Source organism: Cavia porcellus, unplaced genomic scaffold (genome assembly GCF_034190915.1).
Source record: "Cavia porcellus strain 051 isolate PalLab524CR breed Dunkin Hartley unplaced genomic scaffold, mCavPor4.1 scaffold_28, whole genome shotgun sequence".
Classification (NCBI taxonomy): Eukaryota; Metazoa; Chordata; class Mammalia; order Rodentia; family Caviidae; genus Cavia; species Cavia porcellus.
The window spans coordinates 5,146,144-5,218,232 of record NW_026947511.1 but is presented as its reverse complement, the minus strand read 5'-3'; the positions used below and the strand labels follow the sequence as shown (position 1 = coordinate 5,218,232).

The following is a 72,089-nucleotide window of genomic DNA, read 5'->3' as shown; positions in this document are numbered from 1 at the left end:
TTTTATTCAATATTATGGGGTTGTTTTGTTTTGTTTTTTGGTACTGGGGATCAAAATCATGACCTCACACTTGCCAGGAAGGCACTTGTGCTGCTCAACTAAACCCCTGCCCTCAGTGTTATGTTTTTTTTTTTTTTTTTTTTTTGGTCTTTTTCCTTTTTATCAGTACCGGGGATCGAACTCATGACTGCTTGCAAGGCAGGTGCTTATGCCGCTGAGCTAAATCCCCAGCCCCACAGTGTTATGTTTTGATTGGTTTTGTTCTATTTTGTTTGATTTTGCTATGTCTGATACTATGGAGAACTATTGTGAAGCAAGCAATACGTATGACAATAGCCACTGTTGATTTTCTATTGTTCTCTCTTGAAGTTCTCTACCACTTTCACTGCTATGTTTTAATTGGCTTTATTCTGTTTTTTTGGATTTTGTTCTCTTTAAAATAAAAACAAGCAAATAAATAAAAAGAAGAGAAAAGAAGAAAGATGGCAGATAGATAACAGCAGGTTACAGAGGCTCCTTGAGATAGTCAACTTAGAATTCAACATAATACAGCGTGGGGAGCCCCAAATAGAGGGAGATGAATTCTCTCATCCCAAGAAGAAACTAAGGTGAGAAGAACCAATCAAACATACAGTCCCAGTACTATTAGTGGAACAGCTAAAGGTTCAGTGCTCCCGCCATAGCAGGCAACTTGCCGAGCCATCTGAGGCCCCACCACTTCGACTCACTGGAGGTGCAGTCACATTGAGGTTGGGGGTCAGCCAGCCAAATGGAGAACTGAGCTGGCGGGGAGCAGGCATCAACCTGTGGTGAGTGAGTGGAGTGGAGCCATTCCACAGACAGGGGGTTCTGGCTGAGGACATTCTGGGACTGAGCAGGACTGGCAAGTACAAGGGGCAGCAGTGACTTCGGTCAGTTGAATGGGATTGGTGTAGTGAGCTAGGCCAAGGTCATGCAACCTGGCTGAGACTCAACAGGTTATCCAAAATCAATTCCCTACGGCAGTAGCACACACTAACCCAGAGAAGCCTTAGAAGTTTGACTGACCCGGAGGGGAGGTGGCACACAGTAATGTAGTGCAAGCCTCAGCAGCTTGACTGATCCAGAGAGGAGGGGCCAGTATACGCTGCCCCTGTCTGCAACTCACTAGCACACTGCAGTGTGAAGCGTCACTTAGCCAGCATGCTTCAGAAGAATTGTAACTATCAAAGAAAGAAACTGGGGCCTCCTGGAAGAAACAACAAAGATGGGAAGAGGAAGCAACAACAAAAAGTCCCCAGGTCCCAAACCTGAAAACACTGACCCAGGACAGGTAAATACAAAAGAGAATGTGAACAGCAAACATGCAATATCAGACACAGCACCAGTGGACATAAAGAGATATCTTCAGGACCTCATAGACTAGTTCAAAAGTGAACTATTTAGCCAAGTAAAGCAATATATAAGAAGTTAATAAAAGACATGCTAAGCACCCCTCAAGCAGACACACAGATAGAAGAAGGAAGGAACTCAAACAAAGGAGAGAACCATTTGATGAAGAATACAAAGAAAATATAGAATACATGAAGCAGATTCAAAGAGATTATCAGGAAATTAAAAACTCCATTGAAAGCTGGCAAAACTGCTTGAAAGAAACTAAGGATAGATTATCGAAACTGGAGGACAGGTTTGCAATGTGGGATTATGAAAGGAAAAACCTTTTTAAAATAACAAGGAAAAAAGCAGTAACAATACAAAGGCTAGAAGATGACAAGAGGATCCACAACTTGAGAATAAAGAATGTGAATGAAGAAGCAGGGGTACACACAAAGGAACTACAAAGGCTATTCACAGAAATAATTAGGGAAAACTTCCCAAACATAGGAAAAGGAAATGATATTCAGATGTATGGGCATACAGAACTCCAGCCACCTAAAACCAAAACAGAGCTACACCCAGGCATATAATAATCAAGATTCCAGAAATTCAATATAAGAATAGAATATTAAAAGCTGTTAGAGACAAACAGATCACCTATAAAGAAAGGCCCATCAGAATTACGGCAGACTTCTCAACACAAACCATCAAGTCAAGAAGAGCTTGGAGCAAAATATTCTAAGCACTGAAAGAAAATAACATCCAACCCAATTTGATATACCCTGCAAAACTGTCTCTGGAAATTAATGGAGAAAGAAAATGCTCCCAAGACAGAGAGGAACTGGGGAAATTCACAACCACCAATCCAACTCTACAGAGAATACTGCAGGCCATTCTAGAGAGAGAGAAAAGTACTAGGAATCCAGGAACAGTAGCAGAAAAGCCTCAATGAATGAAGCAGAAAACAGAATGAAGAAGATAAGCAGACAACTGATGGCAAACAAAGAGCATAACAGAAATGAGGCAGAGAAGGTTGGTTATAATCTGTAATATAGATGGCCTTGATACACTAAATTTAAGAAAAAGAACCTCACGTAGAGTAAATCAGGAAGCAGCATCCACCGAGATGCTCTTTATAGGAAATATAATTAACATGAAAAAGAGTATATGGACTGAAAATCAAATATGAGAAAATAATGCTGCATATGACAGAGAACCAGAGAGTAATAGGGGCAACTAGACCAGTATTTGTGGAGAGGGTGGAAAGACAGGCTTTAATAGGTAAAGGAATACAATTAGAGATCAAGTCCAGGAGAGAAAAGGTTCAGAACCACTTAGGTAAATATAGGCTGCTCCCCTGACTTAAAACCAAGGGTCTTGGTCAGACCCAAAAATGCACAGGCTGGGGATTTAGCTCAGTGGTATAAGTATCTGCCTTGCAAGCAGGTGGTTGTGAGTTTGATCCCCAGTACCAATAAAAAGCTTAAAAAAATTTTAAAAAAAGAGATGGCAGAAGATATTGTTAATAGTGTATCAGGATTTAAAACCCACATTACTTGCACCACTCTGCTTAGATAGATTTTATTCTTTTTTTGATAGATTTTATTCTGTCCCAGTTTGTCTACTTGCATTAGATTTGAGGGCACAGAGAGCTATCCCAAAAACATCAGGATATAGCACAGTAATCATCTTTAATTTCCTGTTATCTTAATCTGGAGCCCTGTATGACTTCTACTGTTTTATCATAACTGATCTTAGTTAAACCTGGTTTGTTTGATTGCTGTTTGGTATTGACATATTTTATTCAAAACTGATATGATTGATAGTATCAAGTCTGAGGGTATAGGCAACTACACTGAAGATGACAAGACTCACTACGATACACATTCTGGTTTGATTACTGCCTGTTTTTGAAGTTTTATACTATATACAAAGTTGTGTTTTTATTAATACTGTTATGTACTGATATATTGAATTATACTAAGTCTGATGATATAGCCAATTCTATTGAAGATAACAAGAGACAACACAGGAACTATGGTAGAACTCCTTGTACAATGGTCTTCTATGTCTTTTTTGTTTCATGTGTTTATGGGAATATGTTTTGTTTTGTCTTGCTTTGTTTTGTTTCTCCCTCTAATATAGAAAGGATAGAAATACATGTTAAGACTCATGCATGTATAGAACCTGTAAACAGTTTATGAGAACTGATTTTATGATACATGATAAAATGAACAGATACTTTGAAGAAAAAGAGACACTGAAGTACCCAGTGCTGACCCCAGAGTGTCATAATGTGAAAACCAGAAATACTATTATTCTTTTTTCAGAATGATATTAGACTGCTTGGGTTTGTTCAATCTCAACATAATTGAAGATATGGATAAGCACATGTATGTTTAAGTGTATAGGATTGAGAACCATATTTCTAAGTTTATTGGATAGTTGAACAGAACTGGTTGCAGTGTCACTGTTTAAATCCCCACTTTATATGCTCCACTTTAGTATCTTGAATAACTATTTGTTAGATGACAATTTGTAATGTTACTGTTTATTTTTTTCTTTGAAAGTATGTATTATTTCTACCCATTTTCTGTTTTTTTTAGTCTTTCTTTAAATAAACATTTAAAAAATAAATAAAAAAGAAGAAAAGTGATGCCTTAGAAAAGGGGAAATAGACAGGAATTGATTTTTGATAAGGAAGCAAGCAGCTGCAAATGCTTAAGTCCAGCTTCCGTAAAAGCTGGCCACTCTATTTCAGGGTTCTTGCCAAAGCTGGAACAGGTGCCTTTAATCACTCAGAGCTCACAGGGGTTTAAGTGGCTGGAAAGAGGCCGGCACTCCACAGGACTCCACCCAAATGGATTGTGCTGGGTAGTACAATGTGTCAACCAGCTCGAGGCTCTGATACAATTCCCCAAGCCTTTCTGGAATAGCTGGTTAGGCAGACTCCCACTCGTATTAAAATTAGCATCACACCTGCCACATGCAGCATGTGTTAAGTTTCTGAAAATACTAGAGAAGGAAGATCACAAAAATATGCATGCTGCTGTCCTTGAAGAGTGCAGTTCTAAGACTTTTGTGAGGGAAAAGAGAAGTGTGGCTCTAAGACTTTTGTGAAAAGAGAAGATGTGGGAATAATGAATTGCCTTTGCTTCTAGTGCCTCCAATTAATGCATAATTATAGAAATTCTTGAAGGAGAATTTTGTTAAAATTATTTTCTACCTCTTTATTTTACAAGTGTTATATATAAGCTTAGTTTTGCCAAACTTCTGAGTTCCTTTACTTCTTTATACAATTTACTTAAATTTTTATGTAAAATTTTGCTGGGTCAGAGTATCACACAAAAATGTGAAAGAAGGAGACGGGAGAGGAATAAGGGGTAAGGAGTGAGCTGCTGAAGCATTTGCAGAGCCCCAGGTCATGTCAGTGAGAGACAGGGCCAACTGACAGGCATATTCTCTTTGGTTTGCTTCTTAGCTCTGGCTAATTGTTGCATGGGAGAGTATGAATTAATTGTTGTCAAATCTGAGTTTTTAACAAAAGCCAAAAATCCAAATGCTATATAAAAATCTCGCAATTCTTACACTTGATCTTAACCAAGAAGCTGAGAAACAACACCTCTCACAGTTCTTAGAGACTGTCATGTCTCCTAATCTGTTTGTGATACTATAACAACATAGCCAAGACTGTGGAATTTACAAAGAACAATACTTACCTTCTCCCAGTTCTGGAAATCCAAGTGCATGGTACCTACAGGTTCAGTTGTCTGATGATGTCTGCTGTCTGCTTCCAAGATGTCCTGTTGCTGCATCTTCTGAGGAGAAGGAACATGCTTCCTCACAAGACAAGGTTATTTTGTTTCTGTTTGTTTGAGACAAGGTCTTATTATGTACTGTAGGCTGGTCCTAAACTCACTTATTTAGTGCAGCCTGGTTTCAAACTTGAAGTGATCCTCCTGCCTCAGCCTCCCCTGGTTGAGATTATAGATGTGCACCACCACGAAAAAGAGAAGAATCAAGATATGTCATGTACAGGTACAAATTCCCTATAATGACTATTATGTGTACCTAAATCATACCAGTAAATTTAATTAAACTTTGAAAAAAAAACAAAACAGAAAGCACAAGGACAAGGGAGCTAAACACTGCAGAGCCTCTTTTCTAAGGGTCTTAGTCCCATTTTCAAGAGAAGAGCCCTCCTAGTCTGGTCAGCTGTTAGAGCCCTACTTCTCAATGTGATCACATTGGCAGCATCTGCATTTTGGAAAGAACCCATTCAAACCATAGCAAAAAGTTCAAACAAGATGCAACTGCTTGCTGAACTGATTGCTGTCCTGCTGGTTCATGAATATCATCCTAAACAGCTTTTTACCTTTGTACATCTGCTGTCCACCAGTCTTCTCTTCTGTGCCAGTTACAAGTCATTGCTGGTTCCAGTGTGGCATGGCTTGGTTCATCCTGCCAACCAACTCATGTCTTTTTAGGCCTGGGGTGTCTCTTCATCACCCTTAAACTCCTCTAAGTCTCACTCAACCTTCGCCTTTCTCTGTAGCTTTTTTTGATGACCTTTTTGCATGTCTTCCCCAGTCTATTCTTTTAATTAACAGGTATTTATAGAAGCTTGTATGTCTGGCACTGTTCTAGACAGGGAGATGGATGAGTGAGTAGGACAAGCGAAGGCGCTGCTCCTGTTGAGTTCACACTCATCAGTCTTGACCCCTGCTTCTCTTGAATACTCAGGGCTCACAGGATCTCCAGTTTCAGCACACGTCTGGTCTCAGAGATTGAACTAGATCCTTAGTGAAGGCCTCTAGCAGGTAAATTCACTCTTACTGCTGGCTAAAGTCAAGAGCTTCTTATGCTGTGTGCATAGTGGTACACCCTTGTAATCCTAGCTTAGGAGGCTGAGGCAGGAGGATTGTCATGAATTTGAGGCCCATCAGGGCTGAATGGTGATTTCAAGGTCAGGCTGAACTAGATAGTGTGATCCCATCTCAGGGGAAAAAAAAGAGCTTCTTAATGGCAAAAATCATGTTTGCTACTTCCTGCAATCTCATGGCATTCCCTCAAATGATTTTGAGCACAGCGTCTAAACATGGTCCCTGCTCAACTGATTAAATTAAATTCATCATCACCAATAGAATGACGTGTTTAGAATATGTAACCACTTCCTATCACTGTTCTTTGAAAGGAGCTTTCTTCACGCTGATTTTCAAAATACAATATTTATTTTGAAGCATCGGTTAACTGACCTCAGAAGAAACAGCGTGGGTTTTAGAAATTCATTTTAGAGCCTCCATAGTCCCTATACGTAAGGTATGAGATGCAGACAGAAGCTAATCCAAGAGGGGGAAAAGGGAGAGGAGGCCTGGGGTACCCTTCTTTCTGGGGGGACATTCCAAGGCTGCTTGTACTTGTCCTTGTCCTTGTGCTGTCCAGTCACCCCTCAGAGTGTCCGGGAAGAGACCTGACACTATGCGAAGGGATGTCTGGCCTGGCAGCTAGTGACTGTCTTCTTCTGAGGTGGTGTTGACCCTGGCCCTGGATAGCTCAGAAAAGCAATACAAGTGTGTGAGCTCTTGCATCATGGTCACACGGTGACTCAGAAGGGGATACTGGTGGCCTTTGCTCATTGGGCATCCAGCCTCCTTCTTGAACAGCACTGGGACTTCTGCAGAGAATTGAGATCACACTCTTCTTGCTCCAAGTGTTTTGATGAAAATCACAAGTCTGAGACTTGGCATTAACATTTTTTCACCCTTTCTTACCAGTCAAGTAAGTACAATGAGACCAACAGTGGTCAATTGGTGAGACTGTTGCATAAGAGGTTCTTCATTTCTGTTGACAGTGTGATGTGTGTCGGGCACACGGGGGCAGTTGAAAAGAGAACAAAGGACAATGTAAAGGGAGACAGGGGAGAGGCTGGGCAATGTGAGGGAGACCAAATTCACAATATAGAAGCCCTGGACCCAGCTGTGCCTGAAGAAAGTATACACTTTCACTTTTTAGCTAAATGTGCTGACTGCTTTTGTCACTCATACAGTCCGAATCACACATCTTATTACTTATAATTACAGGAGTCCTAAGTGGACCTTCCCACTTAACTTAGGCATTTAATACACACATATCAAGCATCTAATGAGTTCCAGGGGCTAAGTCCAGAACATTGAAGATATAGAGTTGAACGAAATTAAAAATTTTTTAAATATAGATCAAAATATGTAAAAATGTCACTTTAAATTGACATTCTGACACTCTAGTCCCTACCTTGCACATATAGATATTACACATTTTTAATAAAAATGAAACATTTCAAAGTAGGTTGAAAAATCAACTTCATTTCTAATGTGTATCTCCTGGAATCAGGATGGTCTCATTGTCAAGTTCAAGGAATTTAACATTGATCCACTATTACTATGTGATATTCAGTCCTTATTCAAATTTTTGCTGATGGTACCAATATTAAATATAATGATTTTTATGTTTGCACTGCACAATGTAATCCAAGATCACATATTATACTTAGTTATCTTGTTTCTTTAGTCTCCTAAGGACTGCATTTTTTTAAAAGAAAATTTATTTAAAGAGAAAAAAGCAAAACAGAAAAAAGGGTAGAAGTAATACAGAATTTCAAAAAAATAAGCTGTAAGAAATCACTAGTTGATAAATTACATACTGTCATCTTAGAAATAGTTGTTCAAGTTACAAAATTAAAGCATACAAACTTGACATTCAAATAGTGAAACTGCAAACAGTTCCGTTCAACGATCCAACAAAAATTTATTAATATGGTTATCTGTCTTACACACTTAAACATACATGCAGTTATATCATTTAGAGCACTTTCTTTTCCTCTCTTTTTTACAATAACAATTACACATTTTGAATTTTATTACTCCTACAGTTTTTATTACTTTTTTTTGAAGAGACTAAAACCAAATGTGACAAAACAAAATAGAGTAAGTCAAAACAAAAGGATGGACATAGTACATGATGTAAAAACAAAATACAAGATAATCAACAGTGGTTACCATAATGCCTCTTGTTATCTTCAAAAGAATTGCCCATATTATCAGGTGTAATAAAATTGAACAGAACCAATAAAAATGAAACATTGGAGACATTACAGGACTTCAAAAGAAGATAATAATTAAACCAGAATGGGTATCATAGTGAATCTTATTGTCTTCAAAGTAATTGCCTATACCCTCAGACTTGATACTAGCAAACAAAACAGAATAGAGTAAAATCAGTCAAAACAACACAGTGAAAGCAATACAGGGCTTCAAAGTCAAGTTAGTACAAAATCAAAAATGGTTACCATAATATATCCTGCAATCTTTGGAATAGCTGTCCATGTCATCAAATCTAATACAAGATGACAAACTGGAACAGAAAAAAAGTCAAACTAAACAGGACAATGAAAACAATATGGGTTTCAAATCCTGATAATAGATTAACAATGTCCTCTGCCTTCCCTTTTTAGACAATTCCTTCCCTTTCACTATCACAGGGTGCATGATACATTTTGCATCCCACTAACTCCTTTAGTTTTTAGATTAGGGAGGCAGCCCACTATTCACTTAAATGATTCTGAATCTTCTTACCCCTGAGCATGATCTCAAGTTGTATCCATCTACCTACAAGAGCCTCAAAGTTTTTTTTCTTTATAGCTGAATAGTTTTCCATTGTATAAAAGTGTCATGGCTTTCTAGCCAATCTGCAGCTGATGGGCAAGCTACCCCCCACTTTTATCTGGTTCCTTGTTACACAGAGCATTGTTTTCTCATCTTTGACTTTCAGTCTATAAACCCTGTTTCGGGTTAATTGTATTTTTATACAGAGCATATTGACGGACCTTATCTCCTGATCCACTCTGCTTGTGTTTCTTTTTATTGGTGAATCAAGGCCATCCATATTAGTGGTTATAGCCAACCTTGTCTGTCTCATCTCTGCCATGTTATGTTTTGACCATTGGTTGTGTACTTTTCTCCTTCATTCCACTGTCTGCCCCATTCAGTGAGCTGCCTCTGCCACTGTTTCTGAAACCATGGTTTTTTTTCTCTCTCTCTACAATGTCCTTCAGTATTTTTTGTAGGCTTGGTTTGGTGGTCATGAACTCCCCCAGTTCCTCTGTCATGGAAGTATCTTGTTTCTACATTAATTTTGAGAGATAGTTTTTCAGGATTCATCAATCTGGGTTGGAGGTTACTTTCTTTCAGGACTTGGAATACTTCACTCCAAGCTCTTCTTGATTTGATGGTTTGTGTCGAGAAGTCTGTCATGATTCTGATGGGTTTTCCTTTATAGGTGATCTGTTTCTTTTCTCTGACAGCTTTTAATAGTCTATTCTTGTGTTGAATTTTTGGGATCTTGATTATTTTATGTCTGAGTGTAGATCTATTTTGGTTATAGCTGGCTGTGATCTGTATGCCTCATATATCTGAATATCATTTCCTTTTCTTATGCTTGGAAAATTCTCTTTAATTATTTCTGTAAATAGCCTTTGTATTTCATTTGTGTTTCTTCAGTCACATGCTTCTTCACTCACATTATTTATTCTTAAGTTATAGATCCTCTTATCATCTTCTAGCCTTTGTATTGTTAGTTCCTGGTTCCTTGTTATTTTTAAGAGATCTTTCCTTTTGCAATCACACATTGCAAACTTCTCTTCAAGGTTTGATAGTCTATCTTTAGTTTCTTTCAAGCTGTTTTGCCAGCTTTCAGTGGAGTTTTTATTTCCTGGTAATCTCTTTGAATCTGTTTCATGTTTTCTAGATTTTTAAAATATTCTTCATCAAAGTTTCCTCTCCTTTTTCTATGCTCCTCCATTCTTCCATCTGTGTTTTCATGGGAGGTACTTAGCACTTCTTTTATTATTTTTCTTATATCTTCATTTACTTGTACTAGTATTTCTGTCTTGAGTTCTTTTATAATGTCATGAGGATAATTTTTTATGTCAGATGCTGCTTTTTCAGGAACTGCAGGTGTGCAACACCCGATCTCTTCTGTGTTTACCTCTCCTGGAGCAGTACTGCTTGGGTTGGAGGCCAGAGACTGCCTTTGCTTCTTCCTCTTGTCACGTTCCTGGTTTCTTCTGGATAAGTGGGTAGTGGGGTCCCCAGCACTTCCTGTATTGGTTATAGTTACTCTGAAGTGTGCTGGCTAGGGATTTCTGCTGTTTGCTGCTTTCCCCAGTCTGCTGGTGTTTACTGGACACCAGGGTAAGCAGGGGCGGGGCAGGCTGGGCCCTCCCTTCTGAGCTGGTTAACTGCAGGGAGTCCTCACCACCTTAGTGTGTGCTGGGCAGTTGGGGTTGGTTAGGGATAGCTTTAGGGTAACCTTGGTAATGGCTATTGGGCTGCTCAGAGAGGCAGGACTCAGTCCAAGCATTTTCCACCAGTCTGCTCTGAGCTAGGAGTGGTTGAACAAAGCCGGCTGCAGTTCTATTTCTAGGCTTATCCTGCCCAACTCCAAGATGGTGCCCGGCCAATTGCCCACTCCCACGGGAGGACGAGGCCCCCACACTCACCGTCAGCCGAAGCAGTTCTCTGGTCTGCTGCTCCCCTCCACCACCACGTATCCCTTCCAAGGCCTTCGGTCTTGCTAGCTACCAGCTTCACTGTGCCCATGCATCTCCCGTTCCAGCAGCACTTCTGGCACAGTGGTTCCAGCTCCAGTGAAAGCACCGCCAGCTACTGCCTTCTTCTGTTTAAGTTTTTCTTTTCTTTCTTTTTTTTTTCATTCTCTGAGTGGGCTTCAATTCTCACTTTAGTTTCTTCCTGGGTTGAGGGGACCCACTTCTTTCCTTCTTGTCTGTTCCAGAATGCTATATTCTAGCATCTGGACTGTTTCTCTCAGAGAGGCTGTTTACTGTGATGCTTACTGTTCAGCCATCTTCCCAGACTCCCCTAAGGACTGCATTTATCAGCCTTTCACGTTTTTTCATGACATTATTTTTTAAAAATTTAAAGTGTTTATTAGTACAGTTTAAATATATAAAAATCATATTCATTATAGAGATTTGTATGTGTATATGATATCTTTTGATTCCTTTTTTCCCCCAACCCTCCCCTCCCTTCAACCCAACTTCCCCTCTCTATTTACAAAGATTTATTTCCACTTTATCCTTCTTATTATCATTTTTTCTATGACACTTAAATAGCACTTGTACAGTTTTCTGGATGCCCCTCACTCTGGAGCAGGTTTTTTTTAAAATTTTGTTTAAAGAAGGACTAAATAAAATGAAAATGGGTAGAAATAATACATACTTTCAAAGAAAGAATAAACAGTAAGAAATCACTAGTTGATATTTACATATTGTCCTCTTACAAATAGTTATTCAAGATACTAAAGTGGAGCATATAAAGTGGGGATTCAAACAGCGAGACTGCAACCAGTTCTGTTTGACTATCCAACAGAAACTTAGTAATATGGTTATCAATCCTATACACTTAAACATACATTTAGTTATCCATATCTTCATTTATGTTGAGATGGAACAAACCCAAGCAGGCTACAATCACTCTGAGCAAAGAATAATAGTATTGCTGGGTTTCACATTATGACACTCCAGGATCAGCACTGGGTACTATAGTGTCTCTTTTTCTTCGAAGTATTTGTTCAGTTCATCATGTGTTATAAGATGAGTTCTCATAAACTGTTTATTGGTTCTATGCATGCATGAGTCTTAACATGTATTTTGATCCTTTCTATATTAGAGGGAGGAACAAAACAAAGCAAGACAAAACAAAAACATATTCCTATAACACATGAAAAGAAAAAGACATATAAGACCACTGTACAAGGGATTCTACCATGGTTACTGTGTTGTCTCTTGTTATCTTCAATAGAATTGGCTATATCATCAGACATAGTATAATTGAATATATCAGTACATAACAGTATTAATAAAAGCACAACTTTGTGTATAGTATAAAACTTCAAAAACAGGTAATAATCAAACCAGAGTGAGCATCCTAGTGAATCTTGTCATCTTCAGTGTAGTTGCCTATACTCTCAGACTTGATACTGTCAATCATAGCAGTTTTGAATAAAATATGTCAATACCAAACAGCAATCAAACAAATCAGATTTAACTATAATCAGTCATGATAAAACAGCATAAGTCATACAGGGCTCCAGATTAAGTTAATAGGAAATTAAAGATGATTACTGTGCTATATCCTGGTGTTTTGGGGTTAGCTGTCTGTGCCCTCATGTCTAATGCAGGTAGACAAACAGGGACAGAATAAAATCTATCTAATCAGAGTGGTGCAGGTAATATGTGTTTTAATTCTTGATACACTATTAATAATATCTTCTGCCATCTTTTTTAAGACCATTCCTTCCCTTTCACTTCCCCAAGGTGCACTGCGTATTTTTGGGTCTCACCTAGACGATCAGTTTTAAACTTAACTAGGTGGTTCCAAACCTTCTCCCTCCTAGACTTGATCTCTAATTATATTTCTTTACCTATTAAAGCCTGTCTTTCCAACCTATCCACAAATACTGGTCTGGTTGCCCCTATTACTCTCTGGTTCCCTGTCACATAGAGCACTGTTTTCTCATATTTGATTTTATATAACCTCTTTCATGTTAATTATATTTCCTATAAAGAGCATCTTGGTGGACCCTACCTCCTAATCTACTCTACCCGTGATTCTCTTTTTTTTTTAACTTTAGTGTATCAAGGTCATCTATATTACAGATTATAACCAACCTTCTCTGCCTTGTTTCTGTTATGCTCTTTGTTTGCCATTAGTTGACTGTTTGTCTTCTTCATTCTATTTTCTGCTCCATTCATTGAGGCCTCTCTGCCACTGTTCTGGAAATCCTAGTACTTTTCTCTCTCTCTAGAATGGCCTGCAGTATTCTCTGTAGAGTTGGATTGGTGGTCGTGAATTTCCCCAGTTCCTCTTTGTCTTGGAAGGATCTTGTTTCTCCAGTAATTTCTAGAGATAGTTTTGAAGCGTATATCAATCTGGGCTGGAGGTTATTTTCTTTCAGGGCTTGGAATATTTTACTCCAAGCTCTTCTTGACTTGATGGTTTGTGTCGAGAAGTCTGCCATAATTCTGATGGGCCTTCCTTTATAGGTGATCTGTTTCTTGTCTCCAACAGCTTTTAATATTCTGTTCTTATATTGAATTTCTGGAATCTTGATCATTATATGCCTGGGTGTGGCTCTGTTTTGGTTTTAGGTGGCTGGAGTTCAGCATGCCTCATATATCTGAATATCATTTCCTTTTCCTATGTTTGGGAAGTTTTCCCTAATTATTTCTGTGAATAGCCTTTGTAGATCCTTTGTATGTACCCCTATTTCTTCATTCACATTGTTTATTCTCAAGTTATAGATCCTCTTGTCGTCTTCTAGCCTTTGTATTGTTACTGTTTATTTCCTTATTTTTTAGAAAGTTTTTCCTTTCATAATCCCATATTGCAAACCTGTCCTCCAGTTTTGATAATCTATCCTTAGTTTCTTTCAAGCAGTTTTGCCAGCTTTCAATGGAGTTTTTAATTTCCTGATAATCTCTTTGAATCTGCTTCATATATTCTATATTTTCTTTGTATTCTTCATCAAATGGTTCTCTCCTTTGTGTTCTCCATCCTTCCATCTGTGTCTTCAAGAGGTGCTTAGCATTTCTTTTATTAATCTATTTATATCTTGCTTTACTTGGTTAAATATTTCACTTTTGGACTAGCCTATGAGATCCCAAATATATTTTTTTATGTCCACTGATGCCATGTCTGATATTCCATGTTTGCTGTCCTCAATCTCTTTTGTATTTACCTTTCTTGGGTCCATGTTCTCAGGGTTGGGGGCTGTGGGCTTTTTCTTATTGCTTCCTCTTCTCATATTTTTTTCTTTCATACAGGTGTATAAAGAAGGCCCCAGTCCTTTTTTCTTTTTTTTTTTTTTTTGTTGATTCTCATTCTTATCAAGCATGCTGGGTAGGTGACCCTGCCTACTACACTGTACTATTGATGTGCAAATAGGGAAGGTATGCTGGCCCCTCCCCTCTGGGTTAGCCAGCCCCATGGGGCCTTCACTGCGTTAGTGTGCAACTGCATAGTGAGTTGGTCTGGGACAATCTACTGGCTCCCAGCCAGGGGTGTGACCCAGGCCAAGCACATCTCACCAATCCTGTCTGATAAAGGAACTGACTGAAGTCTCTGCAGCACCCTGTTTTTACCAGTCCTGCCCGGTTCCAAAATGTGGTCCCTTTCCTGTGGAAGGGTTTTATTCCCAACACTCACCACGGGCGATGCAGGTCTCCTACTGGCTCCGCTTTCTGTTGGTCTCGCCGATCCTCAACCTCAGGGCACCCGCACTCCAGTGCACCCACGGCTCCCCTGTGTTAAGGCAGCAGGCACCCGGGCAGTTTGCTGAGTGGCAGCCATGCGAGTGTGGACACGCCAGCCAGTGCAGTTCTCTGGTTCGCTGCTCCCTTCTGCCCTTACGTCTCCCCACCAAGGCCCTCAGGCTTGCTCGCCACCAGCTTCACCGTGCCCGCATCTCCGGGTTCCAGTAGTGCCCCTGGCACAGTGGGACCAGCTCTGGGGAGAGCGCCGCCAGCTAATGCCTTCTTCTGTTCAAGTTTTTCTTTTTTAAAATTCTTTCTGTGGGCTTCAGTTCTCACTTTAGTTTCTTCCTGGGTCAAGGGCACCTATGTCTTTCTTACTTTTCTTCTCCAGAATGCTATATTCCCACATCTGGGCTGTTTCTCTCAGAGAGGCTTTTTATTTGCTGGTTACTGTTCTGCCATCTTCCCAGACAGTTGTTATGGTCTGGATCAGGTTTGTTGAGTGCCTTCTTAAGATTTGATTATGCATTCTTGGCAGGAAAAATAGGTAAATTGTGTGTGTGTGTGTGTGTGTGTGTGTGTGTGTGTGTGTGTTTCAGTGCTTTATGGCAGGTTTTTGATCATTTAGATAAAGTATATAGTATTTACTGAATTTAAGTAAAGATACATGGTGGTGCACACCTGTAATCTTAGCACTTGGGAGGCTGTGGCAAGAGGATTATCATGAGTTTGAAGCCAACCTGGGATAGATAGTGGGCTCAAAGCAGGCCTACACTGCAAAGGGAGATCCTGTCTCAAAAAACAAGTAAACAAAAGAATAGTCTCCTGTATAATCACAATACAACATTTTAAATCAGGCTGGATATGGAAGCACATGCTGTAATACCAGCATTCCGGAGGCTAAGGCAGAAGGATCATTGTAAGTTCGAGACCAGCCTGGGCTACAAAGTGAGTTCAAGACCAGCCTGAACTGTATAGTGAGACCCTGTCTCAAAAGGACAAAACAAAACAAACAAACCAAAACATTTTAAATCAGATATTATCATTGATAATTATAGTCATCTAATTCACTGACTTCATATTTCTTATTTCCTTTTCAGTTTATTCATGATGCTTCTTCCAAAAGATTCTACTCTGTGAGTGCATTTTTGAAAGTTCCTATATCCTGTTTATATTTCCTTGACAAAAGTCAAAAATAGTCATGACACTCTTAAATGTTAGTTATTTTGTAGAATACGATTTTGCTCTGTTTCCCTCGAATAGATTAAAGTTTTTCATTTTGGTGGGGATGTCACAAAAATGATTCTGTGTGTCCTTGGTGTATTTTATGAGGTAGTTTATAATTTCAATTTGTGTAACACGGTGATATTAACATTCATTACTTGATTAAAGTGGGGCCTGTACGACTATTCTTTTTCTCTATGTAGTTAACAAATATTTGAAACCATGTAAGTATCTGTTCTTCATCAAACGTTCACCCACTAATATGACTATTACTTAATATTTCTTGGCTGAGTTTATTATTATTACGATGGACTCAATAGCGAATTTCTAATTATCAGTCTACATTCATTAATTGACTTTTCACTTTAAGGAAAAAGTTTTTTACCTATCATCTACCTACATATTTATTTATTACCTAACAATTAATTGATTGATGCTGTATAGGCTTAGGGATTCCTATTTTAACATGCTATTGATTGTTACTAAAGACTACCTATCTATGTTTTTGGTACTAGAGTTTAAATGTAGAGGTGCTTTACTAATGACTTATATCCCCAGCCCTTTTTATTTTGAAATGGTCTTGCTAAATTGCTCTGGCTGGCCTCAAACTTCAGATTCTCCTGCCTCAGTCTTCCAAGTAGCTGGAATTACAGTTGTGTAGCAATATGCCTGGATTAAAGATATTTATTTTTAAGAAAATATTTTTTTGTACTAGGGATTGAACTCACAACCTCATGCTTGCCAGACAGGTTCTTAGACTGCTGAGCTATATCCCTAGCCCCTTGAAAAAAAATTTTTTAAGGTATTTATTTTGGTGCTTAAATTGTCCTGAGTTAGCCATCGGATACTCCTTCAAGCTAACCTTTTTGACAGAGCTTCGTGAGTTTTTGGATAGTCTTTGTATAGCATTCCTGTTCTGAATTTTTCCTGGCCATCTTTATCTCTAGTCCCATTTCATACTTTCGTATTCCTTTTCCAACAGCAAATACCCTGATACCCAAAAACTTCAACACAAGTTTAGTCATTTGTTCCACCTTTCAATATTCAAAAAGTATTTTCAACAATCGTATAGCTATACCACTGCTACTAACAAACCTGCTAAGCAAAGTTCAAGATTTATTTACAGTTCTTTCATCCTTAGATGAAATGTCTCATTAACCTAAAATAGTTTTTTTCCTTGTGTGCTTATTATCCACTTCACATACTGCTGAATTCAGTTATTTTTTTTGAGACAGGGTTTCGCTTTGTAGTGTAGGCAATCTTCAAACTCATGGCGATCCTCCTGCCTCGGCCTCCTGAGTGTTGGGATTATAGGCATGTGCCACCACACCTGGCCTCAGTTATTTTTATTTGTATCTGACTCTAGTTTTCTTACCAACCTTGTTTTCTGTATCTTGGGAAACTTCTGTAAAAGTTGGCTCAAAAGTCAAAAGCTATACAAAAAGATTTAGTGACACTAACTCACCTCTTCTTTTTCTATTCCTTCCTCTCTCTGCTTGGCTTGTCTTTTCTTTGATTCTTTTTGTCAGATAAGTTGGTGCATTTTCTAACAGGTGTATTGTAAATTATAACTCTTTTCATCTTACTTTTTCTTAACTTGTAGAAACCACAGTATTAAGGGACTCTTGCTTATTTTTTAAATAATAGCTTGTTAATTTACATACTGCACAATTAATACATATAAATATACAATTTATTGGTTTTTTTTAGCTAATTCAGAGTTATGCAATCATTGTTAGTATCAGTTTTAGAACATTTTCACTCTTCCCATAAATACCACACCCTAAACAGTGACTTACCCTTTCTGTAATTTTCAGGAATCCTGATAAACCTACTTTATCTTTGTAGATTTGTCTGTTCTGGAATGTCTTATTTACCTTTCTTGTTGCTGAGACAAAGTACCCAGCACCCAAAGTCAAAGCAGGAAAGACTTATTTGAGGTCACAGTGTGCAGAGGTTTCAGTGCATAGCAGGCTGGTTCCCAGGTAAGGTGGAAGCACTGAGTTCCTAGGCCAGGAATTCAGAGTGGAAATTAGTTTTTGTTTTTGTTTTTTGTTTTTTGTGAAAGCAGTATGAATACTTAGTAAATGAACACAAAATTGTAATAGTGCAGAGAAAAGCTATTAAATCTTCTGTCCTCAAATACTTCTAGTCTTGACCCTTCACTTCATTTTAATGACTTTTGGGGAGGGTCTTTGGGGTTATCTCCAGAGAAGCTGGGTTTGAATGGGATGATCTCATCAAAGCTTTTGTAAAGTCTGGGATCAGAGTATGCTGAACCAAAGGAAAAAAAGGATGTCTGGATAAGGACAGTGTTAGTATTAGGAATTAGCAGACATCACCATAGAATTAGAAAATGAAATTCTTGTCACCAGTATACTTTAGTACTTTAGTTTCTTAGTTGCTCACGTCATAGTTCCTGTCCCAGTTCTCATTGCTTCTGGCCTTTTAGAAACAGTTGGTCACTGTGATGCATATGTCCATTAATCCCCAGTTGACAAGCCATTCTACCTCTGTGCTTCCTGCTGTTTAGCCCACAGAAGCCCTAGACCACCAGAGACCAGGGTCTGATATTTTGGGAATGATCCCGATCCATGTCTATTGGTATAAATAAATCTGCCTCCAAATCCTGAGTGTTGTTTTGTTGTCTCTCCTGCCGCTGCAGTGAGGCTGGTATCAGAAGCCCTCTGTGTGGCTTTTTTCAAGGCCAGCAGCAGATATCTAACCATGACCACTTGCCTTTTCTTACCCTAAAATCTTTTCCATTTGTATGTCAAGAAAAAAGAAAAAGTGTGGTGGAGGCCTCTCCCTACTGGAAATGGAAACACTGGGAGTGCTTCCACAGAGTGGGGATTACGATACTGCTGCGCTAAACACGGGAATGCAGTTATCTCTTCCAGAGCCTAACTTTATTTCCTCTGGATAGACTGGGTCATATGGTAGTCCGGGGCCACCAGACTTTTCCATGGTGATTGCAGCAATTTATATTATTTCCAGAAGTATAGAACGGTTTCTTTTCTCCATGATCTTGATTGTTAAAATTTTAAAGTGCATTTTTGAAAATGAAAAAAGTATGATTTTTAGAATAAAAATATTTCAAGAAGTGTCTCCAGGACATTGGAAAATCATTGCTTTGGATAGCATCTTAACCTTCTAAATACCTACCACAAGGGGGTGCCGTTGGATTTTGCGTGGGTCACATCGCTAGTGTTTGCATTTTTTTTTCTGCAAAGTCAAAATGACTCTCCAGCTCACAGGACAGTGAGGGTAATGAGGAGTTACAGCTCTGAAGCAAAAGGGTTCTTTGAGTTGGTCTTCAGTTTCTTTAAATCTGAATAGAAGTTAGGGGAAGAGGCAACCAAGGAATCCTCATTCTAATCAATCATATTTTTAAAACCAGAATAGGAATGCAATGCTTAAATTCGTCCTTGGGTCTAAATCTTATCCTAATCAAAATGGTGAGCTGGGCATGGAGGTGCATGCCTGTAATCCCAGCATTTGGGAGGTTGAGGCAGGGAGACTGCTGCAAGTTCGAGGCCAGCCTGGCTTACATAGGGAGTTCAAGCCAGTTTGAACATGGTGAGAATTAAGCTTGGATGTCAGCTTTTTGGTTCACTTTCTCCTTAAAAAATTTGACAAAGTGGGGCAGGCAAAAGAATCACAAACTCAAGACCAACCTGGGCAATTTGTAAGTACCTGTGTCAAAATAAAACAATAAAAAAGGGTTGAAGGTGTAGCTCAGTGCTAGAGTGCTGCCTACTGTACAGGAGGTCTTAGTTTCAGTCACCAGTATCACAGAAAAAGAAACACAAGTTTTACTCCTTAATCATAGTACACTGCATGAATTTTCTTGCAGAGTTTTGAATATAATTTCTGGAGATTCTCAGGCCCAGGTTAAGGATCTTTTGTTGCTTGAATTCAGTCATCCAATTTTACCCAGAAAAATATGATTCAAACTGGGCATGGTGGTGCATGCCTATAATGCCAGCATTTGGGAGGGAGTTTGAAGTGGCAGGATCGTCGAGAGTTGGAGAACAGCCTGGGCCACAAAGTGAGCTCAAGTACGAGCTTACATAGAGCTTAGACCCTCTCTTAAAAAACCCATAAAACCAACAAACCAAAATGTGATTCAGAGAAATCAAGGCCACCAAACCAGTAGTAAGGATTCAACTTCATGACCTCACTCTTGGTCCAGGGCTTTTTCTAACAAAACTGGAGTCTAGGCTGCGTTTGGTGTTTCTGAGCAGCTGAAGCTAGCAGGGAGCCCGGTGACCACGCGATGGCTTGGGAAACGTGGGATGTCTGTCGGAGGGATTGTGCTAACCAGCCTTCTGCATTCCACGGGTGGGTGAAGAAAGGGCTAACCCTCCCCACACTCCTGGAGAATCAGACTGGCATATGTGCTACCAGCCACGACCTGGCTTTACCTGGAGCCCCAGCCCCGCTGGCCTCTGTCCTCTCCCTCATCAGTTCCTCTCACAGGTTTGTCCGGAGGAGCAGGGTCCTAGCAAGTCACATAGCTCCTCCACCTCTGTCTCAGGCTCCACTCAACAATGTCACTGCAGCAGTCTATGGCTTCACTTGTGTTACCAGCAGTGACAACCTGAGTGACGATAGTAAACTGATAAAGATAGTTGGCTGCCCTCTTCTCTCTGTGGAGTTATAGCTGGGACCTCAGAGGTCATAAACTCACTTTATTACTGAGCACATGGTTTATACCCATGAGGCATGTGAGTATATATATATATATATGTATGTATCCCTGCTTTTTCACTTAATAGCATGTAATAATGATGTTCTTTTACTTCCATCTTCATAAATACAATTCTGAAGAGCTAAATAAGATTCTAATTTATGAAGGGAGTTATTTTTTAGCCTAATGTACCCAAATAAAAGAATCATTATTTACATTCTTCTTATTATAAAGTATTAGAAAAATTTATTTTTATGTAAAGGTTTTTTTCTGTTTTGGATTCTTTTCAAGAAAAAGTTCAAAGCCGGGCGTGGTGGCTCACACCTGTAATCCCAGCACTCGGGGAGGCTGAGGCAGGAGGAACGTTGTAAGTTTGAGACCAGCCTGGGGTACAAAGTGAGCTCAAGGCCAACCTGAACTGCATAGGGAGAGCCCATCTCAAACAAGACAAAAAAGAAAAGATAAAAGAAAGAAAAAGTTCAAGACATGGAGTTACTGGACTACAGAGTATGATAAATATTTTAAATTTATTACCAATTTATGCTTCTAATTGCCATGCTGTCTGGCAATTTGAAATCTTTACTAATATTCAGTGTTACTGAAAACAAAAACAAAAACAAAAACAAAAACAAAACCCTGATTTAAAGTGAAAAGAACTTGCCGCTTTACTACTTTCTTTAAAGGTGAATTATTTTGTATATTTATTAGCAATATGTGTTTCTACTTCAAGGAAGGTTTCCCATTTATTTAGTGTCTTAACAATTAATTTGTACAGGTTTTCTTTTCTTTTTTTAAATAAGGTCTCACTAGGTAGTTCAGATTATCTTTGAACTCACTATGTAGCCCAAAGTTTTAAAATTTTTAAAAAAGAGATTAAGACAAAAGAGGACATAACAAAGCAGATCAGAACAGAACAATGTAAGCAACATAGTATTTCACAAGACAACCCATAATTAACAGTAACTACAATGATGTCTCTTGCTTTGAAATAGTTGAGCATAACTTCATATACAATACTATCAAACATAACAAAATAGTATAAAAACATTCAAGAAAATGAAAGTATCGCAGGACATTCAGAACCAAATAACAGAGAACGAACAATGGTGTAGGGAGCCGCGCGACAGCCCCACTGCTGCCTCCCTGCCTCTCTCTCCTATGGGCACAATGCGTCTGCTTACATTAACCATAATCCTCTCCTGCTTACATCACATACCCGGATGTGACGATGGCCCTGTTGTATTCATCCCCATAAGCTCTTCCTGTCCCACCAGCCTGCCCTTGGCCTATAAAAGATGTGATCACTTCCGGAATAAACGGGGCTTGAGTGGACTCTCTCAACTTGCCTCAGTCTCTCTCTGTCGCCCCCATGTCTTTATTTAATCCCCGTTCCCCCTCCAGGTACACCCCATGGATTGATCCGCAGGCCAGATCACAATGGCTACTATATTATCTCATTTTCCATAGAAAATTTGTTTATACTATCACACCTAATAAAATCCAATGAGATACAATATGATAGAACCAATAGAAACAGAAGAACAAAAGCATAGTAGGACTTCAGAGTAAGATGATGTTAAATGAGCACTGGCGATTCCAATGTCTTGTTTTCTTCAAAATAGCTGTTCATACTATCAGATAATAAAATCAAACAAACCAGGATAAAACCATTCCAACTAATGAATGCAAACATTATAAGGCTTCAAAGCAATGTAATAGGGAATCATGATTACCATAAACTCTTATGTACACTTACCATTTCTTACACTAGGGAGACTATATGGTATTTATATATGTGAGTTTGATTTATTTTGTTTATGAGTATGGTCTCAAGTTGCATCTATTTATTTATAAATTTCTCAATGTGATCATTCTTTGTAGCTGAGTAGTACTCCATTGTATAAAAATACCACAGCATTTTTATCCATTCCTCAGCTGATGGACACTTAGGTTGTTTCCAAGATCTGGCTATTACAAATTGTGCTGCTATAAACATGGGTGCACATATATCACTGTGGTATGATGTTTTCAGTTCTTCTGGGAATATGCCTAGAAGTGGAATAGCTGGAACAATCCCAGATTTTTGAGAAATCTCCAGACTGACTTCCATAGTGGTTGCATCAGACTACACTCCCACCAACAGTGCAGGAGAGTTCCTTTTTCCCCACAGCCTCTCCAGCATTTGTTTTTGGAAGTTTTCTTGATCCTGGCCATTCTTTCTGGAGTGAGATGGTATCTCAGTGTGGCTTTAATTTGTATTTCTCTAATGACCAATGATGATGACCATTTTTTCATGTATTTATTTGCCATTTGTATTTCTTCATCTGAGTACCTTGTATTCATCTCAGATGCCCATTTTTGGATTGGGCCTTTGAATTTCAGGGGTTTGATTTTTAAAAAATTCTTTATGTTTTAGATAGAAGTCCTTTGTGTGAGGGACAGTTCCCTAAGATTTTTTTCCCAGTTTGTGGGTTTCATTTTCACTCTGCTGGAGATTTCTTTTGATATGCAGAAATTTTTTAATAAGATGTGATTCCAGTTATTGATTCTGAGAAGTGTTTCCCATGCAGTTTTATTCCTGTTTATGAATTCTTTACCTATCCTTATGTCTTCAAGATTTTAACCTAATTTGTCTTCCAACAGATTTAGTGCTTCTGTTTTAATATTCAGATCTTTGATCCATTTAGATTTTAGTTAGTACATGGTGATAGGCATGGGTCTAGCTTTTGTTTTTGGCATATGGAGAGCTAGTTTTTCCAACACCATTTATTAAAGAGACTGTCGTTCTTCCAGTGAACATTTGGCCCCTTTACCAAAGATAAAGGGGTTGAGTGTGTGTGTAGTTGTGGTTGTATCTTCTAATCTATGCCACTGATCTTCAGATCTGTTTTTATTCCACTACCATGTTGATTTTATTACAGTAGCTTTGTAGTAATAACTTCAAGTCAGGCATTGTGAGGCCTACTGCCTTGCCTTTGCTGCTTAGAATTGCCTTTGCTATTCTAGGTCTCTTCTGGTTCCAGATGATTTTTAGGAGTGATTTCTCTAGATCTATGAGATATATTGATGGTATTTTCATTGGGATTGCATTGAATGTGTTTAACAGTTTTGAGAGAATGGTCATTTTCACAATATTTATTCTTCCTATCCATGAGCAAGGGATGTCTTTCCATTTTCTGAGGTCCTCTTCAATGTCTTTTTCAGGGTATTATAATTTTCCTTGAATAGATCTTTTACTTCTTTCATATTAATTCCTAAGTATTTCATTTTCTGGATGCTAGTGTGAAGGGTGTGGCTTCTCTTATTTCTCTCTCAGTGATTTTGTTGTTAGTGTATAGAAATGCTATTGATTTGAGTATCAATTTTGTATCCAGCTACATTGCTGAATTTATTTACTATATCTAAGCATCTTTCAATGAAGTTTTGGGGGTCTTCTATGTAGAGTATCATGTCATCTGCAAATAATGATAATTTAACTTCTTTTCATATCTTTACTCCTTTTATTTCTCGCTCTTGTCTAATTGCTCTGGCTAGTATTTCCAGTACTATGTTGAATAGGAGCAGTGAAAAGGGACATCCTTGTCTTGTGACTGATTTTAAGGTAAAGGCCTTCAGTTTTTGGCCATTTAATATGATGCTGGCTGTTGGCTTGTCATACATGGCCTTTATCATACTGAGGTAAAGACCATCTATTCCAATTTTCTGTAAGGTTCTTATCATGAATGAGTGTTGGACATTATCAAAACCTTTTTATGCATCCATAGAAATGATTATGTGATTCTTACTTTTGGCTTTATTAATATGGTGGATTACATTTATTGATTTATGTATGTTGAACCATCACTGCATGCCTGGGATGAATCCCACTTGGACGTGGTGTATAATCTTCTTGATGATTTGCTGCATCCTGTTTGCCAATATTTTATTGAGGATTTTTGCATCTGTGTTCATTGGGGAGATTGGCCTATAGTTCTCTTTTTAGTTGGGTCTTTCTCAGGTTTTGGTACTAGAGTAATATTTGCTTCCAGGAATGACTTAGGAAGGATTGCTTCCCTTTCAATTTCTTTGAAGAGTTTGAGGAGTGTCGGCATTAAGTCTTCTTTGTACTTCTTGTAGAATTTCACAGTGAATCTGTCTGGGCTGGGCTCTTCTTTGTAGGTAAGAACATAATTACATTTTCAATTTCATTAACAGAAATTGTGTTATCCAGCAGTTTTACATCTTCTTAACCCAGCTTTGGTACATCATGTGTTTCTGAGAATCTGTCCATTTCTTTTGTGTTATTGAGCCTATGAGAGTAGAGGTTTTTGAAATAGGTGTTGATAATCTTCTATATTTCCACAGAGTCTGTAGTGATTTCACCTTTTTCATTCCTTATTGCATGAGTTTGGGATTTTTCATTCCTTTTTAAATAAGGTTATCTAGGGGCTTATGAATGTTTTTATTCTTGCAAAGAACCAATTCTTTGATTCATTCATTCTTTTTTTTTTTATTGGTACCAGGGATCGAACTCACTACTACCTGATTCATTGATTCTTTGGATTGTTTTCTTCATCTCTGTTGCATTAATTTCTGCTCTGATTTTTATAATTTCCTTCCTTGTTTTGGCTTTGGGCTTGACTTGTTCTTTTTCTAGATGTTTGGGGTGTAGCATTAGGTTGTTTTTTGTGTTCGTTCTGTTTTCCTGATGTGGGAACTCAGTGCATAAATTTTCCTCTGAGGACAGCTTTCATTGCATCCCACAGATTCCGGTAAGTTGTATTTGTATTTTCATTTACTTATAGGTATTGTTTAATTTCTTCTTTAATTTCCTCTGTGACCCACTGATTGCTGAAAAGTGTATTATTCAATTTTCATGTGTTTGTGGGGTGTTTTCAGTTTCTTTTATCATTAATTTCTAGTTTTATGGTGCTATGATCTAACATGCATGGGATAATTTCAATTCTTTTGCATTTATTTAAATATGTTCTGTGAGCTAGTATATGGTCTATTTTAGAGAATCTCCTATGAACTGCTGAGAAGAATGTATATTCTGATGTTGTTGGATGGAACACTCTGTATATGTCTATCAAGACCATTTCTTCACAGATATGTCTTAGTTCTGTTATAGATTTGCTGATTTTCTGTCTGGTTGATCTGTCCCTTGGTGTCAATGATGTGTTAGGGTCTCCTGTTATAATTGTGTTATTGCTAATTTGATTTTTCATTTCTATTAATACTTGCTTTGTATAACTGGGTTCTCTGGAATTTGGTACATCTATATTTGTTGTCTCTTCCTCTTGAAGTTTTCCCTTAACCATTATGTAGTGTCCTTCTTTATCCTTTCTGATCATTATTGGCTTGAAGTTCACATTGTCTGCAAACAGAATAGCTACCCCCACTTTTGGGGGGGTTTCCTGTTGCATGAAGTATTGTTTTCCATCCTTTAAGTCTGTGAGTATCCTTTTGGGTTAGATGGTTTTCTTGTAGACAGCATATGGTTGGATGTTGTTCCTTGATCCATTCTGCCAGTCTGTTTCTTTTCATTGGTGAAATGAGACCATTTACATTAATGTTATAACTAACCATTATATATTGGTTTATTGTTTACATGTTATCTTTCTGCTGTTGCATCTTTATCTTTCCATTCTGTTTGTCTGCCTTGCTTAGTGTTTTTTTTCCTATGTGCATCTAAACTGACTTTCAGTATTATTTGCAGGGTTGGCTTGGTGATTATGAAGGTCTTCAGCTGTTCTTTGCCATAGAAGTATCTTATTTCTCCATCCATTTGAAGGACAGTTTTGTAGGGTACATCAGTCTAGGCTCAAAATAATTTTCCTTTAAGATCTGAATTACTTCACTGCATGCTCTTCTTGACTTCATATTTGTGTTGAGAAGTCTGCTTTGATTCTGATAGATTTTCCTTTGTAGGTGATCTGTTTTTCTAACAGCTTTTAATATTCTGTTCTTATGTTGGATTTCTGGGATAGTGATTATTATATGTCTGGGTGTAGTTTTATTTTGGTTATGGCTATTTGGGGTTCTATATGCTTCACTAATCTGCATGTTAGTTTCCATTCTTATGTTTTGGAAATTTTCAGGTATTACTTCTGTAAATATCCTCTTGGTATCATGTGTTGTCCTCTTCTTTTTCAATTAGCCTTATCAATATTATGTTGTTTTTCTTTGCATCATCTTGTACTGTTGAACTGTTATTTCCTGAATCCTTGCTACTTTTTAAAAGATCTTTCCTTTCCTGTTCACTAGCTGCAATCTTGTCTTCGAGGTCTGAAATTCTATCTTCACTTTCACTGAGGCAGTTTGACCACTTTCAATGGAATTTTTGATTTCCTGTATATCTCTTTGCATCTGCTTTATGTATTCTGTTTCTTATATTGTTTATCCATGGATTTTATCTTTTTGTTTTGTTCCTCTAATTTTTTTAACTGTGTCTTCTTTAGATATGTTTGGTATCTCTTTCATCACTTTTATCATTTCTTCTTACCTGGGAGATTATTTCTAGTTTGAATTCCATTAAAGCTTCCCAGAGTTGCTTCTTTATTTCAGTTGCTATTATTTCAGGTATTGCAGGTGTATGGCATATATTTTCTTCTATGTGCATGACTCCTAGGCTTTCTTGGGATGGGATGCAGGTTTGAGATTGCATTTTGGTCTTTCATTTTGTCATTTTCCTACATTTCCATGTTTCAACTGTTCCAAGGCTTCCCCTGGGTGTGTTGGAAATTGTCTCCTATGCCCTTGTCTCCTGGGACTGAATGGAGGTTGTTGAGCATGGTCCAGTCAGGCCCACAGAACCTCTTGTGCCACCTCCAGTGTTTCAGGAAGCTGGGCAGGCACCTAACCACTGTGGGTGATGGTCCAAAGCTCTCCCTAGGCAAGGATCAATGCACTGAAACTCACTTCATGTATTCTCAACTCCCCTGATTGAAGAAGGTCACTGGGTATGATGTAGTTGGGCCACAAAAACTTCCCAAGCCTAGGCTAGAGTGATTGGGATCTGGGCTCATTCTTGACTACTGGGAGCAATGATCTTAAAACTCTCCTGGGGCTCAGGATGATGAGCAGAAACTCACCCCTGCCAGGATCCCAGTTCCCTCCTCCAGCAGCACAGTCCCCTGGATTGAAAGAAGGTCACTGGCTGTGGCCCAGGCAGGCCTGAAACCTGCATTGCCCAGTCTAGTGTGGCTGGAAGCAGGGCACACCCTTGACCACTGGGAGTGATGGTCTTAAACTCTCCCTGGGCTCGGGATGATGAGCAGGAACTCACCCCTGCTGGTAGCTCAGTTCCCTCCTGTAGCCCAAACTGACCTTGAACTCTCAGTAATCCTCCTGCCTCAGCCTCCCAAGTGCTGGGATTACAGGTGTATGTCATCACAGCTGTCTAAATTGTACAGTTTTGATGGGCACTCTGTAAAAAAATTTTACTGGTTGTAGAGCTGGTTACTAAGTCTTTAATTTAGAGATATTTATCCTGCAATTTCTCCAGAACAACACTTTCTACCTGCACCTTGGCAAAGTGTGGGGGACGTTTTGATTCTGAGGAAATTTCTTATTAATGAACACTCAATCAGATTTACCTCCCTCGCCAGGGGCAAGATGGAATGTCTCAAAGTGAAGATTTCTAAACATAAAATGCAATGAGATGATTTAACAAAATATTTTAAGTGGAGTGGTGAAAGCAATGAAAACATCCTGGAAGAGCCAGAGAACTGTTATAAGCTTAAAAACTCGGAATGTACTTACTACTTAAGGTGCTTTTATAACTTGTTCTCTTTCTGTAAAAGTTGTGTCACAGCTATTTAAGTTGCAATCTTGCAACTCACCCACCATGTAACTCCCTCCCTGCCTCCTGGGACCCTATAACTGCTTGTTCCGCCTCCCTGGTTCCTGAAAACTAAACCAAATTACCTTTTATGGGGACAAACTGATCCTAAGACCCTGACCCTTCCCCTTGTGGTTTGCTGCTTTATAACTCCCTGCAGCCCCTTGCTTGGGGCATACTTCCCTGACTGCTTTCTTGGTACAGTGTGGCCCCTGAGCTCAGCTAATAAAGTGCTTCCTTTTTAATATTTTGGAGTCCGTCATTTTTCTGACCATCACAAGAACTTCTGCACATTTATGAAGAAACACAAAGCAGGCATATGGCTTTATTCAGAGTAAATGCAGGGGGCAGGGCAATGCAAACCAGGCACCTTAAAGATCCTAACAAGTAAAGACGTCCCTAAAGATTTCAATTTGTGGTTTTGGAAAGGCTACTCTCTAGTTGCTTCCTTATTTTGGAAACAGGGTGAGGTTAAGAGAGAAGAAACTGCATACTTGGTGTGATCAAAATATGGTGAATGTTTAAAGTTTTAAAAAATAAATCCATTAATAATATATTGCCATTAATCTCCTTCACAATGCCTTTCTCACTTTACACACATTTATCCCCTCATTCTTGCTACTTTCTAGGGCAGGAAATGCAGTGACTGCTGCTTCCCAGCACCATCCAACAGAGGCAGACTCCTAAAAACAGCGCCGTGTGGCTCTCTCACTTTAATCACCCCACCTAAAGCCCAGGGACTTCCTGCTCTTCTCCAAAGACAACATGAGTCGTAAAGATAACGTTTTGACTTGGTTCAGAAAAACAAGTCAGCAACAATGCTTATCAGAAACAGGAATGAGGACTCCAGGACTGATGCAGTGGCCAGAACCATGGGGTTAGCATGTTTGAGAAGTATTTTGAAGGGGATTAATGGGAATATATCTTTTGGTGTAGTAAGTTTCTAAACACTTAAACATTCATTATATATTTCAATCACACCTCATATATAATCTACAGTGAAAGTCAGATCAGCATTTCAATGTCTTCCTTTTTTTTTTTTTTTAATCGGTACTGAGGATCAAACTCCTGACCGCGCACTTGCAAGGCAGGTGCTTATGCCGCTGAGCTAAATCCCCAGCCCTTCAGTCTCCTCTTTGAGTACTGTTTTTTTTTGTACCAGGGTTTGAACTCATGACCTCACACTTGCCAGGCAGGTGCTGTGACGCTGAGCTGTATCCCCTGCCCTCTCTTTGAGTAGTCTTATCATGTATCTATTTTTTGTTTTAAAAGATTTTAAAGTATTGTCAATTTTTCAAGAAACAAGATTAGATTCTGTTCTGAAATTCTTCAACTGTGAGCTCTAGCTATCAGTGAACTTTATTTTAGAAATCTGAGAAAACAAGTTCCATTAATTCTGAGGCACAGGAGAAAGGATCCCGAAATACCCCCTCATGTCTCCAGACATGAGATGGAACCTAGCACATGGCTCCAGCAGCTGTTCCAAATCTTTTCCACCTTCCCTAAATCCTCCTACACTATACAGAGAATATAGATGCTGCTGACCTTTCTCATCCAAGTTGTCTCTCACCTCCAAATGCCCACTCAGCCTTAAGTTATTTTAACACGGCCAGCTTTCTTGCCTTTGTATTCCTCTTCTCCTAATAAAAAGCAAAGTGCCTTGCTCGTAGAAACGGTTCACTAAGATTTTTGAAGAAGAGATTTTTTGAAGTGAGTGATTAAGAAAACAGACCAAGACAAGACAGAGCCCAGATTTGCTCTGGCAGTGCCTTGGGAAGGGACAGCACAGGAGCTCTGTACAGTGCTTCCCATGGCCTTAGCTCTGAATCTGGTCTGCTATTCATTTCCTGGGTGATCTTGGAGAAGTTATTTAATGGCCCCCCAGTTCCTCAGATGCTTCATCATTAAAAATGAGTGTAATCAAAATTCCTGCCTCACAAAGCTCTTAGAAGAATTAAATAAGAGAAGAGATGTGACATACAATGTGACAAGAAGTGCTCAAAAAAGCGATATTTTCATACTGTCACATACAATCAATGTATCAAAAATAATTTGACAGATTTATCAACTGGATTCCTAATGTCTTTACTTCATATGCAGGAAGATAGATGTTTTAAAATGCAAAGTAAGGGCTGGGGATGTAGCTCAGTGGTACAGTGCAAGTCTAGCTTGTGCAAGCCCTGGATTTAGCTCCTATTGCTGCAATAATAATAATAATAATAATAATAATAATAATAATCCAGTAATAGGAACTATATGTTGAAGGATGACTGGTAAGAAGTGTTTCTTGACTCCTTCACCTTAATTTTAGAATTTTATCTGTCTCTTGGGCTGTGCAAACCTCCCCCTCCTTCATTTCACTAATAGAAAACAGAACACTTTACTTTCCTGCGGAGCTCAGGTACCAGCGTCTCTTCTCTGTTTCCAGTAGAACTCAGTGCCTGGCAAGGTACAGGGCTGTGTAGGCTGTTCATAGACTCCTAACAGAGTTGTTTTCTTTATTTTTCTGACATTGTCTTACAGACCACTTTTATTTTGCAAAGTCTAGTTTTTTCCTCATTATTCCTGTCAAAACAACTCATTCATAAAGGTTTTCAGGCAGAGTAATTAATAGATAGTGATTGTTCATTAATTCACTCGAGTATTTATTGGATGTCTATCATACTTTTATTTTTTGGTCGTGGGATCAAACTCATGATCTCGCACTTGCTAGGCAAGTGCTTATGCTGCTAAGCTAAACTGCCAGCCACTGTGTGTTTCTTTTTAAAAAAAGAAAACATGTTATTCATATATGGAAGAGTTTGCTATTCCTCTCTTAAGTTCCAGTGTGCGCCTTTTTAAATTTTCTAAAATAATGTCTGACTGTAGCGACATCTACTGGTAAAGTTGAATACTTAATCTAGGGAATTGTCAACACCTAGTCTCCAAGTTATTTTGACAGTTTTCCCGTGTGTATAGTCCAGGCAGATGTCCAAAGTAGCATTACTTGATTATTAGAACTACTAAACCATTAAAATAACATTTCTTAAACACTATTTCTGAATTTGAGTATTTTTTCTGTTTGAAATACTACCATTATCTTTGCTGAGAATTTCATAGACTAATTTTCTGGGCAGCCTTTTGAAAGGATCATATGTAAGACAGTGCACAGAACCTTAGAGAGATATTGCACTGATGTTAACTCATTTTTACACGGTGCAGCAGCTGGACCCCCAGGCCTCATACATGCTGGGTGAGTGCTCCACCACTAAGCCACATCCCCACCCCCAAAGTAACTAGAATTCAGGAGTTGGGGCTATGACTAACAGAGTTGCCATTAAGTTATACATTTTAGAGCATTTGTGCTCACAAATTAACTATTATTTAAGGGTTAATTTATGTGTCAGATTAGAATTCTGTTATACATATTCATATTTGAACATGATATTCAGTGGTTATCCATCAATAGGTCATTTGCACTACCTAACTGAAACACTATGCATTTTCGAAACATAAAAGAGGATATGAGATAATGACTTGATAGTATTAGTAAAGATGAGTTTTAAAGATTACAAAATAAAGGTTTTATTGAAGGCACTTGAATAAATTTAATGAACTTTCTTCAAACTGTGTACCAAGTTTATACTTAATATATACAAGGTTATCTAGTAAAATGAAAATATATTCTAACACACACAGACACAACTAAACTCAATTTATCAAAGTCCACTTTGTCACATTAGTCACTGTCGTAGCTACAACGGGCTCTAGTCATTTTATTGTCTGCAAGCCATCCTGCTTTCAACATTATTTAAGGCCTTTCACTTGCCTGCTCAAAAAATACTCAGGAAACAATCCTTACCTATCTTTCTTGTAATTTATGTTCACTTGGTTCCTTACTGAAACTAACCCTGGTTCCACTCACATGTTCCAGTTTTGACTGTATACACACTTGTTCTCCTAAACCAACCACGGAGAATGTACTAGGAGCAATCATAAGCAGGGAGGAACCGCCATCGACTTTAAAGCTTACAGAAGCAGATGAATGAGCTGGTTATTTTACCAGCATACACAAACTAGCACTGAACTCTAATTATTGAAATAAAAGTAGGTGTGCCGTACTCAGCTTAAAAATCAGAAGATTGCTGGATACAAAATAGAATGCAAACAGATTCCCCATTTGGACATAACAGTCTGTTTACAAAACAAAATCTTACCACTGAGTTTGCTATTCACGTATGACCCACCTTTGTAAAGCAAGAACTAAATAAGTGAGATTTAGCAAAGAATATTCTTTTAATAAAATGAAACCCCTTTCTTTCCCTATAGATTAGGGATATAGGAAATTTTCCAGTGTCAGTACCAAATTTACATAGTTTTCATTACAAAAATGTTTACTTGAATCAAAATATGTATAGATTGGGAAAAGCTGAGTCATCCATTTGAACTTTAAACGGAAGAGGAAGAAGTCATGCAGTGAGCGTGGTGCCCGTCCAGCCAGAGCTTGAACCCTCAGAGGACAAACAGGCATGTAACTGGGACGAGCGGGAGGCCCGGTGGGCACCAGGCTTTGAGTGTAGTCACCGGCAAGGAGGGGAGCTTGTGCAGCATCTAGGGCACAGTGCGTGCTCCCAGAGTTTGGGTGCTTCTCTCAACCTTTAGTCCTTGTCTCTAGAGCCAGAAAAGCTATTTCCTTCTGCCATTTCTCACATCCCCAACCAAGAATTCAAGAAAGTGTCTTGATAAACACCACCCTCCTTTTAATGCCTTCTAATATTCCAGATTTACAGAACAAGAGAAAATAAATACCACAATGGACCCAAAATATAGTTCATTTGGTCCTGTATTTTGGCTATAACAGACACACTAAGGGGTGTGTTATGCAAGGACACCATTCTCCCTGACCCTCCCCTCAGAGGTTAAAGACATTCCTTAAAATGTCATTTGCTCTTTCACTGTGATTATTGCTTGTGATTTTATATGCTTTTATATTTTTAGCTTGTCTGTTTATAAGTATACTCCACCTAAGTTTTATTTACCTTGTAATTACCCAAAAATATCGTCTTGGTAGACCATAATTATTGGACTTCATTATAAATGGACTTTGCGATGATGAGGCAAAGTCCTTATGGAAGCTCTTCCATTCAGCCCAGTCCCTTCCCTAGCTTGGCTCCCGTAAAATCTTACATATCTGTGACTTTAAAAAGCATTTGAGTTACATAGAATTTCACATACTCACTTCAGTGCATTAGTCTTCTGGGAATTGAGGTAACACTTTGCCAAGGAAAAAAAGGGCTGGTATGAGGTCAAAAAATGCAAATAGGGGACTCAAAAAGGGTCTGAGGAGACATGCTTCTTGTGAAGAGAATCAAAATATCTTGATACTACAAATTTGTCCCATATCCAGAAATGGTTAACTTAAAATGACACACAGAACTGCCTGAAAAAGGTCTACACAGGGCTGGGGATTTAGTGCCTGCCTTGCAAGCATGCAGTCATGAGTTCAATCTCCAGTACCAAAAAACAAAAAACAAACAAACAAACAAACAAACAAACAAACAAAAAAAGGGTCAGGGATTTAGCTCAGTGACATAAGTGTCTGTCTGGCAAGTTCAAAGTTGTGAGTTCAATCTCCAGTACTCGAAAGAAAGAAGAAAAAAAGGTCTACATTAAGCTGGGAAATGCAATTTAGTGACTCCAAGTTGGAAGAAAATTGAAGGAAAAAGTGTGTATAAGATATAGGACCTTAAAATAAGGGAATTCCATTACCACCTCCTTTTGTTAGTGCTGCTACTAAGTAATTACCCACTAAGTAAGTTACCTTGAAGATTTCCCCCTTAGTTTTCAAAGTTGTTCTTACCAACGTGAACCAAAGCAGTGTGAGGCCACAGTTCAAAAAATGCACAATCCTGAGTTAGTGGCCAAACATCCCATGATGTCAATAAGCTGTTCACTGTACAAAAAAGCCATTTAAATCTGATAACTTTGCTCGGCAGTTTTACATTTATTTGCTGAGGAGGGCAGAGCTTGAGTGTCCTCTTTGGTCCATCATCTGCATGGAATCTCCTGCAGTGTGAGCTGCTCTGGCTTTGTCAGCTTGTGTCCTAGTTCTCCCATCTCATGCATCCAGCTTCAGAGAAGTCTGCCCTCCCCATTCCAACCCCTTTGCTAAAAGTCTCCACTTTTAGCTCCTCTGGGGCCTGCTGGTGAGATTCAGTGCCAATCTTGAGCTTGGACTTCCACAGAACTATCATATCTGAATTTTCCTTGTTGGCATAGTCCAGCTATGCTTCTCAGGAACTCACTTTCAAAAGATTTGTGCTGGTATGGTTCAGACAATTGTAAGCAGGTCTTGTGCTTTGGGTAAATGATTTGGGAATGGCGATGTGCAATGTACCATTGTTGCCCCCTGATTGATATGTTTTTGAAATTTTTAGTTTTTTTCTTCCTCCTCTTCTTTTTTCTTTTTCCTTAAAATAAAATGGATTAAAAAAAAAAAAAAAAAAAAGAACTCATTCCCTTTGGAAGTCTTCTCTGCAGCGGTGTGTTTAGCCTTTATCTCTTTCTGTATGTTTCTTTCTAGGCTTCAAAGTGACCCTTCAGAGAAGTTATTTTTCTCTGGTTATCAGTAAGGGTGACTTCTAACTTTTCTTGCAAAAGGAAAAGTGACATATCCACATGTCCAGCAGGCCTGTTGGACTCCAGTCTTTTTCAGAGCTGAACTACAGGAAGTTTCTGTACTCAATTAAGTTATTTTCTGTTTTTAGTTTTTAGTCCATTATACACAACTGTCTTGGTTACTTTTCTCTTGTTGCTGAGACAAAATACCCCTCATCCAAAATTAGGGAAGGAAAGGTTTATTTATTTAGCTCACAGTTTGTGGAGATTTCAGTCCATAATTAGCTGGCTCCAAAGCAGGGTGGCACGGCACAGGGGCAACACTTCAAGGTGGCAGAAGATAGTAAAAAGCAACAAGAGCAAAAAGGGGAAGGAGAAAGCCTCTTTTCCTCCAGAGTGGGTGTAGCTCTCACAAAAATCTCCTTGTCCTCCTCTTGCACAGGTTGAGTGAGAACTCTGGCTCCCTGCTGAGTCACTTAAACCTCCTACACTGTAGCCATCTCAAAGGAGATCTGGGAAGACTTATTGGCAATATTTGAAGGGATAGCTGGGAAGGAGGCCACCACACTGATTACAGAGTGGGACAGAGGTGAAGCAGTTGGAAATACTGAACTCCTGCCATGGAACCATTGTTCTTATCTATGGGTTCATCTAAAATAATCACTGCCCACTGACCTGGTACAAACAAAGTTTTTCTAAGGAACTGGGTATATTCAGGCTTATTTCTGTTCACCCCAATGCTCTATTAAAATCATCAGCAAATTCCTCTTTGGTTTCAGAGGGTGAAGATTGTCAATACTTCAGACTTTTTCACCGGATAATTGTTTTTTTCTGTTGGAGCCACAACACCAGCCGGTGTCTTTAAGGCTGTGCTTCCAGATTTAAGGATCTTGGTGGGGGCCATAAACCCATTTCGTTACCTTCAAATCTCATTCATTAGAATTGGTTTCTTTGACCATTTCTAAGCCAATCACTGCCAGGAGGACCTAAACCAACAGAGACTAAAACTCACCTTGAATGTATATGGAAGAAATAAGTGTCTGGATGTGCCTAGAGAAAAATGAAGAGTTTAAGAAAAGATTCATTTGATTTGGCTTGTGCAGAAGAAATCTGAGGATATTTATGAAGGGATAGGGCTAGGGTTATACAAGAGAAACAAAATTTCATATAAATGAGAACTGCATGGGTTTCTAAAAATCTTGTATGTCACTAACATTTATTTTTAAATAGTAACACTGGAAGGTCAATATAAAGTTATTAGTGTTTATTTTTGCCAAGTGAAGGGATAAAACCACAAAGCCACCCAAACAATAGCTATCTACTGTCATGTCATAAAGGATAAACATGAATACAGAAAAGGCATACTGTAAACATGTAGTAGATGTATCATGATGTTCTCATTTCACCGAGGACCATTTATATGGGTTAGTCCCACCTGAGCATATGGAAGCAATTACATCTCCCCTGGCAGCCTATTTGGAGTCCCCCAAAGAGGAGGGTTCTCAGACACACTTTGAACAGCCGTATATCCCTACTATACTCTTGGCTCTTCCTCTGGCTCATTTCCTTTTGACTTTATAGTAGATCCAGGAATAACCTGCCCTGGCTCCAATCTTTTTTTTTTTTTTTTTAAAAGGACAAAACAGTAAAACTAATAAAAATAAACCAGTGTAAAAGACACAAGACTTCAAAACATTGAAATCAACAATAGTTACCATACTGCCTGTTGATATCTTCAAAATAGCTGCAGATAACTTTGGACACAGTGAAAATCAAACATATCTGAACAGAATAGAAACAATAAAAACAAAACAATGAATGCAGTAAAGGACTTCAAAACAAGCCAGTAGTAAATCCAAAATTGCTACCATAATATGTTTTGCTATTCTTGAAATAGCTGCTCCTGTCAGCAGATTTGACATAATCATACAAAACAAAAGAGAATAAAACCCAACCCAACAAAACAATGGAAACAATATAGGACTTTCAAAACAAGACTATAGGGAGTCAGCACGCTATAACCCTCAGAAGATGATCCCCCGCTAGATGTCACATGGCACACCACTGTCCTCTGAACCTATGATCAGACATGCAATGTCAGTGAAACACAAAAGCACCACAGGCATCCAATGGTGTTTCATCTCCATGGCTACCATCACAGCCTGTGTTTTTCCAGATAAGCCAGTCGATTATGGCAGGGGAGGGGGTGGAGGTCGAGGTAGGAGTGGGTGAGTGTTGGTACTTCTTGTGTGCCAGCCTGGGCTCCCAGTCCAGTGGTGGCCTATGCATGGTGCTGGTTCCAGATGGGGTTTGCTTGCTGATGCAGCTTTGTTCTCTCTACTGTGGTGGGTGAATAGCGCTGACTCATGGGGCTTAGGGTCTATCTGTTCCTGGTCCAGTGGTGGCCTGCACCTGGCTCCAGTCTTCTGAGTCCTTCTAAGGGCAACCTCATAGGTGAGACCTTGTGGCATCAACCTCCACTCACCTTATTGAAATTGCATGTTTGACAACCTTATGACTCCACCAACTCTGCCCTTAGTTAATGTTCAAACCCACTTATCTCTGTCAGTATAGCTCTCTGTTTCACCTTGCTCATCATCTCACTGTTGTTTCTCACTGGCTCAGGCATCAGCACATGTTTCTGCTTCTCTGATTCACGTGTTATGTGGCTCTTATCTTAGCAGGGGACAACCGGTTTGATTATACATCTCACTAGTGGGATTAGTGCCATTCCTCTAAGCTTTGTCTATATGTTTCCCTGACCTGTGATCTTTGGGGTGAAGTCCAAAGCAAATTATCCCGTATCTATAAATAAGAATACTTAGCCCTATAAAGAATGTGATCATTATGTGTATCTAAAAATGTATCAGTAAACTTAATTTAATTAAAAAAATATTTAGTGCTCTGGGTCAAATACTGTATGGACTGCTCAGTCCTCTGTTCTTTGCTAGTTATGTACCTTTACACCTCCTCCAACCAACGCTGTAAGCTTCATCTTTCTCATATGTAACACAGGGAAAATAACCTCAAAAGGTTTTTCCAAGGATCAAATGAGAGAACAAGTAAGACTATCGGCATGTACTAGCACACAACAGGCTTGAGAGATAGTGCCTATGATAACTTGACTCTTCTTGCATTTTCAAGATCTATGCTGTCAAACATGGTAATTACAACAAGATGTGATCACAAAATACAATGACTGTTTAACTTTTGAAAAATTATTACAGTCAAAGACACGCTGTAATTAATCTACGTTAAAACACTTTTCCTTGTTCTTGCCACCTTTTGGAGCACTTCTAGAAGTCCTCTTTCATGTTTTTAGTATTGTTGTTGCTGCCATGAAGTCATGAATTGATTCAAACTGCTTACTCTTCATGGTCATTTTGACTTTGGGAAAGAGCCAGAAGTTTTATGACCCCACATCTAGCGAATGAGATGGATGAGGACACACTGTAAAGTTTCTAAAAGCCTGACCTTCTACTGGAAATGGCAGAGGATTCACTGTATGTTTTAAAGTTTTATTTAAAGAAAGATTAAAAAAAAAACAGAAAAAGGGTAGAAATAATACATAGTTTCAAAGAAAAAAATAAACAGACAGAAATCACTAGCTGATGATTACATATTGTCCTTTTACAATAGTTGTTCAAATTACAAAAGTGAAGCATATAAAGTGGGGTTTCAAACAGCAAGACTGCAAATAGTTCTGTTCAACTATCCAACAAAAACTTAGTAATATGGCTAACAATCCTATACACTTAAACATACATGCAGTTATCCATACCTTCATTTATGTTAAGATTAAACAAAGCAAAGGAAGCTAAAATCACTCTGAACAAAGAATAATAGTATTGCTAGATTTCACATCATGACACTAAGGAATCAGCACTGGGTACTGCAGTGTCTTTTTCTTCAAAGTAGTTGTTCATTTCATCATGCATTACAAGATCAGTTCTCGTAAACTGTTTATATGTTCCACGCATTCATGAGTCTCCTCTACATGTATTTCTAACCTTTCTATATTAGAGGGAGAAACAAAACAAAGCAAGACAAAACAAAACAAAACAAAACATATTCCTATAAACACATGAAATGAAAAAGTCATATAAAACCACTGTATAAGGTGTTCTACAATGGTTACTGTGTTGTCTCTTGTTATCTTCAATAGAATCGTCTATATCATCAGACATAGTATAATTGAATATAGCAGTACACAACAACATTAATAAAAACAAAACTTTGTAGATAGTGGAAAACTTCAAAAACAGGTAATAATCAAACCAGAATGGGTATCGTAGTGAATCTTGTCATCTTCAGTGTAGTTGCATATACTCTCAGACTTGATACTATCAATCATAATAGTTTTGAATAAAATCTGTTGATACCAAACAGCAATCAAACAAACCAGATTTAACTAAGATCAGTCATGATAAAACAATGCAAGTTATACAGGGCTCCAGATTAAGTTAATAGAAAATTAAGGATGATTACTGTATTATATCTTATTTTTGGGATAGCTATCTGTGCCCTCAGATCTAGTGCAAGTAGACAAACTAGGACAGAGTATAATCTATCTAAGCAGTGTGGTGTAAGTAATGTGGATTTTAAATCTCGGCACACTATGAACAATATCCTCTGCCTTCTTTTTTTATTCCTCCCCTTGCACTCTCTCAGGGTGTACTGTGCATTTTTGGGTCTCACCACCACCCTCAGTTTTTAGATTGGGGGGGCAACCTGCTATTTACCTAAGTGGTTCCAAACTTTCTCCCTCCTGGACTTGATCTCAAGTTGTATTCCTTTACCTATTAAAGCCCGTCTTTCCAACCTATCTGCAGGTGCTGGTCAGTCCAGTTGCCCCTATTAATCTCTGGTTCCCTGTTTTCATAGTTGATTTTCGGGTCATAAACCCTTTTTCAGGTTAATTATACTTCCTATAAAGAGCATCTCCTGACCTACTCTGCCTGTGTTTCTCTCTCTCTCTTCTTTTAGTGTATCAAGGCCATCTATATAAGAGATTATAGCCAATTTTCTCTGCCTCATTTCTGTCGTGCTCTTTGTTTGCCATTAGTTGTCTGCTTTTCTCCTTCATTCAACTTTCTGTTTCATTCAGAACATCTGTGCCACTGTTCTGGAAATCCTAATACTTTTCCCTCTCTCTAGAATGTCATTCAGTATTCTCTGTAGGGTTGGATTGATGGTTGCGAATTCCCCCAGTTCCTCTTTGTCTTCGAAGCATCTTGTTTCCCCATTAATTTCTAGAGACAGTTTTTCAGGGTACATCAATATGGGCTGGAGGTTATTTTCTTTCAGGGCTTGGAATACTTCGCTCCAAGCTCTTCTTGATTTGATGGTCTATGTCAAGAAGTCTGCCATGATTTTTTAAAAATTTTATTTAAAAGGAAAAAGAGAAAAAACAAAACAAAACAAGTGTAAGGGTACAAGTAATACAGAACTACGAAAAAAAAAACAGTAAGAAATCACCAGTTAATAGATTACATATTATCATCTTAGAGATAGTTGCTCAAATCACAGTATCAAAGCATACCAAGTGGACACTCAAACAGTGAGACTGCAAACAGTTGTGTTCAGTGATCCAACCAAAAACATTAATATGGTCAGCAATTTAACACCCCTAAACACTCTTGCTGTTGTATCATTTAGAACTCTTTCTTTTCCCTCTCTTTTTTACAACAAAATTTACACATTTTGGGTTTTATTACTCCTTAGTTCTTATTACTTTTGGGGGGGGAGAATAAAGTCAAATATAGCAAAACAAAGCTGTCAGTCAAACCAAGGATAGACATAGCACATGATGTAAAACAGAGTACAAGGTTATCAACACTGGTTATCAACAATGTTTCTTGTTTCCTTAAAAAGAATTGTCTATCTCATTAGATATTATAAAGTTGAACAAAACAGTAGAGAACAAGACCAATAAAACTTAAGCATTGTAAACATTACAGGACTTCCAAAGGAGACAATAGTCAAACCAGAATGGGCATCTTAGTGAATCTTACTGCCTTCAAAGTAGTTGCCTATACCCTCAAACTTGATACTATCATACAGAATGGAACAGAGTCTAATCAGTCAAAACAAGATCGTGGGAGTATTACAGGACTTCAAAACAAGTTAATAGGAAATCAAAAAATTTACTATTATATACCCTGCTAATTTTTTTAATTTTTCCCCTTAATTAAAAAAACATAAAAAATAACTAAATAATTTTTTAATGAATAAGGCAGAGATTGAGATAAAACAGGACATAACAATATAACAATACAGGTCAAAGCATGACTGTTTCGCAACCTAGTGCTTCACCACCAAATAACCCGGCTTAATAGTAGTTACCATAGTGTCTGTCTTTTTCCTTGAAATATTTGAATAAAACTTCATATACTATAGCTTCAAGTATTTCCATATCAAGAAGCCCAGAATAAAGCCTTTCCAATTAATAAGTGAAAACTTTATAAGGCTTCAAGGCCACATAATGGGGAATCATGATTACCACATATTCTTATATATTTGAATCATTACTTACATTAGGGAAACTATTCGGTATTCACACTGCGAGATTGATTTATTTCACTTGAGTATGGTCTCAAGCTGCGCCCATTTATTGATAAATATCTCAATGTGATCCTTCTTTATAGCTGAATAATACTCCATTGTATAGAAATACGACAGCTTTTTATCCATTCCTCAGTTGATGGACACTTGGGTTGTTTCCAAGATCTAGCGATTACAAATTGTGCTGCTATAAACATAGGTGCACATATATCACTGTGGTATGATGCTTTCAGTTCTTCTGGGAATATGCCTAGAAGTGGAATAGCTGGAATAAATGGGACTTCCAATCCCAGCTTTTTGAGAAATCTCCAGACCTCCACAAAGGCTGCACCAGTCTACACTCCCACCAACAGTGTAGGAGAGTTCCTTTTTCCTCACAGCCTCTCCAGCATTTATTGTTGTTGGTTTTCTTGATCCTGGCCATTCTTTCAGGAGTGAGATGGTATCTCAGTGTGGTTTTAATTTGCATTTCTCTAATGACTAATGATGATGACCATTTTTTCATGTATTTATTTATTTATTTTTATTTTTTTTTAAATTACTGTTAATTTATTATTCATATTTACATGAAACAGTGTTGTTAAAGAATCTTGTCCAAAACAGAAGCCTCCCTGAGTAAAGATCTGAAGGCAGTTAGGGAGTGAGCTGTGCAGACAGACCTTCCCCTCCCTCCTTTTCTCTCTGGTACTGCGCATTGAATCGGAGCCCTTCACACTGAGCTATATCCTGTGCCCAGCTTTATTTTTTATTTTGAGACAAGTTCTTGCTAACTTATTAAATTGTCTAGGCTGGCCTGAATTTTTTTTTTAAAATTTTATTTAAGGAGAAAAGAAAAAAGAAGCAGGGAAAGGGTACAAGTTATACAGATTTACAGAAAAAAAATGAACAGTAGGAAATCACTAGTTAATGGATTACATATTGTCATCTTAGAAATAATTGTTCAAGTCACAAAATTAAAGCTTGTAAAGTGGACATTCCATCAATGATACTGCAAACAGTTCTGTTCATTGATCCAATAAAACTCTGTGATATCATTTTCTATCTTATACACTTAAATATACATGCAGTTATATAGTTTGGAGCACTTTCTTTTCCTCTCTTTTGTATCATGACTATTACACATTTTGGGTTTCATTGCTCCCACGGTTCTTATTATTTTTTTGGAAGAGAGTAAAACCAAATGTGACATAACAGAACAGAATCGGTCAAGTCAAAAGGGTGGACATAATAGATAATGTAAAAACATAATACAAGGTGATCAACAATGGTTACCATAATGCCTCCCGCTATCTCTAATAGAATTGCCTATATCATTAGTTATAATACAATTGAACAAAACAGTAAAGAATAAAACCGACAAAACCAAAACATTGGAAACATTGTAGGTCTTCAAAAGTAGATAAAAGTCAACAAGAATGGGCGTCATAATGAATCTCATTATCTTCACAGCTGATGCCTAAACTTTTGAACCTGATACTATCCAGCAAAACAGAATAGGGGAACATCAGTTAAAAACCAGATGGTGAGAGTAATACAGGGCTTCAAATCAAGGTAATGAAAAGTCAAAGTGGGTTACTATAATATATCCTGCTATTTTTTTTCCTTTAATTAAAAGGATAAAGATAAAAAAGTAAATAATGGAGTGGAGATTGAGATAAAAGAGGGCATAACTTTTCATGTATTTATTTGCCATTTGCATTTCTTCATCTGAGAAGTGCGTATTCATCTCAGATGCCCATTTTTGGATTGGATCTTTGAATTTTGGGGGTCTGAGTTTTTTTAATTCTTTATATGTTTTAGACAAGAGTCCCTTGTCTGAGAGAGAGTTCACCAAAATCTTTTCCCAGTTTGTGGGTTTTCTTTTTACCATGCTGGAGATTTGTTTTGACATGCAGAAACTTTTTAATAAGAAGTGGTTCCAGCTATTGATTCTAGGAAGTATTTCCCATGCGGTTTGAGTCCTGTTCATGAATTCTCTACCTACTCCTATGTCTTCAAGGTTTCTACCCAATTTGTCTTCCAATAGATTTAGTGTTTCTGTTTTAATATTCAGATCTTTGACCCATTTAGATTTTAATTTAGTACATGGTGATAGACATGGGTCTAGCTTTAGTTTTCGGCAAATGGAGAGCCAGTTTTTCCAGCACCATTTATTAAAGAGACTGTCGTTCTTCCAGTGAACCTGCTTGGCTCCTTTGTCAAAGATAAGGTGGTTGAGTGTGTTTGTAGTTGTGGTTGTATCTTCTAATCTATTCCATTGATCTTTGGCTCTGTTTTGATTCCAATACCATGTTGATTTTACTACTGTTGCTTTGTAGCATAACTTCAAGTCAGGGATTGTGATGCCTCCTGCTTTGTATTTGCTGCTTAGAATTGCCTTTGCTATTCTAGGTCTCTTCTGGTTCCAGATGAAATTTAGGAGTGATTTCTCTAGATCTATAAGGTATGTTGACGGTATTTTTATTGGGATTGCATTGAATGTGTATAACAGTTTTGCGAGAATGGCCATTTTCACAATGTTTGTTCTTCCTATCCATGAGCAAGGGATGTCTTTCCATTTTCTGAGATCATCTTCAATTTCTTTTTTCAGTGTATTATAATTTTCACTGTATAAATCCTCACTTCTTTTGTAAGAGTAATTCCTAAACATTTCATTTTTTTGCTTGCTAATGTGAAGAGTGTAGTTTCTCTTATTTCCCTCTCTGTGATTTTGTTGTTCGTGTATAGGAATGCTATTGATTTCTGAGTATTGATTTTGTATCCAGCCACATTACTGAATTCATTTACTGTATCTAAGAGTCTTTCAATGGAGTTTAGGGGGTCTTCTATGTAGAGTATCATGTCATCTGCAAACAATGATAATTTAACTTCTTCTTTTCCTATCTTTACCCCTTTTATTTCTCTCTCTTGCCTAATTGCTCTGGCTAGTACTTCCAGTACTATATTAAATAGGAATGGAGATAAAGGACATCCTTGTCTTGTGCCTGGTTTTAAAGTAAAGGCTTTCAATTTTTGGCCATTTAGTATGATGCTGGCTGTTGGTTTGTCATAAATGGCCTTCATTATATTGAGGTAAAGACCATCTATTCCAATTTTCTGTAAAGTTCTTATCATGAATAAATGTTGGACCTTATTGAAGGCTTTTTCCGCATCTATAGAAATGATCATTCTTACTTTTGGCTTTATTGATATGGTGGATTACATTTATTGATTTACATATGTTGAACCATCCCTGCATGCCTGGGATGAATCCCACTTGGTCATGGTGTATAATCTTCTTGATGATTTGCTGCATCCTATTTGCCAATATTTTATTGAGGATTTTTGCATCTGTTTTCATTAGGGAGATCAGTCTATAGTTCTCTTTTTTAGTTGGGTCTTTCTCAGGTTTTGGTACTAGAGTAATATTTGCTTCCAGGAATGACTTAGGAAGAATTGCTTTCCTTTCAATTTCATTGAATAGTTTGAGGAGTGTCGGCATTAGGTCTTCTTTGTATTTCTTGTAGAATTCTGCAGTGAATCCATCTGGGCCTGGGCTCTTCTTTGTAGGTAAGGACTTAATTACATTTTCCATTTCATTAACAGAGATTGGGTTATTCAACAGTTTTACATCCTCCTGATCTAGCTTTGGTACTTCATATGTTTCTAAGAATCTGTCTATTTCTTCTGTTATCAAACTTTTGAGAGTAGAGGTTTTCAAAATAGGTGTTGATGATCTTCTGTATTTCTGTTGGGTCTGTAGTGATTTCACCTTTTTCATTTCTTATTGCATGAATTTGAGCTTTTTCTTCCCTTTTTTAAAATAAGGTTGGCTAGGGGCTTATCGATTTTATTTACTCTTTCAAAGAACCAACTCTTTGATTCATTGATTCTTTGGATTGTTTTCTTAGTCTCTATTGCATTGATTTCTGCTCTGATTTTTATAATTTCCTCTCTTCTTTTGGCTTTGGGCTTGACTTGCTCTTCTTTTTCTAGCTGTTTGAGGTGTAGCATCAAGTTATTTATTTGTATTCATTCTGTTTTCCTGATGTGGGAACTTAGTGCAATAAATTTTCCTCTGAGGACGGCTTTCATTGCATCCCACAAATTCCAGTAAGTTGTATCTGCATTTTCATTTTCTTTTAGGTATTGTTTAATTTCTTCTGTGACCCACTGATTACTCAAGAGTGTGTTATTCAGTTTCCATGTGTTTGCGAGATTTTTGAAGTATCTTTTATCATTAATTTCTAATTTCAGAGCGCTATGATCCGATAACATGCAAGGGATGATTTCAACTCTTTTGCATTTGTTTAAATATGTTCTGTGAGCTAATATATGTTCTATTTTAGAGAATGATCCATGTACTGCTGAGAAGAATGTGTATTCTGATGTTGTTGGGTGGAACATTGTGTATATGTCTATCAAATCCATTTGTTCGCAGGTGTGATTCAGTTCTGTTATTTCTTTGCTCATTTTCTGCCTGGTTGATCTGTCCCTTGGTGTCAATGGCGTATTGAGATCCCCTGTTAAATTGTGTTACTGATAATTTGAGTTTTCATTTCTGATAATAGTTGTTTTATATAACTGGGTGCTCTGGAGTTTGGTGCATATATATTTAAGATAGTTATCTCTTCCTCTTGGAGTTTTCCCCTTACGAGTATGTAGTGACCTTCTTTGTCCTTTATGGTCATTGTTGGTTTAAAGTTCACGTTGTCTGCAAACAGAATGGCTACTCCTGCCTTTTTTTTTGATTCCTGCTGCATGAAGTATTGTTTTCCATCCTTTGACTTTCAGTCTGTGAATATCCTTCTGGGTTGTCTGCCATGATTTTGATGGATTTTCCTTATAGGCGATCTGTTTCTTTTCTCTAACAGCTTTTAATATTCTGTTCTTACATTGCATATCTGAGATCTTGATTATTATATGTCTGGGTGTGGCTCTGTTTTGGTTGTAGGTAGCTGGAGTTCTGTATGCCTCATACCTCTGAGTATCATTTCCTTTTCCTATGCTTTGGAAGTTTTCCTTAATTATTTCTGTGAATAGCCCTTATAGTTCCTTTGTTTGTACCTCTCCTTCTTCATTCACATTCTTAAGTTATAGATCCTCTTGTCGTCTTTAGCCTTTGTATTGTTACTGCCTGTTTCCTTGTTATTTAAGAAATTTTTCGTTTCATGATCACACATTGCAAACCTGTCATCAAGTTTTGATAGTCTATTCTTAGTTTCTTTTAAGGAGTTTTGCCAGCTTTCAACGGAGTTTTAAAATTTCCTGGTAATCCTTTTATGAACCTGCTTCATGTATTATTTTCTTTATATTCTTCATGGAATGTTTCTCTCCTTTTTTTGTGTTCCTCCATTCTTCTGAGTCTTCTTGAGAGGTACTTAGCATTTATTTTATTAATCTATTCATATCTTGCTTTACTTGATTAAATATTTCACTTTTTAGCTTATCTATGACGTCCTGAATATATCTCTTTATGCCCACTGATACTGTGTCTGATATTGCTTGTTTGCTGTCCTCAGTGTTTTTTGTATTTACCTTTCCTGGGATCAATGTTCTCAGGGTTGGGGGCTAGGGATTTTTTTGTTGTTTCTTCCTTTTGTCATGTTTTGGTTTCTTCCATACAGGTGTATGGAGGAGGTTCCAGTCCCTTTCCTTGTCAGTTATGGTTCTTCTGAAGCATGCTGGCTAGGTATTTCTGCCCACTCTAGTGTGCTGTTGAGGTGCAAACAGGGGCAGTGTATGCTAGCCCCTCCCCTCTGGGCCAGTCAACCTGCTGAGGCCTCCACTGTATTAGTGTGTGCCATGCATAGGGAATTGGTTTGGGGCAACTTATTGGGTCTCAACCAAGGGCGTAACCCAGGCCAACCATACCCTACCAATCTTGTCTGGGAAGGGAACAAGTGACCGAAGTCACTGCTGTTCCTTGTTCCTACCAGTCCTGCCCAATTCCAAAATGTCGTCTTTATGGTGCCCCTTCTCTGTGGAAGGGTCTTATTCCCAGCACTCACTGCAGGTCAATGCAGGTCCCTTGCTGGCTCAGTTCTCTTTTGGGCTTGCCAACCTCCGACTTCAGTGTGACTGCACTTCAGTGCGAGTGCAGTTCCAGGAAGTTGAAGCAGTGGGAATTCAGGCAGCTCGATGAGTTGCGGCCACACAAGTTCAGGCACTGCAGCGAAAGCACTGAATCTTAGCTGTTCCAATAGTAGCCTTGGGATTGCATGTTTGACCGGTTTTTTTTTTCCCCTTTACTATCTTCCTGGGTCAAGAGGAACCATCTCCCTCTATCTGGGCCTCCCAATGATGTTTTATTTCAGCTCTGAGTTGTCTGTCTCAAGGAGTTTCTGTATTCTGCTCTTATCTATCTGCCATCTTTGCGCTACCAAATTCACTGTATTTTTGATCCAACACTGCTTGTGAAGACCTTCACAAAAGAGAACCTCCATAATTGCGTCAAACAATGGTAAGAAAACACAATAGTGTGGTATAAGCAAGGGGAGGATTTAATGGCAATTATTACTGTAATAAAATTTTTAGTTTAAATACACTATTTTATTTTTATTTTTTGTCTTTTTGAGATGGGGTCTGTCTGGGCAATTCAGGCTGACCTAGGGCTCACTTTGTAGCCTAAGTTAGTTTCAAACTTCCAACAACCCTCTTGCTTCAGCCTTCAGAGTGCTACCTATTTGCCATACATACTGATTACATTCACCAAAGGGAGTTTGTACATGTACCTATCTTTTTTCCCTTTTTCTTCCCTTCAACCCTCTTCATCTCTTCATTTTAAAAACTTTGTTTCCATTTTAAAAAATCTTTTTTCCCTTCTTTCCTTCCCTCTCCACCCCTGCTTGTTTTCCTTCCAATCTGAACATGTTTTCCCTACTTCCCAGTACCTATCCTCCACTTTGCTCCTTATTTACCCTTTGGGTTTCTCACACAAGAGATACTTTAAACATGTGAGTCTGATTCACAGTACTCAGAATGATTTTGATATGTATTCATTTACCTAAAAATGACTCGTTTACCCTCCTTCTGTGGCAGAGTAATACTTCATTAAATATAAATACCACATTTTCTTTATCCATTCATCAGTTGATGGGCATGTAGGCTGTTTCCAAGATTTAGCTAGTAAAATCAATATTGCTATAAACATGGGTATGCATATATCACTTAGTATGATGCTTTTAACTCTTCCTACAAGAGGCACAGCTGGGTCAAATGGAACCTCTAGTTGTAGTTTTTATAAGGAATCTCTATATTGATTTCTATAATGGTTACACCAATTTAAACTCTCAACAATGAAAGAGCTCCTTTTCCCCCCATAGCCTTGCCGCATTTTTTATGAGAGTTGATTTCATAATGACAGCATTCTTTCAGGAGATGGAATCTCAGTGTTGTTTTAATTTGCATTTCTTGAATGACCAGTGGTGATGAAAATTTTTCATATATTTATTTGCTGTTTGTGCTCCTTCATCTGAGATGGAAATGCACTATTTTTTCTGATCAGTCCTTCTACACATTGCCATGAGCATCAGAAATGTGGTTGTGTTAATTGGGAAGTGCAGTAACTATGAAGTGTACTCCACCAGTGATGGCAAACCTTTTAGAGATGAGTACCCAAACTGCAACGCAAAATCCACTTAATTACTGCAATGTGCCAATGCTGCAATTCCACTTGAATACTGAGGTTTTACTTTAGAAAAAATAGCATTAACATCTTTTGTCCTATAAGAAAAACAAGTAACACATGTACCACATGTCCACTAATAGTATTCTAGACTTTGAAAGTTTAATGAGAAAATGAATATATATCTCACTAGTAATTTTTCATGCTGATTGCATGTTGAAGTGAATATTTTGTATATATTGGGTTAAATAAAATCTTATTAAAATTAATTTCACCTGTTTCTTTTTACATTATTTACTATGGCTTCCAGAAAATTCAAAATTACTTAATATAATTTGCATTCTATTTCTATTCAATAGTGCCACTGTAGTGTTGGAGACTACTACGAAGCAGCTCTGAGCAGGATTTAAAATGAACTAATTGGCTTTCTATGTTTATCTGTGAGTCTGTCCTAGGCCTTGGTCCCTTGCCTGGCAATGGGAGCTGATTCACGGTAAGTGAACCTCTATGAACCCTGGTCCTGGCTGAGGCCTGTAGTGGCCTGTGAGGCCATACATATTTCAAAAGACAAGACAAGGCCACAGCTGTGGACACTTGGCTCAAACATCAATTAAGTAGACGGAGACTGCAGCTGCAGGAATTACTCCTGTAGTCTCACTTGTACCATGTCTTCATGATAAGACAGTTCTACTGAATTGACATGATTCAGTACTTGAAGATGTCTTTGAAGTGAGTCCTGAGGTCCTGCTCATTGCCTGCAGTTTCCTTGGTTTCCCTGCCCTTTATTGTTGGACCTAATAAAAACGGGCAGTCAAGAGAAGTATTTGTCTTAGCCCTCAGAGTTTCGAACTCAGCTAAAGGGTTGTGAGCCTCCTGGAGCCCTAAAATCATACCACTTGTCTCATTGTATTTAAGCCTTCACTGTACACTTGTTCGGGAGATTGGAGATCTAGGTCAGGACCCAATACTGAAGAAGCCTAATTTTTTGTCCAACTTAACCATAAACATAGGATTAATTGGAAATAATAGCACAAACCTGACAGAAAAACTGAACAATGGAACACCAGGAGAAACAAGATAGAATGCCTCAGGAAGTCCACAGCACCTAAGGCCCAGCTCTCCGGGAAGTCACTGGGCTATTCAATAGTGGGTACCTGCCGCTTGAAGACTGCTCAAGATTCAGATCACTAACAGACATAAACCTGACTTTGCTGAGCTTACGTCATAGGCTTACCCTTTTCGTAGGCCACCTGGGATAGATTCTGTATCAGTCACCTACCAAAGATGTAAGGAATTAGGTTTGGATAGTTCCCCAAGGGAAGTAGTTTATGGAAGAGACAATGCTGTGTTCAAGTTCAGTTTTATTTTCCTTCTCCTGAGCTTAAAAGAAAACCTTATCTTTTGTCTTTTCTTTTTTTTTGGTTAGCTTAAAGCCAGTGGGATGTACGTAGAAGTTATATTTACCATATCCACACTGCTGTGGACATAAAATGTATGCAAGTTTGGAAGAGACATGCTTAAGAAGTCAGTGTCATGGAATGGAAGTAGCCTGGAGACCTGAATCACCACTTAAAGAGATTCAGCTGACAGCGTACTTCATACTGTGATGCAAGTAAGAAAGACAACTTTATTTTTCAAGCCTCTGAGACTTTAAGGATTATCTGTTATAGCAGCTAAGATAATTACTCTGACAAATATAGGAATATTACCTCTGAGGGAAGAGGATGAGGGATGCTGAAAATACATTCTTTCTCTTTCGGGAGAGTCTAACCAAATACTGAGTGTCTAACACATAGGACATGCTAATTTTATTAAAATACTATACAAGGAAAAATGTAACAGTTATGGAAGAAAGTGCTCAATTTTGATTAGTATATTCTCTGAACTTATAGACGAATGTGAGAAGTCAGATTACAACCATTAGTTACTTAATAACATGATGCAAAGAACAAAGGGCATTGACTTTATAGTTGTAGGCTTCAGTGAGCAGCATGAAGACTTGACTGTTAATCAGTGGGCCATGTTTCATCAAATGGAGTTCAAGAGACCCTGAGTGAGCACAAAGTCCTGCCCAACTTAACAATGGGTCCAAAGATACAGGCAATAAAATAATACATACCCTGACTTAGCAATTTAAGAATATCCTTATGCTAAAACATAAAGCTATATTAAGCTATATTAATAGCATGCAAAAAAATTGCATGAACCGTTTTAAAAGCACATGAAATCTCAAAGAAGTTTTGAGGTTGAAATTAGGAGTTTCAGGCTTAGCATAAGCAGCAGGATAACAGAATTGGGAGTCTATGCTTGAAGTTTAACACACCAGGGCCATAATGCCCAGGCTTTAATATGTATCAGCTATATGACCTTAAGCAGGTCACTTCACTTCTCCCAAGTCTCTACTTCCTGAACAATAAAATCAGAAAAGTAAACAGTGTTGTTGCAGGACTCAAGGAACCAGAGCACAAAAACAGAACAATATCTGACAAAAGAAAAACGCAATAAAAAGTAGTGGTAACTGTTACTATGATTATGCCTTCAGTCTCTCCCCAGCTACTAGGGTCTGGAAACTCAGGATCTGGGTACTTTTTATCCCTGTAACAGGAACACCCCTATACAGACACTCTCCCTTCCTGTTTTGAGTCTGACAGAGTTTGTTTTGGATAAGTACTTTGCACACCTCAGAACACTAGAGAAGTAATGGCTGAGTGCACCTGCCTCAGAATTCAAGTCTGTACATCTGGACGACTTTGCACATCTCCCTTCTTTCCTGCTTGGAGTCCTAAGGAGGTTATCTCATGTCTAGGCTCCTGGGCAATATCTTGCTATAGCCCATGCATAATGATTATATAATGTACTAGAATATATATCATGTTCCTTTCCAGTTATGCAATATTGCCAATACTTATGGTGTTTCCTTACATTGGCTGTGATTGTATATGGATACTGCCCAATAAATACCAACTAGTAGACTGTAAGAAACAAAACTACAGGGTTCTCATCATCTTTTTTTTTTTTTTTTTTTTTTTTGTATCAGGGATCAAACTCACAACCTTCCACTTGTCAGGCAGGTGCTTATGCTGCTGAGCTAAATCCCTGGCCCCTTATCATCTTTTATTCTTTCACATCTAGCTTTTCTTATAAAACATGGATGGAGACAAGACATATATAGCCTCAAGTTCCAAAGTCTAGAAATAATCCTTTCACACAGTGACTTCCTGTGTATTTTACTCCAAGCCAGGAGGTGATATAGGTACTGAGAAGAGCGAGGTCTTTGGCTCATTTAATGTGAGGAGACTGGAATTTAGCACATAGGTAACACCATTCATCCTCCTTGAACTTCAATTTTCTAGAATCAGTAAGGATTAAAGTGACAAAAGATTGAGACACCTCTGACCTTGACATGACCTATTCAAGAAATGTTAGTTTCTCTTTTAAGAAGAAAAGTTGTTTTGGTGTAAGGAAAGGCAGACATTTGACTTGGGGTTGAGTAAGGTCTTCTGGGCTCTTAGAAGACATAACCCTATTAAAACACTGAATTTTGAAGCTGGGCATGGTGGTGCACACCTGTAATCGCAGCACTTGGGAGGCTGAGACAGGAGGATTATTGTGAGTTCGAGACCAGCCAGGGCTACAAAGTGAGCTCAAGGTCAGCCTGAACTGCCTAGTGAGGCCCTGTCTCAAAAAGACAAAAATAAATAATTAACTAAAATAAAATAAAATGCTGAATCTCAGTTTTGTCTTTTGTATTTTCTTCAGTAACAGAGCAGACAGGAATTGTCTGGTTTACAGAATGGATGAAATGGAAGAGGAGATAGTAAAATGTTGGGCAGGCAAGCAGGTGATAGCCCAGTTTACAGTAAACATCTTTCTGTGTATGTGTATCTCTTCCTGCATCCCCCCTTCCATTTTACCCTTTCTTCTTTTTTCTTAGCATCAAAGGGTCTCCTCTTACTCTGTCCTTTGGCTGCCAAATTCGTCTGACAAAAGACAACCAATGTAAATTTTTTGTGTATTCTCCTAAAAAACTTTTTTTATACAAATCAGCACATACTCTACCATATGAACCTTGCTTTTCTCACTTAGCAAGCTTGAAGATTATTTCACACACATGTTGACAGCATCTTGTTCTTATTTTGAATTGCTTTATTTTATTTTGTAAACATATCATAAGATAAATAGTGCTCTATTGAAGAATATGCAGGCTAGTTCAATTTTATTTGCTATTCCAAATAAGCACATAATAAATAACCTTGTATATACCATTTTGCACATAAGCAAATGTATCTGTAAAATCAATGCCTCAAATGAAATATTTGTGTGAAAATGTATGTGCATTGTACATTTGATAGATGCTGTTAAATTGCCTTCCTAGATGTTATACCAATATGTACATGCTAAAAAGTATCAAAGTCTTCCTAAAATGTACAAAGAAGGGCTGGGGATTTAGCTCAGTGGCATAAGCTCCTGCCTTGGAAGCAGGCAGTCGTGAGTTCGATCCCTGGTACCAATAAAAACAAAAAAGACAAAAAAAAAAAAAAATGTACAAAGAAACCAAGAACATACAAAAGGAAGTAACAGAGACAACCTTCTATTTCTTTTTGGTAGATAATTTGGAACTTTTCTGTAGACTAAATTGTTTAACTTGACAATTTAAAATGGAGCATTAAACATTTTACTAACTTATAAACTGCTGTTTGTTGTTTCATTTTGTCAGAACACCATGAAGAAGTCAAAAGTTGAGTAATGGGAATAATCTTTATTTTTATTAGTACATATTTGCCATACATAATGATCACATTCATTGTGAAGAGTTGGCCCATGTACATAACACATATTAATTCTTTTTATGCCCCCATAATAAATATACCTTTATTTTTTATGTATTTGCAGTGCTGAAATGGAACGTACTAGGCAAACACTCTCCCACTGAACTAAATCCCCAACCCTTAATAGTCTATTGAATCTTGGTTCTCAAATGTTTATTCTTGGACCTCTTTACTTTTTAAAACATTATTAAAGACTCCAAAGAGATTTTGTTTATATGGGTTACATATATAGATAGTTAATATATTTGAAAACAAAACAAATTTAAAAAATAATTCCATTATATGTAAACAACATTTTTATGAAAAATAAGTGCCAAAATAATTAAGGAGAATTGCAATATATATAGCTACTCTCTTTATATATATCTATATACATAGATATATATAGCTATTATAGTATATATAGCTATTCTTTTCTCTATATATATAGCTACTATATACATATTGCGATGTGACTCAATAGGTGAGAGCTGGAGTTTTCTACATGTTCTGCATAAATTACTTAATCTGTTATAATATCACATTGTCTTTTGGCCTCTGGAAGATTCTACTATATATTCCTGAGAGAATGTGCATTAAACAGACTAATAAAATTCTTACTCATATTATTAAAATAGTTTTGACACTGTAATTCCCTGAAAGATTCTTGAGGACTCCCAGAGGTCTCCAAGTCATATGTTGAGAACAGTTAGTATGACCATTAATCTTCATACATCAGTGTCATTGTGACTGGGTAAGTGTATGTGGTCCTTTACTCCTTACTCCCTAGCGTAGTTCCTCTGCTTTCCAGCCACTATGAACTAACCCTGTTTGTCCGTGGTGACCTTCTACTGTGATGTTCCTGCCTAGAGTCAGCTCACTATGGACTAAATTCACCCAATCCAGGGCTAAATTACACATCTCCCTCCTTTAAGTTGTAGCTATTGGGTATTGTGTCCCAGCAGTAAAAAAAAAAAAGCTGGCTATGCAGTTTGTTTAGACCAACTTTACTGTTTTATCCCCTATAGATTTCTTCGCCAGCTTTATCTGTCACAGGTTAAAAGGCCTATGACACTTACCTACTTTTATTAGTTGTCTTACGTTGAAATGCATGCTTTATACAATTGTGATCATTACATGGATATACATGTTTAAGAATGTTGTTTTTATATTTTTAGTAGTTTAAAACAATCTGTGTTTGTGTCTATCATACACACACACACACACACACACACACACACCCCTGCAATTTGAGCAGAGCTCATGAGGTAGGGGAAGACTGACTTTGCCTCACACAGCTTCAGCTGGGGTTGACACTCACCTGAGGGCTGGAGGGCCCATCCTCAACATGCACACCCTCTTGGCTGACAAGTTGGTACAGACTGTCGGCTGGAGATCTCCATTCTTCACTGCCTGGACTTCTCCAAGTGGCCGAGGCTCTCCCACAGCAATGTGGCTGAGTTCCAAGAGGCAGCATCACAAGAAAGAAAAGGTTATTCCACTCTGAATTACCAATTTGAATGTAATTGTAATAAAAACACGGTAATAACAGCAATAATATCCCAAATATAGTCATTAGTTTTTATTTCTCTGCTAATTTTTTAAGCAAATAGAGCTTAACCTTCAAATCATGATCAAGTATAGTTAGGATATCTTTAAGAATGGCCAGGTAGCTGGGTGTGGTGGTGCATGCCTATAATCCCAGCACTCAAGAAGCTGAAGCAGGAGGACTGAGAGACCACTCTGTGCTATAAAGTAAGCTCAAGGCCAGCCTGAACTGCATAGCCAGATCTCATCTCAAAAAGACAAAAACAACAACAAAGAATGGCCAGGTATTTATATCCTCAGGCACAGACCTTAAAGCTAGGTAACAATGCACTCTCTGGCTTTGATCTTTTATTTTCCAGTTTCTGCACCATGTTCTTGACCTTGTCTGGCACCTCAATGCTGTGCTGTTCACCTGAACACTTTCTTCTGCCCAGGGCTACCTCTGCTCAAATGTGGGTTTATGCTTTCTTAACCCTGAAACTTATCAGGAACTAAGCTACTTCTTTTGTTTAATGGTTAGGCTTGCTAGGATTAATCCTGATGGTTATCAAGTTATAACATTTAGTACAAAAGATCCAAGCTTTCCCCAGGTACTGTTATTTTCTGAACCCAGAGGGCCCTCTCCCTGTGGACAGGGCTGCTGTGGGATTACCATTTCTGCCTTGCTGTGATAGATATGTCTGCTCTTTCCCTTCCCACTACAAAGCCCCAGTCCATTCCCCAATTTCCAGGGGATGATGGGTAGCACCAAGATTCCAGAGCTCTTTGTGTTTTCAAGACCATCTCTAAACTTAGTATTTAAAATAGGCTAAAACTTGGATGGCTCTTTGTGTATCACAAGGAATTTTTGGTAAGGCATCTTGGAAAATTCTAAGTTTAACATGGTTGCTGTGTTAGGGTTGATGTAAGGTAAGTCACAAAAAAGAATGCTTAGGATGGTAACCACCCTTTCTTTGTCCAAAGAACACCATAGTAACCACATTCCGATGTCCACTAGTGATCACAGAGCCATACAGACCTAGATTAGAGGCCAAGTTACTATCAAGGAAATGTGGAGTCTTACCACTAGATTATCAATAGACTAATTATGCTTAGTGGGTAAACAGGAGAGTCATGCTGAGGATAGAATGCATAAACAGTGCATGAGAAACAAGAGAATCAGGTCCACTCCCTATTCAAACTCAAAGCCAAGCATTGTACCTAGAGTCAAACAGAAAGATGGCTACATCTACATGTAAAATAAAGATATCTGCAAAGGCAGAACAATTAGGAAATCACAGCTCCCAGCAAGAGAGTCTGTGAAGGGAGGAATGGGATAGGGGAAGTCTGCATCCTCAAAGACAGGTCCCTACAGTTCCTGGTGAGGCTGCTCTGAAACTAGGACCATATTAGTAGACATTTTTAAGAGAAACATGAATACTCAACTCTATAGTGCTAATCACATTTCAGTACTTGATATTTTCATCTTTCTGTTTGGTCTAGAAGTCTATGGTACTCACTTGTAGGTTGAATTGGCCAAGAAATTAAGTACGGTTTTACTTAGGTGAGGAAAAGAGGTGCAGGTATATTCAGGACCAAGCTAGAAAGTGACAAAACCACATTCAGCTCTTTCAGCTCCTAATCCAGTGCTTTGTCCTCTCTGCCAAGGTGATTATGTGGATAAGAAGCTGGAGACAGTAGAAAACATAAAAGCTCCAGCTGGACCACTGGAAATTTCACAAGGTGAACAAAAGGTGAGAAAAGCAGGAGAAAGAGAGGAATGACTTAACTAGCAAAGGTGGGAGATGGTGGAATGATTGATTCAAGTACCAAATTTATGTTGGGACATGGAAAAGTGGGAGCAGGGCCAGATAAGTAATTCAGATGTCATGTGCGTAGTAAAGGCATCATCAGGGTTTCATGTGGCTTTGAAATTACTCTGGCATTGACAGAATAGTCTCAGTAGGAGAATCTAGAAGTGTGTGATCCAATTAGAATACTATTGCCAACCAGGTGTAAGGTGATAAGATGACAACCATGGAAATAGTGAGGAAAGAATGACTTTACAATATGACACTCAAGTATTTAGTAACAGACTGTCTATGAACAAAAATAGAATTCAAAGCTGCTCAATCAAGGTCTTGATGGTACAGAAGAATGAAGGCCTCATTGAACAAATTAGTGTCTTTATTTTGGAGATGTTAGGTTAGATATGACAGTGTAAGAAAAAAATATAAACAGTTTGAAATTTGAGATTACATCCCAGCTCAATGGCTAGATATGTCTCCTACAGAAAATGAATTTTAAAACACATGGTTCAAAAGGATGTTACATTAGGTATTTTCTAGTCATAAAAACCAACATATAGCTTTCTTTCATATGATTTTATTAATACTTATAAAAACAAGTTATGAAAATATTTCCTTTGGAAGATATAGCAACTGCAACCTTTACAAAATATACACACTTAAAATCATTACAATTTATATACTTTGGACATTGTGTTGCAGAATCATACCCTGTAAATTGGAAGAAACATTTTCTCTAACTTTAGTCATATATTGTGAAATTCAAGTATATAAGCCTTCAACAGTGTTGAAATAAAACATGTCTCTAGTGTATCTAGTCTAGGACCAAAGGAATTTAACTTTCAAGGTCTGAGATTCTTTCATTAAGCAAAATAGAAAATCAACTAACTTTCAAGGTCTGAGATTCTTTCATTAAGCAAAATAGAAAATCAGAGAGTTGATCCACCTCAGGTAGCTCCACGGTGGCTCACTTTCCACACTTCATGAGGCAACTAACGAATAAGGCCATGGGAATCTACCTTGAGCAAGTTTCTTCCTTGTCATTTCTACCTTTAGAGCATGGCTCCTAATAGACAATTTCTAAGATATCTCTGAGCTCTAAAATGCCGATTCCATTAATTATACATTTGCAAAACAATACTTTTCCAAGTCTATAAATTCCTGTACTGTTAGGTAAAAGATGTGATTGAGATGACTCACCTACACAAACTTAATTTAGGATATGTCAGGTTGAAAGTACTAGTTAAAATCCGCATGCCTAAAGTTGTCCCTTGGAACTACTGGAAAAGATCCTTTCTCAACTAGGCATTAATCCTAGAAGCAAGTTATTTACTTTAGAAGAATCATGTTGAGGTGGCAAACAGCTTAAAGCTTTTCAACTCTTCACCTTAAGATATCAATAACTATCTGATTCAGTTGGAGGCACAAAGGCCTTACTCATGAGTTCACTGTGGCAAAGTAAAATGTGCATGTAGGTCCTATATCCTAATTAACCTCCCATGCTTTCCTTGATGCAAATTCAATGTAACTGCAGAGTAGTGGCTGGATGATGCTCCAGATAAAGAACACATAGTATGAATTTGTGACTTTACTATCATGATGCTGCTTGACTTAACATCATGCTGATAATTTACCAAGTGTTTTTTTCTATGTAACAAACTATAAAGTCAATCAACTGTATATTCACATATCTTTAATGTTTAACATAAGCATTTTTAAGTATAATTTCACAGAGGAAAAAGACTATAATAGAAAGTTAAATAGCAGAACTGCACTTCAAAAAAAAAATTTTTTTTTGTCTTTTTGAGACAGGGTCTCACTATGCAGTTTAGGCTGGAATTGGGCTCACTTTCTAGCCCAGGCTCCTCTCAAACTTGCAATGATCCGCCTGCCTCAGCCTCCCAAGTGCCAGGATTACAGGAGTGCGCCACCATACCCAGCTTCTAAAATTATTTTAAAAATTTATAGTCCAAAGTTCTCCAAGTGTTGGATTCAGCAACACAGGGAGACAATCTATCAAAGTGACCCTTATGAAACTATGGGTTTCATCTATTAAAATGGTCAAATCTTTGCAATTTCATACTGTTCAACCTAATAAGATCCTGAGAAAATTTTATTTGGCATCATACTATATAAATCAAAGAGAATTTATAGAAAACCACATCTCAAGTGAGGAGAAAACATTTCAGGACGTAAATGTGCACATTGGTCATGCCAAGATTTCTGGATTGTGACTTAAAGATTAGAAATCTTGAAACCTTAAAATAAATTAAGCAGTTTCAATAAAACAGAGGACAACTAAAATTACAAAATGATAGCTAGTTGCTAATGCCATTGAAACAGAAAATTATTCACCAAATTTAGTATAGAAATAGTCACCAAATTTGGCAATTTAAAGACCTTTCAGGAGTCACATATAAAAATCCTAGCATTAAAATGAAAAGGCACAGGTATGAGTTAAGTGTGATAATCATTTATAAAACCCTTGAAAATAAGGCAACTCATTTATATTAATACCAGTACGTAGGCACCTATACCAAATTCAGCTTTGGCATCCTAGAAGGAATTATGTTGCAAATGAACTAACGTAAGACTAACGATAGCAGCATTGTAAGTTTCTTAGGTTCCTCACCACTAAAAGAATATCTAAAATTTTCCCAACCCATCTCCTATGTGTACCAAAAATATATCTAAAAATTATATATATTAGTCATAAATTTTTTGTAGTTTTATTTCAAATAATGACCTTTCTCCTCGCCAGTACCTCCCCCCCAAAAAAATCAAAATAACAAAACTTTCTACACCAGAGTAGCTATTCTTAATTGAAAACATACCATAGTTTTTTTTAAAAAAACGGTTGTTTATTTATAAAATTTATTAAATATGATTGAGGAATAAATGCATTTTCCAGTTATGTGTGTATGTGAGTGGTATGTCTCAACTGGTTTATGGTATGTTTAAAAAAAAATCTAAATTTCAGCAGTGATACTTAATTGGAACTCTGAAACCATTTGCGAACAATCGCTCCAGTACTACTGGCTACTACGCAGATAGCACCACCCACTGTCCACCAGGTTGGTATATCATTAAAGAAAATAATCTGAAAGATAAAAGCAAAGACCACATCCATTGTTTTCATTATTGCTACAGGTCCTGCTTTTTCTACCTGAACTGCCTTTGTGATAAATACCTGACCCCCCAAACCTAAGAGCCCGATGAGTATGAGAAACAGCCTGTCCAGCCCACAGTAAGGCAGACTCCATTCTCCTAGTATAAAGAGGACGACAATACTTTCAGCGAGGCCCAGTATGACATAATACCAAATGCTCAGAAAGTAGTCCACAGATTTTCCCATTTTTCTTAGGATAACTAGAGTCAATGCAGCAAACACAGCATGTCCAATAGCTGCAAATGTTCCCTTAAGGTGGACTGAATAGCTTCCTTCCATCCCCGAAGTGTCGGAACCAAATAAAAATGGTGGTCTCACGATAAGGATCACTCCAGTGATTGTGAACAAGGTGAAGAAAGCATCCCAAAGGCTATACTTTTCCTTGAGAAATATCCAAGCAAACAGAGATGTAAACACTGGGCAGCTAAAGGAGATAACCATGGCATCTGCGAGGGACGTTGTCTGGAAAGCATAGTATAAAAGGATCATGGCAGAAGAACCAAGGACTCCTCTGAGAATGAGGAAACGTCGTTGACCTTTTGGGCCTATAAACCCAGCTCTGTAAATTCAAATGAAGAAATGCATATTAAATGAATTTGATATGTTTTTATAACAAAATGTTTAATGAAACATTTCAAAAATACCAAATATAAAAAATAAGGGATTAGTAAATTAATTACAATATCTACCACTGATTACACATATACCTTCTAAAAATAAAGAAGATTTTCTAAATATAGCTGATACATGAAGTGGTCACAGTATAAATAAAAGTAGCACACATGAATGTCACAAATACTATGATCATAAAGCAGTAAACACAGATATTTTACCTGTATATGTATATACTTTATATGCTTGCAAAAAACAAAAATATAGATATGTATAGTAGTTGAACCTTACAAATAGATACATAATTTTCCTTTTATCCCTTCGATTTTCTGTGATGAAAATGTGTCATTTTTATAAATTCAATTTCAGGTTTAGTAATACTGTATTAGAGAATGTGATCCTAGCTAAAGTACATTTTCTACTGCATTATGATATTTTTTCCATATCTCATGAGTTTTTCTACAAAAGTTGAAGAAATACTAAAAATATTTGGGGGGCGGGATTAAGACAGGATCTCTTTATGTAGTTAAGGTTGGTCTTGAACTCATTATGTAGCACAAGTTGGCCTCAAACTCACAGCGATCCTCCTGCCTCAATCTCCCAAGTGTTAAAATTACAGGTGTGTGCTACCATGCCTGGCACAATGCTGAGATTTATTTTAGCCACTGAATGTGAGACAACTTTTCATTATTCGATAGAGCTGTAACACACTGAAAAACCTCAGGTAGTGTCTGAGCAAGTATAATAACTATTATTCAGTATTTCTTCAATTCAAATATTTAAAATATTTACCAAACACCTACTTTATATATAAATTTTTGGCTATGTAACAACTTATTGATCTGTGCTAGTGCCAGAATTTATTCTGGTGTCATCCAGGTGACATGGACATGCCAGGACATCTGGAGTTAAAAATGAAAATATGGGCAACTTTGGATCATAACTGGGCCAATTTGAAAAGCTATGAGCTTGCCATGATAATGAAATATAAAAGGCTTCACAACAGATTAGGGTCAAGGATTTTAAGAAAACTCTTCAAGTATTCTCTTGATAATACTTTTATTCCTAAATGAGGAAGATGACTACATTAGCCTCAGTATTATTGTGACCTTCAAAGACTTCTGAAATAAAATCATTATTTCGAAAATATCACGACTTACATAATTTACACAGGAATTTCTGACAATACTAATCTTAGTAATTTTCACTTTTCACCAATTCTTTAGAATATGGGCTAACACTATTCTAAGTGAATCTACATCATGATATGAAATGCAAGGAGACTGGTCGCAAGCCATTTAAGCTTTTTAATTTTTTTTATTTCTCAGTAGGACAATATCCTGGGAAAAAGGAATGGGAAGTAAGACTAGCTCCTAAGAGATGAAAGGGATCCTGAGTTAGTTGCCTTAAAGCTTTTAATTTAGAGTTCATGCACCTTTGCTCAAACACAGGATGAGCCAGGAGCCAGTGGAGACCCAAGTGGTCTCCTTCATAGGATTCTGGGTACAAATGGGTGTGCATAGATTATCATATGGGGGGAAGCATAGTTTTAATCCTGGGAGCAGTAGAGAATTCTACAGAGAAGAAGAGGGATGGGAAGGGGAAAAGACAGTGATTTTTTTTTTTGTCTTTTTCATTTTTATTGGTACCAGGGATCGAACTCACGACCGCACACTTGCAAGGCAGGTGCTTATGCCGCTGGGCTAAATCTCCAGCCCCAAGATAGTGTTCTTACATTGTTAGGTTCTATACACATCAATCTGACTTAGAATAAGTTTTATTTGATCCATGAAGTATCTTCCCTGAGCACAGGACACAGTATCATTCCTTCTAGTTTACAGAGGAGGAAACTGAATATCAAAGTAGCCAGAAAGAAATTGTTCAAGGTTACCCAACCACTTTCTGGAGAAAATAAAAATCTTTTTATGACCACGTCTGTCTACCCTGGAAAGGGACTGGCCTATCCCACTTAAAGACAACTCTAAACACTAGGAAAAACTACTATTTCCTTGCACTTTTTTTTCTTCCAAATACTAGTTGTGCCGAAAGAAATAAGGGAAGGCAGTATAAGAGAAGAAATTATACAAGGAGCACTTTGTTTTCAAAAGAGGTAGTGGTGAATAACTGTCTCTTTCTGTCTTTTTTATGCATGTGGTATGTGCTTATGGTAAAAATTTCTACGAGTAGGTGGGTCTTTGTAGATTTCACTGATTAGAGCTAAAGAACACAGAAACTATAAATCTATGATGAAGTAGATACTGTAGAAAAATAAGGTAATTTAAAAGATTTACAAACATGTATTACTTCTACTTTGTAGTTAATAAATACTTACTTTCTGTATATTAAGCAAGGAATAATAACTAGCATTTGGAACACACATCGAAATGCACTAATTTCTACAGCATGGACGTCTTGCACTTTTTTTACAAATAAAGAGGCCACTGAGAAAAGGAAGGCAGACAATAATGTGTAAAACAAGCCAAGTCCAGGACAGGGAGCTTTCTTCTTGGCTTCTGAAAAAGATTAAATTCTGGTTAGTCCTTGCTTCCAAGTATATGTGTGTATTATCATTTTCATTTAGAAATTCAGAAAAATGGAACAATGTCAATTGCTAATAGATTACAAATAGTACCTTCCAACCACACTACTACTTTCTTTGTACACCTGTGCTAATTATGAAAACCCATAGATGAAGAAATTAATTTAAATTTGCACTTTAAAAATGCTGTTTCACCCTAAAAAATGAATTTCCTTTGGCTTACTGAAGAACCATCCATCACTTATTCAGGAAGTAGAAAGCTTGCCAAGATGGTGAGAGAAATCTTTAGAAAACATTTTACAAAAGGGAAGTGAAAAATACTTCCCAATGATAGTATCTTAAACCATCTGATTGGTGAACTTGACTTTTCTGGAAAAGTTTACAACTATGTTATCTGGTTGTATGTTGATTAACCTTCCACGACAAGCTCTTGAGCTCCTCTGGTGCTGGGACCTCAGCTATCCAATTCAAGCCTGAAACATGAAAGACCCTGAATACACACTGAATAAAAGCATAAGAGAACTTCACAGAAGACTCAAGAGTCTAATATACTGGCAACAATATAACCTAGGAAGACCCTCTGTTGTATAACTGTGAACAGTTGATCATATCTTTACCGTTTACTGCACACAGTTCATCCTCCCAACTGAGCACAGTAGCTGTCTATTTCTGACTCCCATGTGCCTTGCACAAAACTGCTTCATCTAATCCTTACTTCTTGGTTTGATCTTATATATGAAACTTGGCATTCTCCAAGGCATCAAGTATTCAACTAGTTAATGACAACCTATGTGGACATTAAGCTTTGGTTTAATAAATTCCCATGCTTTAGTTTTCTATTGTAAGAATAGTCTGTTTTTTGTTTTTAATTTTAATCTTATTGAGCAGAGGAGAGCAAACTAGAGTAAGCAGAACACACCCTAAAGATAGTCTGCACACTGAAAAGTAAATTCTTTTTCATTTTCAAATCAACACAAAAACAAGGAAAAAATAAAAAACACACATGCTGGGTGTGGTGGCACACGCCTGTAATCCTAGCACTTGGGAGGCTGAGGCAAGAGGATCATTGCAAATTCAAGACCTGCCTGGGCTACAAAGTAAGTTCAAGGCCAGCCTGAACGGTATAGTGAGACCCTGTCTCAAAAGACAAAAGAAAAAAAAAAAGAAACACAACTACTTCTTTTCAGTTAAGAATGTTATCAGTGCAAATGATTCTTGATGGAAAACGAGGATTTTCACTCCAGTGTGTTACTCATCTGCAATATACTATTGCATGTTTTTTAAAATGCCATTCTTTAATAAATGTAAACACCAAGCAATACATTTCAAACTCCTCATTTCCATCAGGTTCTTTTGCCCATAGAGTGACTACAAATCACCAAAGTATGATGACACAGCCTTTGCAGGGATGCTTTACAGCCTGATGACCTCTACAGTCAGACAGTCTGCTCATCAGAGACCTCCAAGTCTTCCTGATCTAGGTGCACAGCTGGCCAGTGGAGCTGGCAGCCATCATTATAGGTGCCAGAACTTTCCATGTTCTGCTCTGGAACCATGTGCTTAGAGACTGCAGAAATGAACTGTACATATCCATTCAAGCCATGAGAAGGAAGCTTTAGAAGGCTTCCAAGTTAAGCACCACAAAATACATGGCTTGCCTGTGGTTGGCCTTAGAGTTTGGCTTCTAAAATTTCAGAATTCAGATCCAAATAAAAGTCTTTCTTAAAAGAAATTCAACCTACACATAGACCCTCCACCCTCAAATGAAAGAGAATGAGAAGATTAAGGACAAAAAATATCTCCCTGGTCTATAATTCAGGGATTTTCTCCAACCTAATCTCATTAATTTTTCTTCAGGAATATTATAACTTAGCATAATATTTTTAAACACTTTTAGAATGTAATTTTATGCCTTTGACCCTTTTTTTTTAAAACACATACATTTTTCTTTCTTTCTTTCTTTTTCTTTTCTTTTTTTTTTTTTTTGCTTGTAAATACTTAAGGTTCAAGTTTCCTCACTGGGACAGGACAGATGTTAGAGAGCCTACCTAAACTTGATTATTTGTTAATGCAGGAAAGGAATGGCTCTACTCCTTTAATTCTGTCTCTTGTGGAATAATTTCAATTTTTTTAGTCAAAGATGATGTTCAAGGTAGTGACATAATTCGGAAAGACATCTGCCATGTAATAAACTTCTATGTTCATATCTTACCACAAACATATCTAATAATGTAGCAACTCTAAACAATTCAAAGTAAGTGGTTATTATGTAATTTCCCAAAAAATACTAAAAACTAGCTTAGCTTTTCTGTACTTTAAGCTGATGATTCATGATTCTAGCTGGGAATTAGAATCAACTGACTAATTTAAAAATTAATTCCCATACCCTGTCCCAGATCAACAGAAACACAACCCTACACTATTAAAGGTTCCATTAGTTTGAGGACTATAGAACTCCTCCAGGAGGACTGAGCGTGAGAAACAGAAAAAAGACTACACCCTTGTTTCACTCTAGAATCTACATTGTTCCCAAAGAAACCAAAAAGGTATCTTAGGACAGACAGCCTTACATTGACCATTAAGGATATCCAAGAAGGTAAGAAAACAGTTAATAATTTCACCCTGAACTTGAAACATAACTGTGTTTCACACAATACAACCTGAACTTGAAACAACTGTGTTTGTTAACACAACCATTTAAATCAAGAATCTAAAATGAGACTGTCAAAAGGTTACATGATAGGGCCAGGGATACAGATCAGCAGCATAAGCACCTGCCTGGCAAGCACAAGGTACTAAATTCGATTCCCACTGCCAAAAAAAAAAAAAAAGTTTACGGATGACAGCATGGTGGTTTAAAGTGTTTTATAGCAATCTGTTTCTCAGAATGTTACCTGATCACCTCCCAATAACTACAGTAATCCGTATTTGCTAGGAACTTTTTAAGTTAAAAGACACCATTAGATTCTTAGCAGCATTCACACTGGTTTGGGTTTGTCATTTTGCTAAGTGCTACCTTACTATCTACCATTCCTTGATGATTCATAAACACGAAGTTTTTTTCTTTTTTTTTTGTAAAGAATTTATGAGGGCTAATTCAGAATGGCTTTCACCCATAGGGTGACATGGTGAGAAACTTCAAGGGCTGCACATCTGGCCAACCCACTTTCAGATAACCTCAATCTATGGATTAATGATCCTTGGAGACCTCAATCTATGCATTAACGATTGGAAGTCTGAAAATTTGTTAGCATTTAGGACAGAAAAGGAACAAGAATTTCCGAGGGTTCTGTAAATTGAGCAAAGTGCACACAAAGAGAAGGTAAATTGAGATGGAATTAAGGAGGCAAAGAAATCTCAGTTCATACTTAAGGAATGAACTGTGTAACTTTGTCCTAAAAGATCTTGCTAGGCATCTGTCTTTATTCGTTCCAGTGGAAAAGAACGTAGACGAGGTCTTTGGCAAGCTAAATCCTAATCCTGGGGCTGCCTGGCCATGCCCTCTCACCAAGAGCCAGAGGTTGGGAGAAACAAAAATCTGTCCAAAGCCCTCAACTTCCTGTACCTCGCTTTCCCTCTCTGTCAGAGGTGGGGCCTGAACAAAACCATGGGTTCTACACGAGGGATCTCGGGCTTTGTACCCACGACTGGGAACTCCTAACCAGCTAAACCCTGTTTTTAATCAGTTGCTAAAAAGTCGTCCTACCCCACAAAAGATTACAAACTCAATTCCACTCGGCTCTGCGTTTTCAGATTCTAGGATCCAGGGCAATTTTACAGGGATGTTTTTCAACTTTCCTTCCCAGCAGCTCGGTTTCCTACGAAGATGAGTTTTCAGTCAGCTTCCTTCCTCCTAATAACCCCGGCCCTGTCGCGGCTGACCTCCCACCTTTGACTTCGGGCTGGTCACATCAAACTGCAACCAGACTCCACAGGGCTGCAGCGACACCAATTACAAAAGTGGCCTCGGGATCCCCGAAGGGCCGCCCGATCTGACTCAGCCGCGTCCGGGTGCCGGCCAGGCTCCGGAGGCTTCTGCCCCTCAGCCCCTCAGCCCCCCAGCCCCCCAGCCCCTCAGCCCCTCAGCCCCTCAGCCCCTCAGCGCCTCAGCCCTCAGCGCCTCAGCCCTCAGCCCCTCAGCCCCTCAGCGCCTCAGCCCCTCAGCCCCCCAGCCCCTCAGCCCCTCAGCCCCCCAGCCCCTCAGCCCTCAGCGCCTCAGCCCCTCAGCCCCTCAGCCCTCAGCGCCTCAGCCCTCAGCGCCTCAGCCCTCAGCCCCCCAGCCCCTCAGCCCCTCAGCCCCTCAGCCCCTCAGCGCCTCAACTCCTCAGCCCCTCAGCGCCTCAGCCCCTCAGCCCCCCAGCCCCTCAGCCCCTCAGCCCCCCAGCCCCTCAGCCCTCAGCGCCTCAGCCCCTCAGCCCCTCAGCCCTCAGCGCCTCAGCCCTCAGCGCCTCAGCCCTCAGCCCCCCAGCCCCTCAGCCCCTCAGCCCCTCAGCGCCTCAGCCCTCAGCGCCTCAGCCCCTCAGCCCCTCAGCCCCTCAGCGCCTCAACTCCTCAGCCCCTCAGCGCCTCAGCCCCTCAGCCCCTCAGCGCCTCAGCCCCTCAGCCCCTCAGCACCCGGTGACGGCTCGCCGTGGCGTGGAGACCGAAGCGCAGCGGGCACGACGCCGGACGGCCAGACCCCGGGCCCGAGACGCCCGCCAGCCCACACGCACGCCGCGGGACCGCGCCGCGTCCGCCCGCACTCACCCGGCTCCGCGCGCGAGCCGCACGGCGAGGGAAGGCAGCGCCCGCATCGGCCGCGGCCGTTCGCCCCCGTCGCCGTGGCGTCCGCTGACTCCTCCTCTGCGCCCGAAGGCGCGGGCTCCGTCAGCGGCAGCCCGGGGTCCCTCTGACCGGAGGGCTCCCCGGCGGACTCCCGGGCGCTCTCCGGAGGCCCCATCTCACAGCCGCGTTTTGCCCGCCGCCAGCGCGCCGTCTGGCGCCTGCAGCCGCCGCTCCTCTGCCTGCCTTCCGGCCGACAGCGCCCTCGCGCATGCGCGCGCGCTCCCCTCCCCCTCCTCATCCCTGGGGACCTTGGCTTGTCCTCCTCTGCCCTCTTGCTGCCTTTGGCTCCCAGCGCCACCTCCCTGGTTAGCCTGCGGTGCCCACCGCTGACCCGAAGGCGCCCATCCCTCTCTGCGGCGGTCTGGTTGGACGGGCCAGCGGTTTGGAGTCTCCTTCCCAAAGCCTAATGGCTTTCTGTCTGCACGGATGGAGGGATGCGGACCTCCTGCCCCGGCGCCACGTGTCCAGAAGCCTTCCCTTGAGAGTCAAAGTGGGCATTCTGGGGACACCTCATTCAGCACCTCTAGGATACTTTGGAGACTTTGCAAAACACTGTGCCTGTCTTTAAGCCGTCTCGTCGCCACTTACACAAGGAGGGTAAAATTTTACTGGTTTTAGGAAAAAGGTTTAGGTTTAGGTTTTTTAAAAAAGCGGTGTATAACAGGTAAAATATAAGCCAGCAAAACCCATTTATATATTCTTTACAGTAATGATGTAGCTGGCTTTCTTTCTTTCTTTGGTTTACTTGGCCATCCCAATTTGGTTAGATTAAGTGTGAAATAACTTGACTCAGTAGAACCAAAGATAGATGTTATGTGGCCAGGGTTCATTAACAACCTATGTTGAGCCAGGCATGGTGGGCACATCTGTAAATCCCAGCACAGGGGACGCTGAGGCAGGAGAAGTGTCATGAGTTCCAGACGAGCCTAGGGTACATAGGGAGACCCTGTCTTAAAAAGAAAAAAGAGTTGTGTTTGTACTTTGTTTCCTTCTATTATCAGCTGTTTAGGTTCCTATATACTTCCCTCCACTGACCAAATCAAAGGAGACTATATATATGCATACAAAGGAAAAAGGATTTATTCAAAACTACCTCTTAGGAGAGGGAGGAGCCCGTTTTACCCAGACATCTCCCTCATTTGCCTAAGAGGATGAAAGTAAGCTTGACTTCCAGATGGGAGGGTCTGCCTATTTCCTCCATTCCTCTGGATGGAGGAGAGGCTGAGAAGCCGTTCATGCCCCATCCCTGAGGAAATTTGGAAGCCACTTGACAACAAAGGGGCAAAAAAAAAATCTTAACTTTTAAAGGTCCATTTTGAGGCTGTCATGTTGATGCACACCTGTGATCCCAGCACTTGGGAGGTGAAATGGGAGAATTGGCACAAGTTACAGGCCGGCCTGAGTCACAGAGCAAGACCTTGTGTCAACAAATAAAATAAATAAATAAAACAAAAAACTCCCTTTTACAGGGCCAGCCACACTCCTTTTATTACTGACAACTAAATTAGATAGAAATATAACAATGAGAAAGGGCCAGGCCCCAGAGGGAGTCAGTCAAGAGGAAGCAGGTCTGTTGAAGGCCAGGCCTCAAGATAAAGACAAAATGACCACATCTACACACTTGCCCAAAGGTTAAGCAATAATACTATAATTGGTTTAGCTGGTCCAATAAATAGATACCAGTAACTGAGGTAGGTGACCAGGACCTTCTGACTCATCTCCAAAAAGGATTCTTGTTCTTTCCATGTACACTTGCTACATGACTTTCTTCCTGTTGGATCAATATTGCATAAGGCACTATATTTGTATCCTTATTGGTCAATCATAGTTTTGACCCACCTCATGATTTTGGTCTACAAAACTTCCTTTGAAAAATAGGCTCACTGGCAATCCATTTTTGGATCCGCTCTTACCTTTCAGAAGCCATCTCTTACAATAAAATTTTCCTACTTTTAACTCCCAGTTGTCTCTTAGAATTCATTCTTTGATTTTAGTGAAAACCAACTCAGTGTATCTGACATCTAGCATTTTGAGAGTTACATGTATATCTTCTATACCACCTTTTCTTGCTTCAAACATTAGAAGGACAGTCTCAGAGCAAGCATGAAAGTGTGGTTAAGTCTCCAGGAGATTACCAAATGAGTGAAATTTGCTATTATCCAGTTGTTTGCATACAGTTGTCCATGGTGGGACTAGCCTTGAAGTCAGGAATGTCATCTCAGTCACTGCAGTAGTTGGTACTCCTTTAAGCCCATATTCTCCTTTATTAAATAGAGGTAAAAGAATTTTCTTTCCACATTGCATAGTTTTTATGCAAATTAAATATAATGATGTGGGCCAAAGCATAGCAGCAAATTAAAAAATTGGTATGTATTTATATCTGTGGTAAGCATATAACTTTTCCTTGAAACTGGAACTTTTTAGATTAAAAGGGGAGTGTTTTTAAAAATGATATGGGGCTGCCAGGCATGTGGTGCATGCCTGTATGCCTGTAATCCCAACACTCAGGAGGCTGAGGCAGGAGGATACACACACACACACACACACACACACACACACACACACACATACACGGATAACTAGGATAAACTCGGACTGTCCTGCACAAACTGGGGCAAATGGCCACCTAAATTCTAATTTGATTCATACGTCCTTTATCTGCAAAACAATTTAAGGCTACTTGAAAAAATACATGCAGCAGTTTTTGTTATTGCTTTCATGGGGAAATTGTAGGGAGAGATAGAAGGTAGTGAGGTAGGATAAAAGAAGTAAAAACCAGACAGAAAGGAGACAAGTAAATCAAGACTTAAAAGACTGTACTTTTAAGAAAAACTACAGTTTTGGGCCACACCCCAATTTTTTTCTTCCCTTTTCTCCCAAAGATAGCAAACCTGGACAACACCTTTCACCTAAGAATGGGGCTGCCCACTCTTACTTGCAGATGGACCTCTTTCACCCGTGCATGGACTACCCTTTGGGAATTTCCCATAGGAACAGACAATTATCTCATTCTGGGTGGTCTTCCTCTCTCACTGGCTAAAAAAATACTAAGAGTGTAGATTGTTAAATTCCACAGACTCTCACTGCCTGAAACACATACAAGATCCCCAGTTTCCAGCTGTGTTGTGCCTCATTTCTCTGAACTCTTGAGTGTATCCTTTTTCTATCACTAGTAAATCTTTCTCATGTCTCTTTTACTAAAGAGCCCTGAAAAATTCTTTTTCTGTAATAAGAGTCAGAAAGCTTATTTTAAAAGGGTAATTAAATTCTTTATTTCAGCCTTGGTGATCGCAGACTCAATCCATTGACAGAAGATCAGTAGATTATGAATGAAGCAAGAAGTTTAATGCACATTTTAGTTTTTAGACGTGGGGAAGTTCAAAGAATGCCTCTCTACAGTCAGGGAGATGCTGGCTAGGATGTGCAGTAAGGAAGAAACAAGTGTGATAATTTGAGATAGAAGTACCTTGACTACTCTATTTTCTTTTTTTTTTTTTAATTTTAAATTTTTTTGTTTTTTGCACCAGGGATCGAACTCACAACCTTGCACTTGCCAGGCAGGCACTTATGCCACTGAGCTAAATCCCTTGCCCCAACTACTCTATTTTCAAGGGAGAAGCATAAGAGAAGC

At 38.6% G+C, this 72,089-nt stretch overlaps 1 protein-coding gene across 3 annotated transcripts; it reads right to left on the bottom strand.

The window, feature by feature from the left end:
• Nucleotides 1-38,505: 38,505 nt before the first annotated feature.
• On the bottom strand, nucleotides 38,506-68,676 carry Slc35g1 (solute carrier family 35 member G1). 3 transcript variants are annotated; one of them, XM_063239382.1, is made up of 4 exons: nucleotides 68,381-68,672; nucleotides 63,428-63,608; nucleotides 55,301-55,435; nucleotides 38,506-40,364 (listed from the first exon to the last, which is right to left on the bottom strand). In XM_063239382.1, exons 1-4 carry the CDS (start codon nucleotides 68,571-68,573, stop codon nucleotides 40,295-40,297), a joined length of 579 nt encoding a protein of 192 aa, XP_063095452.1. In that variant the 5' UTR covers nucleotides 68,574-68,672; the 3' UTR covers nucleotides 38,506-40,294. The 3 variants fall into 3 exon arrangements, with proteins under 3 accessions (XP_063095452.1, XP_012999365.1, XP_012999357.1); XM_013143911.3 differs by lacking the exons at nucleotides 38,506-40,364; nucleotides 55,301-55,435 and adding an exon at nucleotides 57,676-61,042 and having other exon boundaries at nucleotides 63,428-63,536; nucleotides 68,381-68,676; XM_013143903.3 differs by lacking the exons at nucleotides 38,506-40,364; nucleotides 55,301-55,435 and adding an exon at nucleotides 57,676-61,042.
• Between the last annotated feature and the right edge of the window lie 3,413 nt (nucleotides 68,677-72,089).

Bases quoted from the DNA above. Each gene is read 5' to 3' on its own strand.
- Slc35g1 (XM_013143903.3), bottom strand. From the start codon at position 68,573: ATGGGGCCTCCGGAGAGCGCCCGGGAGTCCGCCGGGGAGCCCTCCGGT. The intron at 63,609-68,380 runs GTGAGTGCGGGC...AATCTTTTTCAG, and splicing joins CGGCTCGCGCGCGGAGCCGG to AAGCCAAGAAGAAAGCTCCC. The intron at 61,043-63,427 runs GTAAGTATTTAT...TTGAATTTACAG, and splicing joins CCTTGCTTAATATACAGAAA to AGCTGGGTTTATAGGCCCAA.